Source organism: Rhincodon typus, chromosome 8, assembly GCF_021869965.1.
Source record: "Rhincodon typus isolate 14 chromosome 8, sRhiTyp1.1, whole genome shotgun sequence".
Lineage (NCBI taxonomy): Eukaryota > Metazoa > Chordata > Chondrichthyes > Orectolobiformes > Rhincodontidae > Rhincodon > Rhincodon typus.
In genome coordinates, this window is record NC_063339.1 from 64,178,819 (window position 1) to 64,246,338 (window position 67,520).

Genomic DNA, 67,520 nt, shown 5'->3' on the forward strand with positions numbered 1-67,520 from the left:
CTTGGGTCTAGGCCCGAAACGTCAGCCTCTCTGCTCCTATGATGCTGCTTGGCCTGCTGTGTTCATCCAGCCCTGCACCTTGTTGTCTCGGATTCTCCAGCATCTGCAGTTCCTACTATCACTGATTATTTACTCTGCCCATGACTTCCATCATGTCCATTTCTATCACTATCACAGAACAATAGCTCAAGAGATACGCATCCTCATCTCAATCTCGTGTTCAATTGGTTTGAAATTAAATATCTTGGCAATATTTGCCAACCCAATGGAAATTGAAAGATGGTACAATGTTTGACAGGCTAAAGGCTCATTTGGTGTTCCTGTCCTAGAACAATTAAATCCCAAACTTGTCTGAGTCTCTGTCAGTGCTACTCTGAACTTCCCACAAGACAGCCATGGAGAACAGTCTTGTTGTTCTTTTTCATTAAAAAGAGGCAAATGAGAAATGAGCAAAATTTGTCAAAAATTATGAAGTGTAAACAACAGATATCATTTGTATAATGTGTATAATAGAGAAAATTATTTCAAAGCATGGATTGACTAGTTGGGCCAAATTGTTTTGGCTGCATATTCTATTTAATCCTACATATGTACAGTACACTGTCTCTGGTGCCAAAATTAAAGAGGGAATTCTTAATATTACAAAAGAGGATTCTACACCATTGATTCACAGTAAGCAAGTGTTTAAACCTTGGGGCAAAAAAAGGCTCATAAGACTATGACAAATTTTCTTTGAAAGCAAGTTTATCAATTTCCTTACTTCTGTGATCTGGTTTCATTAGCAGGCACATTTTAACAGCTTGGCCAACTGGATTTCCTTTTTAAAAAATTAATGTTTTCACAAAAGATCAAGGAATCTTAAACTGGTCACATCCACCGTCACACAAGGCACAAAAGCAATTACTTTCAATGTAAAATGATCTCCAATTAATTCACCCTTTCATACATGTCAATAAATGATGATGCAGTTCCTTCTAAATTCTGTCTCAGAATGCAAATCCCCATGACATGATTTTGACAAGAATTTAATAGTCCAATGATTTCTTGTGATAGAATCCGTGAGGTAACATAAGAAAAAGTCCCTCACAATATCTGAATTGTTCAAAGTAAGCCATGAATCACTTCTCAACACTTCTGTGCTGCAAGGATCGGTGCTGGGTCCACCGTCATTCGTCACTTGTATAAACAATTTGGATGAAAATATAGGAGGGATGGTTAGTAAGTTTATGCACGACACCAAAATTGATGCTATAGTGGACAGTGAAGAAGGTCTTGATCAGGATCTTGATCAACTGAGCCAGTGGACCAGGAATGACAGATGGAGTTCAATTCAGATAAATGTGAGGTGCTTTGGTAAGACAAACAGGACAAGACTTACATAGTTAATGGTAAGGCCCTGGAGAGTGTTGTCAAACAGAGAGAGCAAGGGAAGCAGGTACATACTTTCTTGAAAGTGGCGTCACAGGCAGATAGGGTGATAAAGAAGGGGTTTGGCATGCATACTTTCATTAATCAGAGCATTAAGTACAAGATTTGGGACGTTACGTTACAGCTGTACAAGACATTGATAAGGTCACATTTGGAGTACTGCATACAGTTCTGGTCTCACTATTATAGAAAGGATATTACTAAACCGGAAAGAATGCAAAAAAGATTTGCAAGGATGTTACTGAGACTAGAAGGTTTGAGATACAAGATGAGGCTGGATTAGGCTGGGGTATCTTTTCCCTGATACACAAGAGCTTAAAAAGTGATCTTATAGAGATTTATAAAATCATTAAGAGCATAATAATGCTGCTAAAACCTCCTGCTGTATGCACATGACATGAATTGTGCTGCATCCATCAGAATAAAGTCAAATACAGGCATTCCATAGCCCTTCTGACCAAAGTCCACCATGTTGCATTGCATCAAGGACAATGCTAATTGTTATTTGTGTGTGGTGCGAATGCTGACTACTCACTTTAAAAGACCTGTCCCTTTTCTGCTTTCTTCCACACAGATTCATTAGAACTATGATCTGTGGATCCAGCCAAAGCAGGAGTTAACATTGCTGTGACCATGATGCAACAAAATCAGATAAATCAAGGAGGAACAAAAGCACCAGCAAACCCAGCACTAGCAGCAATTCCCAGTGCCTATGAATACCCTCCATATGAAGAAGTCGTAGCTGAGGATTCCCTCAGGAGGTAGGAAGGTTCACAAGACCGGGAGTCTACTGTTCTTGATGCCATTGCCTCCAGATGAGTGAGGTACCGTATCATTGCAAACTGAACATGTTGTAGAAACATAGAAAATAGAATGAGAAGTAGGCCCTTTGAGACCGCTCTGCTAATAGCTTAATAATGATTATAGCTAATCATTCAACTCAGTACCATGTTCCCAATTTCTCCCCATCCCTTTAGTCCTAAGAAGTATATCTAACTCCTTCTTGAAAATGTTCAAAGTTTTGGCCTCAACCACTTTCTGTAGCAGATAATTCCACAGATTCAATACTAACCAGGTGAAGAAAAATCTCCTCATCTCAGTTCTAAGTGTATCAGTAGATAGTGATCACTGGGAACATCTGCTTTGTGTTTAGTCCTGTCTATTCCTGTTAGAATTTTAATAGGCTTCTATGAGATGCCTCCTCATTCTTCTAAACTCTGGTGAATGCAGTCCTAACCAATCAGGTCTCTCTTCATACATCAGTACTGTTCTCCCTCCATAGGCAAAACATTCTTCCTAAGAAAACTGCTCACAATATTCCAGATGTGGTCTCAGTAAGGCCCTTGCTCCTGTACTCAAATACTCTCACTATGAAGGCCAATATGCCATTTGCTTTCTTCACTGCCTGCTGCACATGCACGCTTGCTTTCATCAACTGGTGTACAGAGACATCCAGATCTCATCGCACCTTCCCGTTTCCCAATCCATCGCCATTCAGATAATGATCCGTCTTCCTTTGCTCACTCCCAAAGTGGATAACCTACATTTGTTACCTCATACTCATCTGCCATGCAATTGCCCAATCATTCAACTTGTCCAAACAACATTGAAACATTTCCACATCCTCATAGCTCACCCTCCCATAGCTTTGTGTTGTCTGTAAACTTTATATTTACATAAATCATTGATGTATATTGTGAATAACTGAGATCCAACCACTGATCCCTGTGGTACCCCACTAGTCACTTGCTGCCATTTGGAAAAAGATGCATTTATTTCTCCTCTTTGTTTCCGGTCCGCCAACCAGTTCTCTATCCATGTCTGTACACTTCCCATAATCCATGCTTCAATTTTATAGCTAATCTCTTACGTGGGACTTTATTGAAAACCTCCTGAAAGTCCAAGTAAACCATTTACATTCCCCCTTATCAATTCTATTAATCACAATCCCACATGCTTTAATTTTATATGTTAATCTCTTATGCAGGACCTTATCAATTCTATTAGTTACATTCTCAAAGCATTCCGGTATATTTGTTAAGCATGATTTCTCTTACATAAATTAATGCTGGCTCTGTTTAATTCTGTCATTGTCTTCCAAGCGTTCTGCTATTAAATCTTTTATAATGTACTCCAGTATTTTCCCCATTACTAACGTCAGACTAACCAGTCTGTAATTCCCTGTTTTCTCTCTACCACCTTTTTTAAATAGAAGGGTTAAATTAGCTACTCTCCAATCTATAAGAACTGTTCCAGAGTTCACAGGGTCTTTGATCCACTGGTCTCCTATGCATTAAAACTTAATGTTCGTTGTTTCTACCATATAAATGCACCACTGTGGATACGTTTTGCTTTCAGCTAAAGGATTCCAGGTTCAAACTCTTGTCAGTGTTGAACTTTCAGCAAGGACATTTATGCAGATCCCACATTTGACCTCAATTACCATGGACAAAAAAGTGACATTTCTTGCTACCTGTCAACTTGTGAAACTTGCATAAAGGTGCTTGCATGCAGACAACTAATGAATATAAGAATGCATGCAGAGTTCACGTGGAAGAACAGCCCCCTTGATAAGAATTAAGAAGTCTTGCAGATCATAATCCATTATCTCCTAACATGAGTCAATTCTTTCAGAAAAGTAAAGAAAGATACTGGAGAAATCTGGCAATGGGATGCTACTCTCTTCAATGCCATGTATGTTATTCTTCTGAGTGGGACATCTCCACCTTTGTCCCTTTGCTAGGTGCTCTCATTAATGGTAAAACCTGATATCCTGTAACAGAATAGACTGTTAACTTTAATTTATTTTAAAAATCTACAGATTTACACCTACAGGGAGACAATTAATATATGTGTCACGGTAATGAAAGCAGATTAGTTTATTGGCAAGCAGAGCTAATCTTGAATACTCAAGCTGCAAACACAAGATGTTACAACTTTTTTACAGAGCATGATTTGGATTTTAGAGATAATTGCCAAATCAGAGAAAGATTACAGAGATGATATTTGACCTCAGAGATGGGAAATATCAGAGCAGATTTTCACAGAATCCCGACAGTGCAGAAAGAGGCTATGCAGCCCATTGAATCTTCACAGACCCAGACTCAGACCTTCACCCTACCCTGTAACCCTGCATTTACCATGCAATCCACCTAGCCTGCACATCCCTGAAATACAAACAATTTAGCATGGCCAATCCACATAACATGAGTATGTTTGGAGCACCCGGTTGAAACCAACGTGTACACGGGGAGAATGTGCAAACTCAATACATGTAGTCACCCAAAGTTGGAGTCGAACCTAGGTGCCTGGCATTATGAGGCAGCAGCGCTAACCACTGAGCCACTGTGCTGCCCATTTTCATTGCATCAGAGTTATATTCCAGCTTCTGGAGTCACCAGCAACATCAACTTGCTTTTGGTCTGCACATAGATTTATAGACACTTATAGCACACAAGGAAACCATTCAGTCCATTGTATCAATGTAGGTTAACAAAGGTTTGACTACTCTAATCCAATTTTCTACCTCTAAGCCCATAGTTCAGGAGGCTACGGTAACTCAAGTGAATATTGAATTACTTCTTAAATATACGAGAGTCTGACACAACCACTCACTTGGGCAGTGAGTGGAAAGGCTTCTTCTCAAAGTCCTCTTAGCCTTCCACATCTTACTTTAAATCTATACCTCCTGGTATTGACTACTCTACTATTGAAGAAAATGCTTTCCCATCCATTCCAGCTGTCCTGAAATTTCAACATCACACTTAAGGAACTCAATTTGGCCATTTTCATTCTGCATTCTGATGGAACTCAGTTACTTCATCTTTCATAAAATAGAATTAATTATATTTTCTGTGCTTCAGTATATAATTAAAACATACATACTATTTAGCCAATATGATTCATTATTTTGTTATTTCATGGGATGTGGGAATTGCTGGCAAAGTCAGTTTTTGTTGCCCATATGTAGTTGGCTTTGAGAACGTATTGGTGAGCTGCCTTCTTGACCAGCCACAGTGCAAGTGCTGTAGGTACACCCACAGCGCTGTTAGGAAAGGAGTTCCAAGATTTTCAGGTGAAGACAGTGATATCTGGAGTTTGGATTCGGGAGGAACTTGCAGATGGTGGCGTTTCTATGTATCTATTGCCCTTGTCAAGCTAGTTGCTAGAGGTTGCCGGTTTTGAAGATGGTAACTTGCTGTTTGTAACTTGCAGATGGTACACCACTGCCACTGTGAAGAGGGGAGAGAGTGAACGTTTCAGTGATGGATGAAGTATCAGTGAAGTAGGCTGCTTTGCAGAAATGAGACTGACTTTTCTTTCAGTTAACTGCTCCTGGCACAATTAGCTGGATGCAAGTGCTTCAAATGCGTCTTTCCTACATCCTCTGTGTTTAGAAATCAGACGGACTAGTGAGTTCTTGTTGTATCACTATTTTCTCAAAACAGAAGGGTAGAGAAGTAACTTTAAAATGATGGAATATTTCGATAAGGTAGAGACAGGAAATACTTCCATTTAGAATCAAACACTTTTATTGGACAAAAAAAGGCCCTTCAGCCTATCCTGTGCATCAAACACCTATCTAGTCAAATTTTGCAACACTTGGTCTACAGACTTTATGCAATGGTGCTTCAAATATTTATCCAAATACTTCTTAAATGTTGTGATAGCTCCCACCTCCACCACCCTCTCAGGCAGTAAATTCCAAAAGTCCACCACAATTTGGGTGAAAAAACCCCTCTCTAATTCCCTTCTAAACCACCTAAAGTTTAACCTTAATTCTGTGGTTACTGTCCCCTCTGCTGTGGGGAACTGTTTCTTCCTATCTACCTCTCTGTATGCCCCTCAAAATTTTATACACTTCAAGTCCTCCCTCAGCCTTTTTTGCTGTAAGGAAAATAACCCCACCCTATCTAATATCTCTTCATGGCTGAAAAACCCAACCCTGGGCAAATCTTGGTAAATTTTCTCAAGTGCAATCACATCCTTCCTACAGTGTCACAACCAAAACTGGTGTAACTGATGTTATAAATTTCCATCACAAGCTTCTGCTGTTGTATTCAATGCCTTGACTAGTAAAGGCAGGTATGCCAAATGCTTTCTTAACACTCGCAACAATCTTTAGCCAGAAGTGCCGAGTGGATGATCCATCTCAGCCTCCTCCAGTGTTCCCAAGCATTACAGATACCAGTCTTCAGCCAATTCGATTCACTCCGCGTGATACCAAGAATGGAAATGGAGCATGAGTTAGTCCGGTTGATCATACACTCCATGTAATTCTATGTAAAGACATACCAGCTCCAGCAAAAATTTCTCATATGTCAGAAAACAGACAAGAAATGCTGAAAAGCTAACCAGCTAACAAAAAAGAAGAATCCAGCAACTGATATTAATGGAGTGGATTAGCCCTTTAAATAGTGGTGCAGAAGACTCCTTCCTTCTATTGGCATCACAAGTTGTTGTTGGATGAGTTTACAAATAAGGTCTTGAGGTGTCCAATGTCAGAAAAGAATTCTGTAATAATGCACAAAACCTTATTTAAATACTTTAGTCATTATTTAACAAACTTCAGTTGTGTAACCATGAAGCAGCCTGATTTTATTTAGCATACAGTACATAAAGAGAGGCTGCATACCACCTGCCATATTGGATTCTTAAGCACCCATTGTCCATGATGGGATGGCCATTGTCTTTTAATGGATAGTGTTGAGGTACTGGTTTAAAACAAAAATTACTTATATTAAATGTTTCAATGTTATATTGTTTTGCATTGGAAATATTCACTATTGGTTGAAAATACATTAAAAAAAAACACAGGCACGTATCAGTAATTATAAACACACTTGGGAAATTTTATGAAATGAGAGATATTTTTGATTCCAATGAGTGTGATTTTCTTTCCATTTTAATGAAAGTGGAATGCAAAGCTTTCATTCAGCTGAATTTCCATTCAGTTCATTTTTATTTTTAATTGATCCCTAGAGATTCTATCATGCATACTGCTGAAATTGCTTAGATTTCTATCAGAAAACAAATATTTTCTGGATTGAGAGTATCTGATTAAAGAAATAAATTAAGGATATTTATCACCCAAGCAATCTCCATTAAACCTCAGGACTTCAAGATAGGATTGAAAATGATGGCCGAGTCAAGAGGAACAGCAAAAGTTAATGAAATGTTTTTGGGCTTGTCTTATACATTATGCATGTAATGGAGAGAGAGATCTGGCATAGTGCCAAGTAAAAATCTATTAATTATGGTAATAACATGGGAAAATAAAAACAAAATACCATGGATGTTGGATACATGAAATGAAAACCAAAAGTGCTCGAAACACTCATCAAGCGACTGACAATCGTTCCCCATCACTGTACTGAGGACTCCCCTTTTAGACTTCCAGACTTGGCCATTTAGCTACGTCACATGCAGAGTGTTTGCCGTGTAAGCTGCTGCCACAAGCTGTGTAACACTGAAGTAGCACAAAGCCATACACTAATATGTCCACTCGCTGATTGCTCAGAGCAAGTAAACATGACAAGTTGCCTGAATAAAAGCAAAATATTGCAGATGCTGAAAATGGAGAAAATGCGGGAGAAAGTCAGTCTGGCAGCATCTGTGGAAGAGTGACAGAGTCCAATATGACTCTTTGGAACCAAAGATATGTTGAAATGTGATGGATTTATACTGTTGAAAAAGGGGGAGGGCTAAGTGGAACAAAAGGGAAGGTCCAGATAAAGCAGGAAGATTGCTGAAATGGGCAAAATAAAACTAATTCCAGCAATGTCAAAGGTTGGAGTTTAAGACAGAACCCAGAGAAAATTAACCTCTTTAAATTTTGTCAATTTACATGTCTTGTGTTAATCCGATTAATAGGCAGCAGCACTAAGTACAAGAGTTTTGCTTACAATCTTAGAAGTGACAAGGTACAAATCAGGAGTGTGTTGGCATACTGCCCATTTGCTTGAGTGGGTGCAGCTCCAAAAACATTTAACTAGCTCACCGCTGAGTTGATTGAAGGGATGTATTTTGAGAATCTTGGATCATTTATGCAATATTTCATGTTGTTGAAATGATATTCATTGTAGTTTAGTGGTCTAGATTATTTTAAATGCTCAGTGGAATGGATAATGTAGAATCAAGCAGGTTTAAAGGATCAAATAACAGAAACACCAAATATATCGACATCAAACATGATTTTGTTTAGAAGAAAATTTCCCTCCTGCTGCGCACTGGGATAAGTCACACAGTATGTAATAACTTGAATGTTGACACAAAGTATGATAAAATACCTGGTTAGGAATAAAACTGAGACGTATAAAAAATCATTATCAGAATAACATATAGTGATGATGTCTGACCTTTATGTATACTATGAAGAAGCAAAACAATAGTTCATTGTTGGATGAGATAGAAAGATGGATTGGATTTGTTGGCATTTTGACAGATTTCCAGATGGAAATTCTGCAGAAACTTTATCCAAGATTAATAAGTGTTTGATGGAATCCATAACATAGTGATTGGACATATAGTACTGAACATTTGCCTCAGGAATGAGAACCAACAGATAAAACAGGACCTGAGGGGATGGAGGGTGCAAAAACAGTCACTCTTTGGAGTTTTGACCTTGGAGCCCCTTAATTCACATGGAAACAGGTTCCCTGTCCAATTACAGGTGACTGGCAGGCTCTCAAATCTGTAGTAAAAGGTAAGTGTCCAAGAAGGCACTTCAACAAGAAGCCACTTTGTAAAAACATAAAGTTACATAATACAGAAAACAAGCAGAAAACCAAGCTGATGGGGAGAACCCCTCAATGGGACAGCATTGGTTCTAACACCACCCAGGCTGGTAGGCAATGGAAAGTCCAGTGGGCTTCCTTAATCTCTGCTTAACAAGGTTCTTAGCAATACATTTATTGCTTGCCTGCCTCGTTGCAGTGGCAGAGTTACTGGACCACAAATCTGTATCAACCACAATGCTGGTTACAGGTTCAGAAAGCTGGTATGCCTGCTGGCCTGCTAATTACCTGTCTTTGTTCCTGTTGTCAAGGGGTCTTGATAATTTAGTCCAGTATGTAGAATACAACAGGTTTGACATACCAAATTGTCTTCCTTTAAAATAAAAATCCATGACATCTGCATTTGCAGAGAAATAAAAGAAAACTCGATATTTTGGTTCAGAGATAGTAGGAACTGCAGATGCTGGAGAATCTGAGATTTCTGAAGAAGGGTCTAGGCCTGAAATGTCAGCCTTCCTGCTCCTCTGATGCTGCTTGGCCTGCTGTGTTCATCCAGCTCTACACCTTGATATCTCGATATTTTGGTAAGTGCTTCAATGCAGATAAGCAGAATGAAAAAGATTAATCAGTATGAAACTGTATTTATACCAATGTTTAGTGATAAAAGTAAGCAAATGCTTCAAGTAATGTACCGCTGCCGCTACTGGCACATTTCACTTCGACAGATTTCTTTTCCAATTCCAAATAGTCTCTACTACTCAGGAAGGACTGTAAGGGGAGCATTTCTGGTGTTAAGATAAAGGTACAGGAAAACTGAGGATGCTAAAACATCTAAATCAGTACCAGTTTCCCATCAAGATGAATGAGGGCTTTATTTAAATTTTAATATTCTTTGAAATGAAACCAATTGTCCATTAAGCTAATGAATGGGCTGGAGAGCCAAGGGGCAGGTAACAACACTGACACCCAGGTTCCATTGAAGATTTTTTTAAAAATTAACAAGAGTGAATTTATTTTTACATGAAAAATAAATCATTAAACACATAGAATAAAATGCTTTAATCAGAATTGACTTCTTTGAAATTCAGCTAGACAGGTAAACAACCTGATCAGATATAGACAACATAAGTAAAAAATACGAAATAATCAAATGCAGCATAATCAAAATTAAAGTTCCTTCAGTACAAACTTCAACTGCTAGAATTTAAATGAAAACTTCATTTTTATTTAGCACAGCAACATATTCACTGTTCTTGAGAGTACTTTATTTACAAAATGCAAGTCTGCCATGTGTTCTTAAACATATGAAACGTGATATGTGCATCATCTGAGAGAAATTAACAAAGCATAAGTATCGCTTTCTCGAATTTATCCTAAATACAACTTTGCAGATATCTGATTGTTTGCAATTTCAGGTGGTGAAGGCCTTCACCTGTCTACACCAGCGTGACAATTTTTTAGACTGGTAAAAATAACATTTCAGAAAGTAGATCACTGATAATAAATGTTATCCCTAATACTGTGGCCTGGATTTTCATGGCATCGTAATGACACCACAGCCTCTTAAAAATGGCAGGCAAGACCCCATTCAGGGATTCCTGCCTCCATTTCTAGTGTTCCCAGTTTTTTATAAGGGTGCAGGCGTCTCCATTGTGAGGATAAATACCTCCTAGACACCACAATTTTCATAGAATCTTGACCAATTACTCCGTAACTTGTGGGAACCTTTTGAAAGGTAAGATCAAACATTCTTACCCATGCCCTCCATTTCAACCCAATGCCAATTCGTATCCATTACACCTCCATGCTAGGTCACGGCCCCCCATATCTATTCACCCAATAAATACTATGTAAAGAGACAATGTGACAATAACACATGTGGAACTGCTCGGAGTAAAAAAAAACATCAACAGAGCTTCAAAAAACCTGCTGTTCATTAAACAGTATAAAAATGTCAACCAGATATCAATGAGAGGTTTCAGGAATGTTACACCTCCTAATCTTGTGCAAATAAATATTGAGACGTTGACAAATGGGCGGCACAGTGGTTAGCACTGCTATCTCATACCACCAGGGACCTGGGCTTGATTTCACTCTCGGACTTTATGTGTAGAGTTTGCACTTTCTCCCCGTGTCTGCGTGGGTTTCCTCTGGGTGCTCCAGTTTCCTCCCACTGTCCAAAGATGTACAGGTTAGATGGACTGGCCATGCTAAGTCGCCCTAGAGTGTCCAGGGATGTGTGGATGAGCATGGTAAATGCAGGATTTTGGGAATAAGATGGTGGGATGTTCTTTGGAGATTTGGTGAAGACTCTATGAGGTGAATAGCCAAGGCAGATCAAATGAGACAGGAAATTTAGTGGTACAAGCTTGGTGAAAAACAAAAATCTTACCCTGCGTATCTATGCTGTTCAGCGGTCTCTCATGTGTGACACTGGGCCAGACATTTGAGCTGGTTGTGGGATGCAGACTGCAGTTGGGCAGGCATGGAGTTGAACGTCACTAGGCTATGTTCCAGTTCACCACACCATCCCAAATCCGAGCCATTTTCAAACTCAACTTACGGAAGGGAATGACTGATAGTTACAGGGCCATTTCTGGACTGTCTGGGAGCTTCATGGCAGGGTATTAGGGGCTGCAGCAATCATACATGGGGCATATCCCTTGTGCCAATCTCCCCTCCCCGACAGCTTGCTCCACGACCCAAAGCAGTTTCTGGATCATGACTGTGGTCAGTGGTCCTCCCATGGAAGGGCTATCCCTCCAGAATCAATCCACAGGACAATGAGCCCATCCCTGCCATCAATTGGTCAGATACTGGGTATATATGTCTGAAACAAACCATGTGGAATAAGGACCCAAAACCAGCACTGAAAATCCTGAACAATCCACTTTACAAGGTTGCCATAAAACAAACATCAAATAGAATCTTGTCCATCAATCTAATCTTTTCCAATTACAACTAAACACAATCAGCATATTCTCTAGCAATCAAAAAATCTCCAGTAAAATTCTGATTTACTAAGAAATAAAACTTCTTTAAAACATGCACAGATGTGAACGTGAACTGGAATTTAAACAGGAATCTTATCAGCCATGAATTTAAACTTGACAACTTGCTAGAATTTCTGTTAAAGAGTAATCAGACTCAAAACATTAACTCTGCTTTCTTCCCACAGATGCTGCCAGACTTGCTGAGTTTCTCGACCAATTTCTGTTTTTGTTTCAGATCTCCGGCACGCAACATTTCTTTTGTTTTATTGATACACAAAAGGTTGGATCCGAGCCCCAAGTTCCCTTCATTAATTCACGTCGTCCACTTAGTGCATTTGGAATTCTTCTTTCTTCGTGTCTTGTAATTTATTTCTGGTACTACATTGCCATTCCAGGAGTTGGCAGGTGGAGAAACTTTCCTGACAATTTACCTGAGACCAAAGGTTCCCAAATATAGCAAAGAGACTGGTACTGGAAGAAGTGAAAATGCTGACAATTTGCATTTATAGAAGCACCATTAATAGAAACAAGAAAGACCCCATTTCCCCACCTCCAAAGTGATAGTGACAATCAACCAATTTCTTGGAAGGGCTCCATTTTGAAACAAAACTTTTGTCTCCTATAAACTTACATTAATATTTGCCTCGGCTTCAGGTACTTAAAACTGCTTTTTTGGAAATACTGATCTTTGAATTGCTTGTCACTTGCTACATATTAAGTAAGAACCAAAAAAGCACATTGCAACAGCATAAACAGAAAATCAACCCGTTTTAAACAGATCTACATTTTTAAAACAGAAATAAACATAATTTCACTTAAGCACACAATATTAAATAAATGAAACATAAGTGGGATGTTCTTGCTATGAATGCAAATATTTAAATCTAATCTGTTTTACTTAATTGTCATGTAAGGAATATTTGAACAGTAACCTTCAACAAAGAGAGTGGCATTGCATTAAAGTTAACAAAAATTTCTTGTGAGACAGTCTATTGCCAATCAATTTAAAATTGTGCTTTGGCACTTACCCGAATGTTTCACCTTTCCCTTACACAAGTCCAATGACGTTCCACTTCTAGGGAGGTCTGGGAAATTCTCCAGAGGAGCTGAATTTTTACAATAAAAACAAGGTATATGCTTTAAAATGTGTGAAGTGTACTTATTTAAATGTACGTTTATACAAATAGGTATGTCATCAAAGGAAATGATGCAATATTATGCCCACAAATCTAAAATCAAACTATACAATGGTTCTAACGTAAAACAATATTCATTGATTCATCTTGGAAGTGTGACTTGCAAAGATATAATATCAGGACAATAATTTCTTTTAATACCACATCCATGACGTTTATGGCAAAGACATGGAGCTATACGTGGCTGTAACTGTAATGTGAATTGTAAATACACAGAAGGTAACAAACAAACACATTCATGCTGCTAAACTGGCTAAAATTTCTGCCAGTCAACGTTTCAGGCCAATAAAAAAGGATAAAAATATTTTTACATTATAAACAATTAACTTAACAACTTGAAATGTAGAGCACAAACATTTGTTTCACATTATTTTATAGCAAAAATACTGAACGACATAACATTATGACAATGACATTGTGGAAATTTTTATACCAAATATGCAATACACTAACTAGACTGATGAAAAACTTGTGTTTTTCCATAAAATATAACACTGTAATACTAATAGTATTGAAAAATAATTGAAATAATTCAGCCGCTCAATATAGTTCAATCTGCATCTTTCTTTTGGTTACAATAAGAGGTCACATACCAGACAGACACAGTACTTTACAGAACAATTTATAGTCAAGTTGGTCTGTCAGAAATGGTGCCTCAAAATAGAAAGGTGATGGCTTTGCAGTGCATCAACAAAACTATAATTTTAGGATAAAGAAAACTGGCAGGAACTTGAAGAAAATACATTTGCATCGCTGTGTGGACAGTGCAGGGGAATGATACTGACCAGCTCAGATTGCTCTGTAGACAGCAAACATGGTCTCCTTAGGATGAATGAACTTTTCTGTGCTTTTACTATCACCCTATGACTGGGTACAGTACTGTGTTGATTATGGTACTGGACTAGTACTCTAGAGCTTGGAGTAATAATACAGCTAGTGTGGGTTCAAATATCAGCCTGGTAATTTGAAAGTTTAAGTTCAGTTTCAAATAAAGCTAGAAATAAAAGAGTGGCATTAGTAAAAGTGACCCTGAAGTTGCTGGATTGTCACAAAAATCGTAATAGGTTCAGTAATGTCTTTCAGGAAGGAAACGTTGCATTCTAGTCAAACCTATGAGTGACTCCAGTCCCATACCAGTGCCATTGACTCTGAACTGTTGCCTAGTGTGATCCAGCGAGTCACTCGGTTGCAGCAATCCACTTAAGAGGAATGGTCACCACCATCTATGCAGGGCAATGGGAAATGGGTGATAAATGCTCTTGATACCCACATTCAGGAAATGAAATTTAAAAACTGCTGTAAAGCATTGAATGGTAAGAGAGTCGCAAATGCTGCCCTCACATGAACAAATGGGGTCTCTGTATCATTATGGGTGTGTCAGTGATGATGATATGATGACGGTTAGCAGGAAAAGGATAGGAAAAACCATCAAATAAGATGCGTGTGCAAATTACCCAGAATTCAAAAAGTTGCTGTTTCCCCACATTGTCACAATAAATGAGACTAAACATCAGTTTAAAAAAAGTTTAAGCAATCCTCTATAAATTGTGTAAGAAAATAAACATTTTTCAAACACTTGGTAGTTTATTCACTTTTGAAGTGTAACAGTTTAAACTAAAATACCATCCACTCATTCTTTCATATTAAAATATGAAACATGTGCACAATTTTGAAGGTATGGTGAAGAGGATTCTTCAGCTGAAACAGAACAAAAACCTTAGAGGCAAATCCTTCTAATAAGAATGCTCAGGAATGTTGTTTTCTATCGAAAGAAGTATCTGCTATGAACCTTGTCCTTTCTTTACATATGATTACTTTGTCAGACAATACAGTACAATGGCACTCTGTGCTGTGGTGTTCCAGGGCACTGTGTTTCCAGAACACCAGCTAGATTCATTCATAAGACTAAGTGTCCACTTTCGGAAAGATGCTGACTTTATTATTTCGACTTATTTTCCATTCTGTTCTGAACTTTGGTTGCTTTTCAGTTGTTTGGATCAGTTCCTCCGGTGTGTTGCCCAAGGGAGGCAGCAATCTTTTCTTGCTGTTCCGTGTCTCAGAAAGCCACTGTGGGGGCAGTTCGAATGGGCCAAAGCCAAACTGCAATGCATACTTGTCAGAGATTGCATCTGACTCTGGAGGTGGTGCAGCCACCGCTCCAGCTGTTGTAGGGGAATCATTGGTAGTAGTGTGTGCAGTAAACTTTTCCACGAGGGTCTGTTCAACTTCCAAACCGGAGGTGGCTATTATATCTTTCTGCCGGCACTCTGTCGACCCAAGTGACTTAATCTCGTTTTCATCATCCTCTTCAGAGGGTTTGAAGATCTGCTGCTGCCCAATGTGGAACATTTCCAGCAGCTGACTACCTGAACGGACACCAGGTTCAAGAGTGGCATCCATCAGGCCACCAGAGCTGACAATGTTGCGTCTACTGTACCTGCGATGGAGCTGAACCACAGTGCCCACCAAACATTTCCGAACACACTTGTTCACAGTCAGAAAGAGTAACGGGTTAGTCAGTAGGGACACCTTCGGCAACCAGACCGCGGTAAGCATCAAAAAGACAGAGATGTCAGCAATGTTGAGAATGGTTCTATAAATCACAAAAACCACATAAGGAACACTGCAAACAATGAAGATCAGCACCATTGAGAGAAGCATGGCATGCAGTTCAGCTTCCCGCTGGGAAACATATGGTATGGAAATTGTGTTTTGCGGAGTTCGTAATGCAGCAATGATTACTTTCTTCTTCTGGCTGGCACTGAGAGCTCTCCGGATCAGAATCATAAACAAGAACACCACGGCTATGGGCAGGATCACTGTGGTGATGTTATACACGATTACATAAGCCAAGTGTCCAAAGGAATAGCTCCATGAACTACTGCATGTAGACATGGCGTAGATATCTGAGACATTGGTCACTGCAAAAACTGGAACACTTGCCAAAACTGCATGAATCCAAATGTAGATCACCAAATCCCGGGACTTTGTCTCTGAAATCTTCCTTTCTAAAGGATACAAGACAGAGTAATACCTGTAATTGAAACAAAAGACAATGAATGAATGCATAAATCTCTCCATCGCTTTCACTCTCTTTATATCATGTGCAGTAAAAGTCTTCCTACATTTCAAACCCTTTTAGCATCACTTGTAATTATAAAATTTAGAGATCTGACATCATCATTTTCCACTGCACTACTGACTATCTTGATAATTTATTGGCTGTTACAGTGAGCTGCCAACTTTACAACAATTCCTCTGAGCTCACTAATGCTACACTATTTGTTATAATTACTTCTAGTTAGCTGATTCATGACATGAAATTCACTCTCTAGCTGGTCCTCTGAATCACACCTGCCAGATTTATTTTTGGCAGCATCAAAACCCTTACCTTCTAATGAATGAATTAGCAAGTCAAAGAAGTCCCAGTAAGCATTCCCCAATACAATTTGGCTTCTGCTCGAGATTTTTTTTTTCTGATCAAATTGATTACTTTCAAAAATTTTTAAAAATCCAAACAATGTCCTGTGTGAAAATACATAGTTTTACTTTGAGTCTCTTGGTGGAAAGTTGAATTGTTATCTATGCACAGGAGCACAGTGACAAGAAATGGATCAATTAACTCCTCAACCCAGTCAGAGAGTCATACAGTCATAGAGCTGTACAGCATGGAAACAGACCATTCGGTCCAACTTGTCCATGCCAAACAGATATCCTAAATTAATCTAGTCCCAATTGCCAGCATTTGCCCATATCCCTCTAAACCCTTCCTATTCATATACCTATCCCAATGCCTTTTGAATGTTGTAATTGTACCAGCCTCTGCGACTTCCTCTGGCGTCTCATTCCAAACACATAGCACCTTCTGCATGAAAAAGTTACCCGTTAGATCCTTATTAAGTCTTTCCCCTCTCACTTTAAACCTATGCCCTCTGGGTTTGGACTCCCCCATCCTGGGGAAAAGACCTTGGCTAATTCTCCCTGTATTCCATGTGATCTAACCAGGTTAACCAGTCTATCATGTGGAACCTTGTTGAATGCCTTGCTGAAGTCCACAAAGATCATATCCACTGCTCTGCCTTCATCAATTATCTTCGTTACTTCTTCAAAAAACTCAATCAAGTTAGTGAGACATGATTTCTCATGCACAAAATCATATTGACTATCCCTAATCACTCCTCGTCTTTCCAATACATGTAAATCCTATCCCTCCATGCAGTGAGATTATAGTTGTTCACTGCTCTCATAGCTAACCAGCTGCTTTGGATCCATATCCTATTATGCCATTGTTTGGCAAAAAATCATCAATCACAGATTTGAAATTATCAGTTGACAGTGTAATTACTAATTCTTGTAAAGAATTCCACACTTTTCACACACTCTATATGAAGAAGTGGATCTTTGATTCGAAAGGCTGCCCAATGCTACTTAACCTGCAAAGAATAAAGTTTCCATCAATCTCAAAACTTCCTTTCAAAATCTCCCTAAAAAAAACCTCAATTTATTCACTGCAAGCTGTGACGCAAGTATTTTATATTCATTCATGGAAATTGAGCATCAATGGCAAGGCCAGCGTTCATTGCTCATCCCTAAAGATCCTTGAGATGAAATGCTTACTTATGTCTCCTCTTAATCGAATCATTGACGGTCTGATAACCGTCTTGTGACCCTGAGCAGCGCTCTTACCTCGGTCAATATAGAATCGTACAGCAAAATTGTTTAGTGACCTGAGCTATGGTGAGAATTCACACAAGAAGTTCAGCAAGGCTTGTCTCAATTTTGGGAACAACTCACTGCAACTTTCAACTAGCTTCGGCATCAAGCCGAGATTCTAGTTAAGCAGCAGCAAGATGGCTATTACAGGCAATTATTGTTTGTTAACAGCCTTATTAACTGCACGTAAAAGCAAAATACTGTGGATGCTGGAAATCTCAAATAAGAACAGAGAGGAACTCAGAAGGTCTGGCAATATCTATAAAGAGAAAAACAGAGTTAATGTTTCAAGTCTGATATGATTCTTGTTCATAAGCCCAGCATTCTGTGTTTTTATTTATTGCACACCTTGCCTCATTAATACGCTGCTTCCTATCTTAGCAACTGCCGCGAGCAAACAAGATGCCAAGAATTCTGAACATGAAAATCAGAGCAGATACCTGCTGACTTCAGCTGACTGCTGGCTGTAAAGAGTTTCTGTGTTGGTCACCACTCAACGGCTTCTCAGGGCACCCTCCATGACCACAGGCCACAGACATCAGAATCTGACAATGTGCCAACCTCTAAGAACTCCATGGCACATCGCTGACCCATTTACAGGACTCTTCTGCACTTCAATCCTGAACCTCGGGCTGCACTGGCAACTATGATTGTAATGATGCAGCGAAGACTGGTCCATGCCGCATTTGTGGGCGCCTCTCTCGCTCTCTCAGCACTCACTCACTTTGAATCTACTTGAATGTTCTCAGCATTCCTGCTCTTCTTTATCTTTTTGAGCCTTGCTCCTCAGTCAGATACCAGACTCACAGTAAAAATACACTGTCTTGACATTTAGCACAGACACAAAGCTAGGAAGCTTGTCATGGCTGTCAGCAGTCCACAGTTAAATTAAGACAAATAGCCTTGCTTCCTGGGGTCCAGGTGGTAGTAAGTCAAGGGCAGCCTCTGATATCAGTCCAGGGCTTGGACTCAATCAATCAGCTGCTTGGGGCAGTCAGAGTTAGGGCCAAGGAAACCAATGTCAGACAGCCCACCACCCGACTCGATTCTATCTGCTCTATTAGAAGCTGCTTTCCTCCTGAAATGAAAAAGAGACAGACTTATATTAAGGGAGATGGAAGTGGGCGGCATAGCTGTTATGTCTGGTGCATGTGGACAGTAGGCAGTGTGGAGGGCATGCAGGGTTAGTGGTGCCAGGGGTTGGGGTGGGTGAAAGGGATTGGGGAAACGGTGCAGGCAATAGTGAGAGTGGCTGAGCATGAGGTGGATATGGTAACAGAGATAGAGTGAGTGCACGTGAGATATCACAGAGAAGATGGTGGCACTCACACTGGCAGAGTGGGGAAGGTCATTGACCTTCTTTCTACATTGCTGTGCATCCCTTCAGACAGCTGAGTCTGCACTGACCAAGGTGGGAACATCAGACCAACCAGGCTGGCGCAGTCCTGTGTTGTAGCCTCCCCTGCTGGTCCTGAGGGAAAAGCGAGTCCCATCTCTGTCCATTCAGCAAGAAGTCCACATCCTTGCCTGCAAAGCAAGGTGCCAATTTCTCCTTCTCTGCCATATCTGTAGCCAACGTCTGCAACTGTTCAGAGTAGCTTCCAACTGACAGTGCTTATCTGGGTGCACAGTGGTGTTTTAAAGATAATGCTGGCAGCAGGGATGCAAATCCATTCCAGGGTAAGCTAGTAATGACAAGCTGTACCAGGTGATAGAATTGGGTGAGTCTCAGACAACAGGGATGCCATAGAGATGGAGTGGGTAGCTAATGAGGTAAGGTTGGTAAGATGCAGCAAGTAAACTCACTAGGCCTCACAGCGAGGACCTGTCCATGAAAAGAAAGCAAGACTCTAGGAAGCTCAGAAGAATCTTGGCATGTTTGACCACAAATCCCTGAAGGCAACAGGGCTGGTTAATAGGGTACTTCAGAAGGGTTATCAGACACTTGTCTTTAACATTGATTATAAGCGCAGGGAGGTTATGTTGGAGCTTTGGTACAGCTGGAGTACTGTGTGCGGCCCTGGTCACCACAGTATAGGAAGGATGTGAATCCACGAGGAAGAGAAGAGGAGATTCATCAGATGTTGCCTAGGATTGAGAACCTTAGCTATGAAAATAGGCTGGTTGTTTTCTTTGGAGCAGAGAAAGCTGACAGGGAACCAGATAGATGTCTACAAGGTTATGAGGGGCATGGACAGGGTGGATAGCAAGTAGTTGTTCCGCTTTGTTGAAGGATCAATAATGTTGAGGGGTAGGGGGCACAGTTTAAGGTGAAGGGCAGGAGAGTTACAGGGGATTTGAGGAAAAGGTCTTGCAGCCAAAGAGAATCTGAAATGCAGTGCCTGGGAGGATAGTTGAGGCAGGAAACCTCACAACCTTCAAAAAGTACTCGGATGAGCACTTGAAGGCTGTAGGCCTAGCACTGGAAAGTGGCACGAGTGTAGATTTAGAGTTTTTTTTATTGGTGCAAACTCAATGGGTTGAAGAGCACCTTCTGCACTGTATGATTCTATCAAACTCAACAACTTAGCAAAACAAAATGTAAGATTCATCCCAGGAAATGGTTACAGGACAGAAAGAAATTATTTGGTCCATCAAGCCACTATCATCTCTCTGCAAGTGTTATTTTTCTGCTCACATTCAAAGGAATTAGTCTCCAAGTAAGCTCAGGATGCTCTTTTTATTCACTTGTGGGATGTGGGTGTCGCTGGCCATCACTAGGTGCCTTTAAAAAGGTGGTGGTAAGCTCCCTTCTTGAACTGCTTCACAGAATCCCTGCCGTGCAGAAGCAGGCCATTCTGTCCATCAAGTTCACACCAACTTTCTGAAGATATCCCACCCAGACCCACCCCCTACATTATCCCTGTAACCCTGCATTTCCCATGGTTAACACACCTAACCTGCACATCCCTGGACACTATGGGCAACGTAGCATGGCTAATCCACCTAACTTGCACATCTCTGGAGCACCCAGACAAAACCCACGTGTACATTGAACCACATGCCCTTGGAAAGGGAAATCCATGACATTGTCCCTCTAGTTTCGCTGGGTCAATGAAAAACTGGTGATATATTTTCAAGTCAGGACAGTGTGCAAGTTGATGTTGCACAGAGCCAGTACAGTCATGATGGTTTAAATAGCATTCTTCTGTGCTGCAACCATTCTATGCTTAGCCACAAAATAATCTGAACTGTCATTATAGATTTACTTGAGAGGACAAACATGGAACAAACAATTTGATGATAATTAGCCTGTGCGATTTAAAAGATCGTACCTGTCATTTTTATTTCTTCAGATGAACTATTATGCCACAGATATTTCCACAAATATCACGGTATAAGAATTACGTCTGCATCCATCTTAGCTGCTGTGGAAAGAAACGGAGCTAGGTTTGGCGTCTAGTGTCATCACTGATGGGAGAACTACATTGCTGTGGCTGCATTATTAAGATTGCTTCACCTTCTGGCAAGGGGCATTGATGTGATTACTCATGTTGTGGCCATGGACCAACGCATCTTTGAAACAAACAACTGCAGCCACAGCATTTTCCAGCTACCTCTCAACATAAATTGCTGGTTATTTTGTCCTGTGTTTCCCACCACTGTTCTAAGATTGTCCCTGTTCAGAAGCAAAGGAAACTCAAGCAAAGTATTTTCTTAAGTCAAACAGAATGCTTTTAATCAACCTTTTATTTAACTCCTCTGGGACTGGTGGGATTTGAACCCTAGTTTAGGGATAGCAACACTACCACGGTACTGGAAGGGTACTAGCCAGAATCTACAGACCAATCATTTAAAAACAGACATCTTACACTCGTGTCTTTGTTCAGATGATTAAAAACAAGCATGTTGCATCCTATCATGGTGTACAGTCCTGTAATGGTCATCTTACTCATTTGCAGAAGGATAGATTGATAATCCCCTCTTTCTCAAGAACTTATTCATAAACTGGGAGAAGGAAAAAAACCAGACAGAAAGATAACACACCTCCAGCCCTCATTTTGTGTGAATTCCCTCAGCTCACAGTGCGTGCACCAGCAGAGGCCACAGATCAATATTAAACTCCTTAGCACAGCATAGGTTCCCTACCCCTTCTCTGGTGATCAGGACTTGGGGCCTCGCTCTCTAGTTCTGCTTCTTAAAGGATATGGGAAAAAAGGTATTTAATTAGTTAGATCTGCTGCATGACACTTTTTTTAAATGGCCATTTTTATTAATTACTCACTAACATAAATTATCAGTTCGTTGCTTTGGAATTCCTTTACTTTTAGAATTCATGCTTACTGTCATGTTATTATTCTGAAATTTGATCATTAATTGTCGAAGAAGCAGAAAAATTGAAATGTACCCATGCAAAAAGTCTGGATAAACCTGGTTTAAATGTGTTTTCTTCAAAACTTTGAGATTATCAGGCTGAAGCAATTCCCAAAGTAGTTTATACGTGGCGACACAATGTTAGAAAGAAATGGTTTCAAACATCCGCGGGGGTAGGAGAGTGATTTTCTAGAGTATTAGTTTCCTTAATTCCTTAACATGTCCTTTTATCTGTGATTTTGACTACCCCAGCACAGTTAAAGGAGGGGGAATGTTGTCAATCATGACCATCTAATTAGTATGTTGTGTGACAGGCTCAATGGTCCTGTTGTCTTTGACTACCCATCAGTTTTCTTATGTAAGCTCCAGTGGAAATAGTCTTAGCCCATGAGGAGCGATAGGCATCTCTGCATCAAACAAGACGGTCCAGTAGTTACTCACAATCTCACAGTCTGTCGTGGACACACTGGAAGGATTGGCAAATTGGTTCCCAACCGGCTTGATTGCATCATGAGGCCAACAGGTCCTGAAGAAGAGATTGAACCTAGAGTTTCTGGCTCACAGCCAGGGGAGTTACCTACTGAACCACCAGACATTGGCCCCACAGTAAGATACAAAACTCAAATTTAAGTAAACTGTAAAGTTATTTTTTCTTTTGAATATGTAACTCATGCTGCGAAAGCTGAGTGATGCTAAGGAGTCTACCAATCCCCAAAGTTATTAGCAGGAAGTAAAAAAACCATCATCCAGTGGCTGGTATTCAATGCAGAAAGATGCTTTAATTATTTCACCAGGATGTCAGATATCAGAACTTATTTCCACTCCATTAATTCAGCACAACTATCTTCCCTTGCACTATCCTGAATTACATTGAATGCTTGCTATGAATGCCTATTAAGCATATGGTACAATTAGCTCCCTAAAAGCTCTTGTGGCACAGAGGTAGCCTGAGCCAGGAGACCTGGGTTCAAGTCCCACCTACTCCAGAGGTGTGTAATATCATCCCTGAACAGATTGATTATAAGATATCTGCACTTAGCACCCACCCTTTTCCTACTTAAGTCCCTTCACACAATCTTTGCAGAGATTCAGGCTGAAACAACAGTCCCTTTTAATGCAGGTAGACGTCATCACATCCATCGCGAGCTGTATGTCAATACTTGGTTATCAGTGTCATTGAGAAAATTGCGGCCTGTCATTTCTGCTCTGTTCTCAGCAGACAGCTTATAAACAACAAAGAAAGGATACATTCAGAAAGTGGGCACCCAGTAATCAACTGCTAAGAAGAGAAAACCCAGAAAATGCTGAAAATAGAGAGCTATGAAGGGAGGGGAGTAGCCCAAGATCAGGGTTCATGACAAATCCTCTCTATTACCCTCTTTGTTAATTTTAAATCCATCATTCATTCATCAGAAACAAACAATAAATGGGAGCATTTCATCATGGAATCTTAGAATAGTTACAATACAGGAGGCAAGCCTGCTTTGATATGCTAGCTTTCTGCAAGAGAAAAGTTGTTCCCCAGTCCTATCCCATAGTATGCCATTTTCTCTCTTCAGATGTTAGCACAGTTCCATTTTGAAAGCCAAGACGGCATTTACAAAGAAGGGTCTAGGCCCGAAACGTCGGAAGAAGGGTCTAGGCCTGAAACGTCAGCGTTCCTGCTCCTCTGATGCTGCTTGGCCTGCTGTGTTCATCCAGCTCTACACCTTGTTATCACGGCATTTACCTTTGTCTCTCTCCCGCTCTCTCTCTCACAGATCTTAACCACACAAGCAAGGTTCTTCTTCATGCTTACTTATTTTGGCAATCACCTTATAAATCGATATCCTCCAATTTTAGACCCTCCAACAATGGAAACAATTCCTCTCTATAAACTCTGTCTAGACTTTTCTTCCTTGTAAAAATAGTGCCAGCTTCTCCAATCTATCCATGTAGCTGAAGTCTCTCATTACTGGAATTATTCTTGTCGATCTTTTCTTCATCCTCTCTAAAATCTCTACATTCTTCCTAAAGTGTAGTAACCAGAATCAGGCATTATATTTCACTTGAAGCCCAACCAACCTTTTACACTGGTTCATTACAGACTCCTTGCTATTGCATTTTATTAATAAAACCAAGAATCCCATGTACCTTTCAATCATTATCTCGACATGCCCAGCCATCTTCAATTATGTGTGCACAGCTCTCTCTGGTCCTGCACCTTCTTAGATTTGTATGTTTTACTTTCTACTGGGTCACCTCATTATTCCTGCAAAAGCTTTATAATTTCACACACCTATGCACTGAATTTCATCTGCCAATCACTGCATTGACACCACTGGACATCTCTGTAGGAGCTCTTCAGGTTAGTGTCCTTGACCTAATCATCTTCAGCTACTCCATGAATGATCTTCCCTCCAATATAAGATGAAAAGTGATGATGTTCATTAATAAATTGTGTTCAATGTCATTTAAAACTCCATGAATCAGACTGCCCGTACACAGCAACATCTGGACAGCATTCATGCCACATTCATGCCTGGCATTAACCATCACCAACAGGAAAGAATCTAATTAAATCTGCTTGACACTCAACAGCATCACTATTGCTAAATCTCCCATCACCACCATCTTGGGAGGTCACTATTGATCAGAAACTCAACTGCGGCAACTTGTAAAGATCAAGGTTTTGAATTCTGCAGTGAGTTACTCATCCCATAGCTCCGCAAAGCCTCTCCTTTATCTACAGGGCACAAGTCAGGTACATGAACACAAAGAAGGAGTTTTAAACTTGAGGCACTGTCAACCAGGAGGTAATGTCTTTCAGCACGCGCAGGGAGGATGAGTGAACAGATGCAAGTTAGGATAAGGACAGCAGAGGTTTGGATAAGCTGAAGTCAATGGAGGGTGCACGATGGAAGATCAGCCAAGGAAGTGTTGATGTATCCACTCTAGAGATATTGAGGGTAGTTCTGTCTCAATATTACAAGAAGCCATCAGAGGCACAAAGGAGGAGCAGAACATATTTATTTATAATGGTGATTTCATAATGGGGAGGTCATAACTATCAGGAGAGACTAAATAATCTGGGTTTTGTTTTCTTTCGGAAAGAGAACACTCAGAGGTCAACTGATAGAACCCTTTAAAAATTTTAAAAAGACAAAATAGAGCGGATTTAGAAAAGATGTTTCTGCTTATAAGTTAGCCATCATGTAGTCACTTCTAATTCCAAGAATGAATTGCAGAGAAACTCCTGTGACCAGAGAGATATGAGAATGTGGAGTTAACCACTACATAAACAAAGATAAAGACTAGGCCACTCAGCCCTTCAATGCTCCCTCATTCAATAGGTTTGTGGCTGATCTGATTTTAACCCCAACTCTACATTCTTACAAACCACTGATAATCTTTCATCCCTTAGGTAATTAAGAATCTATCTTCCTAAGCCTTACAACTATTTAATGATTCTCTATCCACTGTCTTTTGCAACCACTCACCATTTTAATAATTTTTTAAAAATTCTTTCTGCCAGAAAGGACAATTTCACATTTTCCCATGTTATACTCCATTTAGCAGATCCACACAGGGTCTTGGAATACATGAATGCAGCGTAGCATATGGCCCTTCAACTTGCCTCCCTTGGGCAGACAGATTTGTTCACTCAGCCTTGTTCACTCAGCCAGACTCCTGATCCCATGCCTGTCACTCTCTCGCCTCCCTCCTTCCGTCATCCTTCATGCCCCTGTTCAATGTAAGCCGACCAACACCCATTCTCAATCAGGACGTGATAAAGACAAATGCTCCCAAAGGGAACCAAACAGTGACTACTCACTTCAAAGTCTAGCCAGTACAGTACCTCACGTTCTGCACACTCCATACAGATAACTCAATTGGGAATTAATTCCAGTGAGCTGGTCATTTAATGAACATGCATAACATGCGTAAGGACTTTCTCAAACTCAGTTGTCATGAAGCTTGACCCGCCTTTAAAGTTCCCAGAGATTAATTGTAAATTTTCATCCTGCTTTGGGAACAGAGTTTTTTGCCTCTTGTACAATCCCACCCACCTTGCTTCCCACTCAAAGGAGCAACACAACACTCTGCCTAATTGCATCTTATTCGCTCTTATATGCAAAGCTGGGGATTAGTTATTTTAATCATATGCAACATTTTTAAAGATAAAGTACACAGGACCACATTACAATTGGCACGAGAGCTGTATTATTTAGAATTGATAACATGGACGATGTTGTAATCTTGTGCCAATCATAAAAGATAACATCAGTAAATTTGTCCCATCACAAGGGATAAGTGAATGCCACTGTAGTTACGCTGTTCCAAACAGAGGCTTGGCACTCCAGCACAGCACGGTGAGCTTTCCTCTTGTGTGAGAATCTAGAACTAGGGGACATGGATTGAACATAAGTAGCTTCCCACTTAAGATATGGAGAAGGATGCATTTATTCTCTTGGAGGCTATTTATTGTTTGGAATTCTCTCCCACGGACACAAATGGAAGATGGGTCATCAAAATTATACAAGGCTGAGTTAGACAGACTTTTAATTGACAAGGCAGTCAAGGATAATGGGTGCAGAGAAGAAAGTGCGGCCGAGGCTGCAATCAGATCAGCCATGATATTATTGAATAGGGAGCAGGCACAATAGGCTGAATGTCCTTCTGCTCCTATTTCCTAAGATCCTCCCGTCTTGTTTTCATTTATCAATGCATTTTTTTTTTGAGTTGTCACTTCTACAATCTGATCAGCAGAAAAACCCTCAAAATTACAAAATAAAAGGCAATATGAAATGATTTTGGTCACAGTAACATATTCTAATCCCAATCAAATCTAATTCCAACACCACCCACGGCTCTTAAATGTGAAACGCAAAACTCCACAGATGCTGGAGGGCTGAAGTAAAAACAGAAAAAACAAGTAAAACTCAGCAGTTCTGGCAGAATTTATGGAGCGAGAGTGAGAGAGAGAAAAATAGATTTAACGTTCCAAGTCCAATATGACTCCCAGCACCTATGATTGGCTCAGTTTCAACAGCCACTTATTTTCTTACATTCCTGGTTCTCGTAACCTTTTGCATAAAGTTTTCTTTTCACCTTCCCCTTTGTATTTCATGTGTTAATCCTAAATATTTACCTCCCTACTAACAGTTCAACAGTGGAAAACATTTTCTGCCTTTTAATAATTGTGAACACTTCAATTAGATTCCACCTTTAACCTTCTTAGCTCTAATGAGTACATTCTTAGATTTTCAAGTATCATCCTCACATCCTAGTATCATCAGAGAACCGTCAAGTCTGTTCCATGGCTGCGATACTTAAATCTTGAGCATGGCTGAGATTTTCCAATTTGAATGATGGCGAGTGTCATATCCACCGATGTCCAGGCAAAGTTCTCTCATGCAGTCACGCCCTTCTCCATTCATTCTCAAGGTGAGAAAAATGTGAGAGTATTTCGGTGTATCACATGGACGTGCGAGCCAGAGGTTCTCACTATGGGAAGGACATTCTGGCATTTGCCCTTCACTTGTGAGGTATTTTATTATTGTTGTTTTCATCTTGTTCCATTGCCCATGTTATCAACATTGAATAATGCCAACTGGACACTGGCTGCGAGACAGAAATTTTCCAAGGACCTATTGTGGTTGCCCCCCCGCCAACCCCAGAAGCCCAGAATATTACTTTTGTTAAAATTCATTCACAGGATGAGGGCGTTGCTGGCTAGGCCAGCATTTACCACCCATCCCTCGTTGCCCAGAGGGCAGTTAAGAGTCAACCACATTGCTGTGAGCCAAGTGTGGAAGGGTTACCCTTGTCGCCTGGCAATCATCATTGTGTGGGCAAAGGGCCTTTGAAAGAGGCAGAGCTATTGTGAATGGCCCAGGATGTAAGGGTCAGGGTGGCCTACCGGAAATCAAGTGTCAACCTGACTGTTTTCAGTCTGCTGTGGTCACGAATGATTTGAACATTAAGGGAACGGAATCTTTTTAACGTTGACAATGAATGCTGATTTATGAGAGGGTGCTCTAGATTACTATGTGGGCACTACTGATGAACCTGTGAGAAAGCAGTAGTGCCTGAGAATCCTTGCTGCCTGACTCCCTGTGTTAGTGGTGCCACGGTGATGAATTGGCGGGCTCTTCCAAAGAGATTGTCAGTGACATGACAAGTGCAGTTAGGATTTGACACCCATTAAGTGCCACAGGGGTCCCTGCTAGCTCCCTGAAATAATCCACTCACAAAGCAGTCACCTTTAGGGCTGCAAGGATGGGATTGCCACCCAGTGATAGACTGCAGGTCCCCATCCAGCAAAGGTGAAAAATGATGGTTCAGGGCATTCAAGGTCATCTTCTCGACTGGTTCTTACTCATTTCCAGACAGAGGCTCCTAAGCCTGTAGATCCTGTTTCACATGAGAGCTCTCCTTTAAGATGATGCTCTGTCGCTGCCCCGTCCACAGGAGAAGCAGCGTGGTGGACAGGGCTGTTGCTGAAGCTGCAAATGTCCCCGATGTCTTCTGTGTCAGTCCCTGTGCAGTCATATCACTCCATGGAGACCTGCTGGGTTAACCTCTACTGGGCTTCTTTGCTTTCAGCAGATCAGAGTGAGAAGGAAATGAAAGCACACACTCTTAACAAAGGGCCATTTTAGCCCTGACACAAAGCTGCAGATTATGTCCTCAGCGAGGTTAGTCTCGGTCCTGGACAAGGCCTCAACCAAGCGGCAAGTGTTCCCTGTCATTCTGTTTTGAGGTCAGCTCCTTGCCACCAGCACCACCAAAGTTTGGAAGCAAATATGACTGTTGGATTGGCCCATAGCCTGACAATAACCATCCCACACTTATTAGCCATTCCTGGCCTCATGTAAGGTGGTCCAACAAAAGTGCCAATATGACATGGTATGAAGCAAATACCAGGAGGCCACCACCACAAACACACAGGAGTCCTTTCTTGTGTGTGAGACTTCGACAGATACAATGTGAACTCTTGTAGTCACTCACACTGTGACTTGACCAATGAGGAACATGGGACTTTTATTGAATGTGCCTTACCCTACTGACTCCTCTTGACCTGAGAGATAAGCAGTTACCAATCGAACCACATGTACCCTGACTTAGTACTTCAGGAAATGAGATATGATGATGGAATGAGGCTACATCCTGAGGTGGGACTTTGAACCTGGATTCTGTGGGTCAGAGCTGGGGACACTACCACAGTACCACAAGAATTCAGTATTCCTGTTTCCCTGATGACCCTTCACCGTCACCTTATCTGTGAGCCCCTTCATGTGACCATTCATGTCCTCTTCAACATCCCAAAGCCCGTGACTATTGAGATTACCATGTTTTTGTGGACTGTTTATCTTCCCCATGATGAGCCAAAGTGAACTTGACTTATCTTGACTGACCCCCATCAAGACCAAGGCAGTGTATTTTCCAGCTTGGGGCTGCCTATATGGAACCCAATTTGCCAGTAGTTTTTCTTAACAAAGATTATAGTAGGTGACACTGAAAGCATTTTTCCAGTTACTACAAACTCAAAAGCACACAAAGAAAATATGTGGTACAATATTTTTGTTAATTATACCTTAGAATAAATAACTGCAGACTATGGCATAGTGGTAAGTTCTCAGCTGCACAAAGATACAGGATATATTCACCATTGACATTTTCTTCAATCACCAGCAGATGATAATTAGAGTTCATCAAAGGACTCCTGTGCTGATTATGTAATTGTGTGGGCCAAAAACGCTGCTCTTCAAGTGATGTTGAATCACTTTGATTATAGTTTATAAATAGAATGATGCTGCCTAATTTAACTGTAGGAGCGTCCTGGTTTGAGTTGCTTTGTTTGCAGCTTTCAAAGAAAACGCGGAACCTGAAATTAGCCTTTTGATAAGGAGGAGCAACTGTGGGAATAAAAAGCTGCAATTGTTTCTGATCAAACATCTGAGGCATGAAAACAAAGAGATAAATCTTCGTTGCCAAAGAACAAATCTTGCTTGCAGTGAGATATCTTGTCCCTGAATTAATAACATAGTTGTTCTAACCCCAGTTCAGTTAAGATACATTTATTTCCAGGGCATCAATCTGACACTGTTTTCTTGACTTCATGCCTAGGGACTGTGATGCTCATTACAAGAATGTTTTGTTTATGTCCACTATTGTCGTAACATTTCTTTTGTTACAACAGGATTTTCAACTAACTTGAAGTGTATAATTTAGGCTGATACTTCAATGTGATCATACAGAATATCTGTGGTCCATAAACTGGCATATCCCTAGTGTTGTCTGGTTTCTCCTTAAACAAGTTACAGACCAGAAATTTATGAATGAATATGCCCAGGTGTCCCACAATGCTGAAGCAGTTAAACAAATATGAACACTGTAGGTGGCAAGGTGGCTCAGTGGTCAGCACTGCTGCCTCACAGCACCAGGGATCCGGGTTCAATTCCATCTTTGGGTGACTGTGTAGAGTTTGCACGTTCTCCCTGTGTCTGCATGGGCTTCCTCTGGGTGCTCCGGTTTCCTCCCACAGTCCAAAGATATGCAGGCTAGGTGGACTGGCCATGGGAAATTGTCCATAGTGTTCAGGGATGTGTAGATTAGGTGTGTTATAGGGGGATGGGTCTGGGTGGGATGCTGTGAGGGTCAGTGTGGACTTGTTGGGCCGAAGGGCCTGTTTGCACACTGTAAGGATTCTATGATCTATCTAAAGCTGGTACCAATACAAAACAGTCCCAACTTTACTAGGAACAAAGTTACAGTAAATTTTAATACTAAACTAATCTTTAATACTACTTGGCCTCTTCAGGTTACAATACTTCCTGAGTCTCCTGTAGATTTACATAGTCACTCCCTCTGTGGCTCTGTCTTTGTGGCTGGAAAGTTGCTTTCTTCCTCTCTCTTCTGGATGGCCAGCTGGCCTCTGCTTCTATTAGTCTCCTCGGAAGGCCTCAGACAATTCCACAGATTCCAAAAGCGGTTCCAAGAGCCAGGTCTGCAGGAAAACTCTGTTTTTGTACCATTCAGATGGTTTTCTGGAATTTTGTATAGTTCTGACCAATCAAGGAGATACTCTACTGCTACTGTTAAGTTTCTTTCTGTAATAGGACCCAGTGGCTTTCTGTCTGGGCCCTCTTTTGTTTAGTGGATAAATTGTAGGGGGTGTTTGTCCAGAATAACTAAATTAGAACCTGGCTGCCATGTTTGCAGTGTGCCTGGTGTGTGGATTTTGTGATTTTAGAGTTTATTTGGCCAATGTACCCAGCATCCTTTGCTGTTTGGCCAATTTAGCAAACTATCTGTGTTTTAGCAGCCAGGAGGCTGCTACATTAGCTAGATCTAGCTTGCAGTTGGTAAAGGTCCCACCAGGTAATTTGGAGAAGACTGGGAGTTCTGCACGTGTCCTACTTAAAGGTTGGCCCTCATTTTTAAAGGTTGGCCCTCATTTCCCACCCCTTGCTCTGCACAGAACAAAGACAATCTGACAGAATTGTTTTGAATATGAACCACTTTGGAATCTCCTAAATTATGTTAATGAAACACTTCAAAATTGCACGTTTGCTTATTCTTTCTGGGTGAAAACAAACACACTATTTGCAGGGTCGTAGGTTCAAGTACCACTCCACATATTTCAGGATATAAGTTTATGCTGACATTCCAGCACAGTACCAAGGTACAGCTGTACTGATCGGATGAGATGATAAACATTACATGCCCTGTCAGGTGGATGTAAATAACTTTATGGCTCCATCATGAAGAGGAGCAAGGATTTTACCCAGGCTGATATTTATTCCATCAATCAACACCACAAAAACATATTATCTACTTGTTATCAGATTGCTGTATGTGGGAGCTTACCATGTGAGCACTGACTGCTGCATTTCCTACAGTACAACAGTGATTACACATCAAAATTACATGACTGGCTTGAAAAATCTCTGAGATGTCTGGTGGCCATGAAAGGTGCTGTATAAATGGAAGCCTTTATTCGCTTTCGAACAAGAAAGGAGCAAAGCAGTTATTGTGGAAACGCCAGAATTAATTCTGTACGCTTATATAACAACGTGGTCAAAAGGGTTTATTTTTATTGAGAAGCCTGGGGACCGTTGCTGTTATTGCTTCCTAAGAGCACACAACCTCTTCAAATGGAAGAAGGCGTAAGGGACTCCTCAGGAACTGCTACTTATCCTGTTTTCTAATAGCTCACAGTTGTGTAGGCTTTTCAAATTTTGTCTTCTGTTCAAAAAATCCATACCTGTTGACATGCATTCTTCTTAGCGCGACTCTATCAATCAGAGCTGTGGCTGGTATTTGAATGACAGACATTTGCGCCATGAAAATTAGGAACAGGTTGACTCCCTCAAAAGGACGCAGGATTCTTATTGAGATAAGGAGCATCAACAATACTGCACGATAATACCATGCTCAGGATGGCCAATCTGTCTGGGCCCTGTTGAAAAGCAAAAAATGTGATGGTTGCACAGGTAACCTTCAGTCTCCTTTGTGGAAAATATCTCTGCAGTACTTCAGAATGGCAAATAAACTGCCAAGAAGCAGCCTTAACTATTATTTAGCTGAAAAATAAAATGAAGAACTATTTTATAATTTTGTTTCCGATAAGCACCAAATTGAGATATCAAGTAAAGAATAATAAAAGTCAAGCAAGGTTTACAAGGCAATATTGTGACTGAGGATGGTCAGGCAATTCTGTAATTTTGCCTCATTTCCAATGTAATGGTCGGAGTATTGTATTCAGTTCTGCTGATTATGCTACAGAAGGAGAAAATTCAAAATTCTAATGAGCACTTGCAATCACTACTAATCAACTTTTGATTAATAATTATTTCCACCCAAAGCATTAATGTAATTCGTTCATGATTTAATTCTTTACAACACATTTGACGGTGTCTTGGGGCACAATGTGGAGAGTTTCAGCCTCTGAGGTAGAAGCTGCTGATTTGAGTCATACCCCAGGGCTTTGCAGCCAGACAAGGCGTATTCACAATCCAACCAAACAAGTTCAAATCATTTTAACATATGCAAAGGACAGGCATAACTGCAGGAAAGTTTCTGGGTCAGCCATATGATGAAATGAACACTGGAGTCTCTAACATCATAGTTAATAACACATGGCTACAATGTGCAAGCTAAAATCATATGTTGCCACTGCAATTTTGACTCCCTGAATGGACAGGAAGATATCTACACCACCAAGTTAGCTTACCAGGCTATTTTCCTGTATATTGATGTTTAACACAGACCACAGCTGCCCATTATATACCCATTGTTTTAGCTGATTATCACAACAATAATGCATCATAGAATATCACATCTATTTTAACAGCAACCAGAAACCACAATTAATGAGACATCACATTTATTAAGAAACAGAATGAAGAACATAACATCAGGAAAGCCAGTTTGTAACTATAGAAGAATTTCTTTAAAATATAATGTCTTAGGGATACCCCATAACATGTCTGGATCATTATCAGAAAAGATCTGCCCATACATATTGATTTGATCTAGGATATAATATTTTGCTCATTCAGCCAAAATGTACATCTGAGAATTGCTCAGAGTGTATGTTATAGCAGTCTAGTCATAAGATGTGACCTACCTGTCCAGTGCAATGACAGTAAAGCTGAGAACAGTGACAGAACAGAAGACTTTGTGCAAGAATTTGATAATTTTACAGAAGAGCAGGGTATAGATCCACCAGCAGCAGTGTGGACTGGCACTCAGGATGATATCGAAAGGCACACAAAAGACACTTGCACAGATTCCAGCACAGGCCAGGTTTTTGATGAAACGGTTTGTGACAGACTTGAATACTGATGCGCGGCATGTGGACCATAATACCATCAGATTTCCTGCATCAAATAAAATGGCAAACTGGTGAGAGACATGCTGGAATAAAATGCAGTAAAGGCCAAATTAAGAGACAACAAGGTGCAGGGCTGGATGAACACAGCAGGTCAAGCAGCATCATAGGAGCAGATGATGCTGCTTGACCTGCTGTGTTCATCCAACCCTGCACCTTGTTGTCTCGGACTCACCAGCATCTGCAGTTCCTACTATCTCCAAGGCCAAATTAAGTTTTGTTTTACTAGTCATAGTGTCTTTTTCACATAACCAATGTCCTTTAAAGACATGGCGTACAAAAAGAAATCACTATTTATTTTTTGGAAGTGATAACAAATTTGAATAGATAATACATAGGGAAAAATTGCCTTGAACTTATTTGCTTTCTGTATCCCATTATTCTCCCTAGCTCTCCTGGAAATACTAAGTCATGCATTATTTCAAAGACGTCAGTAGCCCTTTGCTACATCCTTTGTAGCTATTCCTTCACTGTCAATGCACATTATTGGGCTATTTGGCCATTTGCAAAGTTACAAGCATGTAACTGCATGTCTAGTTGGCTGAAAAAGTCAGCACTGGCTAACTCAATTTTTCTTTTGCATCTGAAACATTTTGTTGCATTTCTAGTCTAACTACAACCTCAGTTGAGATCAGATCTCTCAAGGTTAAAATCAATTTAAAACCGTAAGTCATGGTTTTGTATGATTCAGTTACACAACAGATGGTGTTTTAGATTGAATTATAAGGGTTGTCTGACATCTATTTGCAAAACAAATTAACATGTTGACTTTTCTGGCTATTAAAAGGCTGGTTATTATTTCTTTTGTCAGAAGCCTCAGTAGCTATTTCTTTGTTCCCATGATGAGTGCACTTTCAGATTACCCTAAGCATTTCTAATCTGCCTATAATAAAGGAATAAGGCTGAAAGGGTAGAATAACAAGATTTGAAAAATATTGAATGTAAAAGATGATTTTGTCAAAACAGACTTTAAACCTCATGAGGAATGGTACAGGATTTCAAAGAGGCTGTAGCAACTCAGCAATTCCAACCAGATTCTAGTTCCTTGAGATTCACTTCCATGTAGATTGTTGGGAACTGTTGAGCTTTTTAGATATTGATTATCTCTAATGGTGTGCCTCAATTCTAGTTGCTTGTTTTTAGAACGTTAAGTCACTCACTTAAAACCCTCAATCCCACAATCTCTGGAGGACTGGAATGAAAGTGTATACGTGTTGATGGAGCAGGAATGCTGTTGGAGTCCAGCAATGTAGATTATTCTCATCTCTGCTACAAATTGATATTTAGGTTGGAACAAGTTGTACTCAGGAAGACATTTAACCATATCTCAAACTCATTCAACTACTATCAAACCATTGCAACAATAGTACTGGGAATACAAGCAACAGGTTACTACAAACATTTTGAAGTTCTGAACCAATATTTTTACCAAACTAATTGCTTCTTTTTTATGTTGTATGATGTCAAATAATGTCTCAATAATCTACTGTATGGTAAGGAGCATAAGAGATTATTTTTTAACATGATGTAAAACATTGCCTTAAGGGGTTAACAGATCTTGGACTAATTGTCAATCACTGCTCACATGGAGCTGGAACCTGAGGGAGAAAGGTTCTTATGAAGTCTTGCAAATTCCTGCCTTGCAAGTTGTGCAAATCCTCTACAGATGTTTATTACATTATGTAAGTATGTTTTCCAGCTCTTCTGGCAAAGACCTGTGGACCCCAATTAATGGTATTAATGCAAACATGGCACCCATTGGGAATTGATTTAAAAGTATTCCTAGAGGGATTTTCATCTTGCTAAGGTTTATGAACCAGCTCCAAAGATGTTTAAAATCAAAATGCTTTGTTGGATGAGACAGAACTAAAGAACAACGTAAAAAGAATAACAAGTCCCTGGCAGCTACCAATAGCATTAATCTCATTACGACAAGTACATCACCTTAGAAATTTATATCCGCTATCTGAACCTCAGAGCAAAAATTACAGCTTTGAAATTGCCTAGCTTTGCTGACTTTTTTATGTAATTGATATGCTGCAGAGTTCAGGGATTGGTTTTATTCAGGTACTTGTTTGTAAGCTTTTTTGCTGCCTGTCACTAGCAGATGCTGATGGGTAACACATTCTGAAGAATTGATTTATGAAAATTATTCACTTTGCTGGGTTAATGATTGTGTCTGTGTTGCTGCAGGTTTATCCAGTAATAATGCATCACTGATTGCTAAAAAAATAACTTGGTCTATAGTTATACCTTAATATTTCTAATGTCAGAAGTACATCTGAATTTTTCTAGGCAACACAACTTAGCACAGGCATTAGAATTATTGGTAATACAGCCAAAAAGAAACTTGTACAAACTAAAGTGTCAAAACGCCAGCAAGAGATCATTTAGATACTGCTGTGTTTTAAAGCATTTAAAATTCTGCACATTTTTCCAAGATTGATATAAAAGAGCTCTACCGAGATGCACAGCCATTTGCAAAACTGTGTTTATCAATCCTTAAAGAAAAGTCACAATTTAATTTCAAATCAGATACAGAAAGAAATTTTCATGCTCCACAGTTGAAATGGGATTTTTTTAAACTTGTCAAAAGATCATTGAGCACAGTAACGCTGCAATAAATCTGGTTACAATTGAACCTAGTATGGAACAATGAATTATATCTCTTTCTGTTACCTGTTCCTTTACTCAGATGAAACTGATTAGGAAGTTTTTCAGTTGTGCAAGGTACACTTCACTGTCTAAGCTTTAATTGCTATCATTTGACTGATGAATTCTCAGCTAAATCTTTTTCAAAATGCACCACATACTATCAAACCTGATTTAATTTGTTCTGTGCCACCAAATCTTTTTTTCCCTCCATTGATGGGATTAGGGTGTCACTGGCTAGGCCAGCACTTATTGCCCATCAATGCCCAGAGGGCAGTTAAAAGTCAATGACACTGCTGTGGGTCTGGAGTCACATATAGGTCAGACCAAATAAGGATGGTAATTTCCCTTCCCTGAAGGACATTAGTGAATGAGATGGGTTTTTCCAACAATTGACAATGTATTCATAGTCATCCTTAGCCTCTTAATTCCAAACTTTTTTTATTGAATTTAAATTCCACCCTCTGCCATGGTGGGATTTGAACCTGGAGTCCCAGAACATCACCTGGGGTTCTGGTTTAACAGTCCAGCGATAATACCACTAAGCCATCATCTCTCCCAATCTACAAGTGGGATTGAAATATCTGCAAGTTGGTATACTTTCTCAATCAATAAATCACGGCATCAAGCAAAACTGGAGTCAATGGGAGTCAGGGGAAATTCTCTGCTGCTTAGAGTCATACCCAGCACAAACGAAGTTGTCAGACATCAGTCATCACAGTTCCAGGATATCCCTGCAGCAGTTTGAAAATTTTAAAACACTTGATCTTGAATTTTGCAGTATTTGCAATGCAATTCAACTTGTTCCTATACAGCATATTCCACTCAATACACAGGGAACTGTCTCTTTTTCTTAACATTTACAAAATGCATTCCACATCAGATGTACAACCAAGAGCAAAAACATTTCAAATTGGAAATTACAGAAAATGCAACAAACATAAAACACTATGCACAACATTGTAATGTGAAACAAAAACAGCAAGTCTAGCAGCTGGTGAAACTCAGCAAGTCTAGCAGCTTCTGTGGAGAGAAAGCAGAGTTAACCCTTCTTCACAGGACCTTTCTCTCCACAGATGCTGGCAGACCTCCTGAATTTCTCCAGCAATTTCTCGTTTGTTTCTGATTTCCAGCATCTGCCGTTCCTTGTTTTTTCTTATATGTGTTTCATTCCAAGGTGCCTTAATACACTTTAAATTCTCTTGTGTCACCATATACATTGTTTGCAAGGCACAGAGCTCAAGGGGTTCTACAGTTTGTAATACACCAACATATTGTGGCAACGCTTTGCTCTTTGCTCATCTGCCCCAACCTTCAGTGTGTCCCTCAACTAACAGTTCTGGACCTTGGAATGTGCCAGCATACAACTCTTTGCACTAGAAGGCCAGCAAGTTTTGGACAGGCCAAAGAATGTTTTTTTTTCCATTGAGTTGTGGTCCTCCAGTTTGTCTTAGTGTGCATCTCCGGAAACACAGAGTCCTGTATCACGGAGCTGCTCCTGGTGAACACCAACAAGTTCCATTACATCTCTCTCTCTCTCTAGGTGTTCTTTGCAAAGGCATTTTCCACAAGTCCCTTACGTACTCATGGAGAGACATAATCAATGTGGCATATTACTGAGGACAGTCCCTTCTACAGAATAAGTGGCAGACTAATCACCATAAATTCAGTGAATGAGGAAGCTATCACTGCTTTATGGTTTTGAATTTGCTCAATAGAAAGTAATAGTTCTTACAATATTACAGCTTCTCACCTGAGATTAAAATGCATCGAAACTTTGGAGCAGGGATTACAATCTGAACTCTAACCTAGAAACAAGAGTGTGAGTACTGAGCCAATGTTTTATCAGTCAAAACACCAACCACAACAATGTCAATAAATAACATTTAAGAAAGTAAAAACTTCATCCATCCTGTAGATTTTGAGTTGGCTTACCCAGATGAATTTAAACTCACATGAATTAATCATACTACACTAGAGATAATTACATGAGCTGCTAAACCGAAGTGAGATGGTTCAGGGTTGGAATAGTTGTTGACTTCATCTTGTGAAATATGTTATCAGTTATTTATATCATAACCTCATGTCTGTCAGAACGATCGTACACTATCATTCTGAATCTTTACGAAATAATGAGAAAATCTGTATCATAACCACAATGAGCTTATTCATAAAATCAGCTGTAATTATGGCAGAATACTCATGATTAATTAAGCTCTTTTTTCAATCTGTTGGATAATTTATCAATGCACAGTAAATTGATGCTGAAAGGCATTCAGTAAGATGCTGTACAATCCTGAGCGGTGTAGTGAGTCAGAACCCTGCAGTTTCAGTTTGAATCCATTCCAGCTACACGAGATGACATCGCTAATATGTTAAAGAGGCTCTTGTTGGCTTGATGACACATCATTGAAATGTTAACTTTGTACCTATTCCTCTCTCTTTTTCTCTCTACAGATGCTCCACCTACTGAGTGCTTTCACTGTTTTATGTTTTTATTTCAGCAGCTGTGACATTTTGCTTTTATCTCATTGACTCGAATTGTGGCAGCCACAAAATGGACAATGCAATTCAGAATTTGGAACCATTAGGAGCGATAGAAGTATGAAAGGCAGAAACATAATTCTGAAACAGTGGTTGACTTGCATTCAATAATATTGCTGGAATCCACTGTAAGAGGAGCTGATCTGTACATCCCACAGGCCCCAGTGTTAATGTAACCAAGACAATGGTTCCATTTTGCTAATTCTTCACCTTGATAAGATCAAAGTTTTGTTTGGAGATGATAAACGTTGTGTTCACTTTTTCAATTTGCAATCATTTCCCACTGAAAACCAATAGACTCAAAGGCTAAGAAATGTATACAATATTTTGGCATTAATGGACTAGGATGCTTGCTGAGGGCAGGTATCCCACAATGCAGTGTATACTTTGGGTGCCAAGACTAGTTCCATTTGGCTACTTCATCCTACTTTCACTTATTAAGAGATGCCCCTTTAATGCTGTCAACGGCCCTAATTTATGGCCTCCCTGCCTGTGTTTCAGCCTTATCACATTAACTTAAAGTAAAAAAGACTGAAGGTATATTAAAATAAATAGAAAATTCATTCATGCAGACCTGCATGTTTTATTCAACGTCTTTCTGTTGATACAGTTCTTGCCAGTGATAATGATTAAATTTAGAAGTCATGATGCAGTTTAAAGCCAGGTTAGTCTTTAAATATTTCCAGATTTGACCCTTAGTTTGAGTCCAGTGTTTCTGGTCCAGTTTCAATGTTGCCACATCTGATACCTGAGCTGGTCAATCACGAACACAATAGTAAAACACTGCAGATGATGGAAATCTGGAATAAAGTACTGGAGACTCAACAAGTCAGGCAGCATCTGTGGAGGCAGAAATGGGGTGAATGTTTCAGGCCATCATTGAGAAGACCCTGTTTTACAAGCTGCAATTGGAGCACACTGCAGCTTCTTGTTCAGTTCTCAGTCCTTGGCATTTATTCAATTATTGACTTAACCATAGCAAAGTGTCGTACTTTTCTGAGGTGAAGGCAAGGTGTGCCACAAGTCTTTCTCAGCTGCAATAGATATTGATCCCTGTGCTGTCGGCTCACTATTCTGATCTGCACAATAGCCATCTTAAGCTCACCAGTGACCTCATATTAATGCAGCATCACATTAAAGGCACCTTATTTCCATGTAATGTGCTGGAATATGGGCAGATCCAAACTTAGTCAGCTGCTGACACGTTTTACAGGCAGCACACATACTACTTATTAATTATTTAAAACAAATGGGAAAACGTCACTTTCAAGGAGCTCCTTTCATTACTGACAAAATGTCGAAGTGAAACTGTTTGCTGAGAGGCTTTGGAACTCTCTTCCTGAAAAGGTGGTGGAAGCAGACTCCTTGAATATTGTTAAGGCACAGGTAGGTAGGTTTTTGTCAGTAAGTAAAAGTAAAGTCATCGTATTCTTAGCAGACCATAGGGCTGCTCTCTCATTAGAGAGAGACGACTGGTAATTGTTTAATCTAAGGCTCACCATGCCGCAAGCAAGGGGAGAAATTGAGAAGGTAGGACCTTAATCCTAAACTCAGTCAATGCTGAGCAAAGGTGTGAAAGGTTATCAGAGGAAACAGGAACATGGATCTGAGATTACAATCAGATCAGCCATGATCATATTGAAAAGCAGATTAGGTCTCAGAGGCTAAGTGGCCTTCTCCTGCTCTTAATTAATATGCTCATTTGTTAGTCCAGTATAACCTGTACACAAAACAGCAGGATAAATCAACCTGGCCAATTACTGCCCTATCTGTCTACTCTCGATCATCAGTAAAGTGATGGAAGGTGTCATAAACAGTGCTATCAAGCAGCACCTGCTCAGCAATAACCTGCTCAGTGACGCCCAGTTTGGGTTCCGCCAGGGCCACTCAGCTCCTGACGTCATTACAGCCTTAGCTCAAACATGGCTGAACAGCTGAATTCCAGGAGCGTGATAGAATACCCTCCCACTCGCCTGATGACTGCATTCCTGAACAACACTCAAGAAGTTGGATTCCATCCAGGACAAAGTAGGCCACTCAATTGGCATCACATCCACAAACATTCACTGAATCTACCACCGAGCTCCATATCAGCAGTGTACAATGTTCCCTCTAAGCTGCAGCCGCTTCAACGTTCTGTGTACACCAACTGGTGTTCGTACCCCCATTGCAGCATTGACTTCCGATTCGGAAGTCACTGCCTCGCACGGGGCCTTGGGAGGTCCATGCAGCTGACAAGAAAATGAGGGGGAATGCTGACAGTGTGTGCCATCTCCAAGATTCACGGCAGAAATTCACCAAGACTCCTCAGACAGCAACTTCCAAACCCACGACCACTACCATCTAGAAGGACAAGAACTGCAAATACTTGGGAACACCACCACTTACAAGTCACTCACCATCCTGACTTGGAAATATATCACCAATCATTCAGCGTCACTCGATCAAACTTATGGAACTCCCTCCCTAATAGCATTACCACCTACAGTACATGGATGGCAGCAGTTCAAGAAGGCAGCTCACCACTACCTTCCCCAAGTATCTGCAGTCTTGCCCTTCTAGATGGTAGTGGTTGTGCATTTGGAAGGTGCTGTCTGAGGCGCCTTGGTGAATTTCTGCCGTGAATCTTGTAGATGGCACACACTGCCAGCATTCCCTCTCATTTTCTTGTCGGCTTCACGAGCCTCCAAGGCCCACGCAACTAGGGACAGGCTATAAATGCTGATCCAGCCAGCAATGCTCACGTCCCATGAGTGAATAAAAAAAAGTATTGACCGTATAAATTGTCCAGCTTGGACTAAATTTTAATCTTACTGTCAGTCCTTTAGTCTTAAAGGACTTCAAGGGTGTTTAATTTTTCCAATTCTTCTGTGTTTTTTTTATATGTAATTACTAGCTTGGACTGGATAACAGTAAGAGGGAGTGACATTAACATTCACTGTAGCAACAATCCACTGAAGCACTTTAAGTTAATTGCTGTTTCACTTCTGATGCTAACACATCTCCTTCACACTCTATGTTAAACAGGAGAATAAATTGCCAGCAAAAGAGACAATACAAAAATAGCACAAGATTACTGCTTTCCAGCTTTGCAAACCAAACTAAATTAAATGCAACGTCTAAATTTAGCATTTGAGTCAATACCCATGTATGATTATGACGCTCATTCTATACAAACAAGAAGCCACAAGGAAAGCTACCACTAGCCGTGACCAACACAATGTAGGAATCTAAAGCCTTCATAAAAAAGACAGCATAAAATAAGAGGTTTAAAATAAAACTGAGATGGAATATTGCAGGAGGAATAAGAATTATCCAAGTCAAAAATCCAAATCTTTCCAATAGCTGCAATCAAGGGCAGGTACTTATCTATGTCAGAATGCATGAGGGACAACAACAGCCCAAGGTTAGCATCAGTACAGAATCTTAGCCCCATGAAACAGCATCAGAGAAGCTTCTTTAACTGTGCCATCTGTTCATTACAGTCCATTAAAGGCAGAAAAGGGACAGGTTATGCAGATTCATTTAAAAGGTACCATTCCTCACACAAATCAGCATTTTTCATTGTTAGAATTGTCCAATTAGGTGACTGTAGGTAACAGGCGTAACTTTAAAAGGAGTGAACAGATGGAGCTGCAACCAGCACTACAACAGATGAAAGTGTCACACATTGACGTCAATTCCTAGTCACCATTTCCCAATTAATTCTGCTTTTCCCTGTGGGCAATGACTCTACGCAGTATCTATGAGTATCAGCATCCCTGCGCGATCTTTGATTCCAACAACAATGTGCACTTATATAGCACTTTTTACACAGAAAATATCCCAAGATCCTTTATTTTATGAAGAGAATATGATGGTCATTGTTGAAAAGTTAGAAGGAGAGTAAAAATCCAGTCAAAGAGGTTTTTAAAGATGAAGAAGATATAAAGAGACAGAAAGGCTTCGGGAAGAGGTTCTAGGGAGTATCTCAGGCGGACAAAGAGTGTGAAGCTGCTGAGTTGGCTGAACTTATGACAGGATCTACAGCAAAATGGTCTAATTTATAGCAAAGTCTATTTAAAAAGAGTCTCCTTAAATGAGACAGAACTCATGACCAAAACTGCAGAAACTAATCCTGATATAAGCCAAGTAATTTCTCCAGCAAAATGCATGAAGCAGAGGACAGTAACATAGTACATATTGAGTGTGTAAAATTAATCCCAACCATTTGCAGTCATGTGGTCTCACAGCATGATTGATGGGGGCAACATCCACTCATGGATGATCATTTGCCCAGGACTGGTAGCGTCACTAGAGGAGGCAGCAGCATCATGGTAATGTTACTGAGTGAGTAATTCACAAGTGCAATCTACTCAAGCCAGACAGATGGTGAAATCTGAATTCAATAAAAATCTGGAGTAAAAACCTAGCCTAATGCTGACTATACAACTGCTGTTGATTATTGTAAAAATCTATCTAGTTCACTAGTGCCCTTTAGGAAAGGAAATTTGCCACCCTTATCTAGTCTGACCTACATATGACTCCAGATCCACAGCAACATAGATGACTCTTGAACTGCCCTCTGGGTAATTACATTTAGGCAATAAACATTGGCCTAATAAGTGACACCCCCATCTCCTGAACAATTAAATATGGTCTCTTCTGAACTGGCATTGGGAAATGATCATGAAAGCAATTGAAATGTTCAAAAGATGTAACTCATTCACTCATCATAGAGCCAAGCACACAAACAGGAAGATACTGGGTCTATTATATCTGTGCATGAGCTACCAATTACTCCTATGCTTTCACTCTAGACTCAAAGATCTTTCTATTCCAATATATGCCAACTTCTCCTTTGATAGTTACCAGTAAATCGGCTTCCACCATCCCTTCAGGCTGTTCATTCCAGATTATAACTGCTCATTACATGTAAATAATTATCATTTTGCTCCTGCTTCTTACATAATTCATCTTATGTCTACATTGGTGTTACCAGCCCTTTTGCCAATGGAAGAAAATTCTCCTCATTCACTCTATTAAAAAAAAATTGAACACAGAGATGGCAAATTGTTAGCTCTACCAAACTTGGCCTATCTGTCACTCCAGTCCCACTGCAGGATGAATTGACATTGACAGTGTTACCCAATCTCGAACACATTTTAAAACCATCAAGAAAACTGACCTACTGGTCCTATGAAGCTTAACCAAAGAAGGGCTCACACTTTTCGGAAGAGTGTTTTAAATGCCAGGGGTATCTAACAGACATCTTACAAAGAGTTAGAATTGATTGGAAGTAAATTATATTTATGTGGAATCTTTACTGGGAAAACGCACAGCAATCAGAGTTGGCGATGACTGACAAAACGGCTAATGGTCAGATGAGGAACTAGATCAACGTGTATTACGCTATCCAATTTTTCCAACGGATCTTGTATTCATTCAGGGACAGAGTCTGGGTGGCTTCAGAGTTGGGTTAAAATCAATGGAAGGTTGATCAACAATTTATAAGGTGTCTCCTTAATTCTGGTGCAAGATCAGAGTCAACTCATATATATATATGGATTCTCTCAATCTTCCGCCGATTACAGCACATGTTCAGGAAATCCTCAGAATAAATTAGAGGGGTTAATTTTCCTTCTACCCTGATCATACGTAATGTGGTTACCAGATGCCTCCCACTATCCTGTAAACTTGGTCCATTTTGAGGAGTGGACTATGGTAGGAGATGGATGGCAGCTCCAGCAGTTTTAATGCTGTAACATTGGCAAGACAAACCATTCTCTTGGCTCAACAAAGTTACGTTATGAAAGAAAGGTCCTAACCTCTGAGGGCTGGAAGGCGGTGGGTGGCAGGTAGAAAGCAGTCAGCACAGTAGTCGTCAAGACTGAATTTGTGGCTCACTCCTGTTCCCCCTCCTAGCCATACAGAAGGAAACAGGAGTTTACATTTGGAATAATTTCAACTGGAAAACCCGGTCAGTCCAAACATGGCGAATACTGAATGGTTATTGGGAAAAAAATTAATTCTATGAACATCAAAGGGCCATGATTTGCTTCTGAAATTTGATGACAGCCTGGCTCAGAGGACATTCTACCTGCTCAGTAATACCTGGAGAAGACTGCCATAGGGACAACTGTAGCATGTATCATTATCCATCATTTTCAATGCCCTACTGTCCCATTTCTAAGTGAGCTTTCAGCCAACATCTTTTAATAGCTTCACCTTATTTTTATAATGTAAACTCTCAAACAAAAGCTTTGCATGAAAGAGAAATTTATTTATTAAATCAGTACCTGTATGGGTTTGAAGTACTTGATGACAAAATAGTTGCTGCTTTATTAATGAGTTACATCCAGGTTCAATGTTAGCCTCTTATAATAATAAATGTCATCACTTATTTCAGAAAACAAAGAAAGGCTTTATTAAGAATGTTCAAATGTGTCATTTGGAACCAAAGTGAAATTATGCACTGCACAGGTTTAAATTAAAGTTATATAAATGTAAATAAGTGGACAAGAGTCAGCTACAGATCCCTAATTAATAAAGCTTTACATTGCTATTATAATGTTAGTACATTGTGAGATCACATGGCCAATACTTAATTTTAAGATCCTCTTAGAGACAGATAACTTCTTTAAAAAAAATTGATTCACAGCTGGAAGAATGGCAAGTAAAAATTTGAGGTTTTAAGGTGTTTACTGCAAGAGGTTACCAAAATCACTGTTAGGCATTCCCTACTTTAAACTACAGAAGTGGGGGCACATACAATCTTTTAAAACTTACAATTGTAAAGTTAAGACTGGCCGTGCCTCTTATCCTTCCATCCACCCAACTGATAGATCCAGTATTATTTATTCTTTTTGAAGCTTTTGTCCCCTGCCTATGGGTAATAAACCCATCTACTAAAAACTGTTTCCCCCATATGCATATTTAGGTGTCTGACTATTAAATATTTCCCAATCATATTAGGAAACTTACAGTGGAAAAGATCATTGCTGTAGTATCATGGACCAACTTTCTGTTGTACTTATTTTCCGAAGCATTTTTCTCAAGTATTAGCTGAAGCTCCTTTGCAAATCAGAAAATGTAAAATTTTCCATGAACCAGTACCATCTTTCATTTTTTTAGAATAATACTTTTACATTTAAAAAGTATTCTTTGATATATTTGAGAGTGTTAGCTTGATGCAGCTCTTTTCATTGAACCAGAATGGGTTTTTCACAGCAATTAAATATTATACGCTAGTATCTAATCCAGCATTTGAGAGAAACCTAATTTTAAATACTCAAAAATGTTCAAACATTATACAGAACCATTTATTACAGAATTATAGAATCATTACAGTACCGAAAGTGGCCATTTAGCCTGTCATGGCTGCGCTGGCTCTCCAAAGGAAAAACACACCTCATGCCAATCCCTGTCTTTGACCTATAGCCCCGCACATTCAGTATTTTCAGATAATAATCCAATTCCCACCTGAATGCCTTAATAGAACCTACCTCCACCAGCCTCTCAGGCAGTGAATTCCAGATCTTAACCACTAGTTGCCTGAATAAATTTCTCCTTATGTCTCAATAGCTTCCTTGGCCAATTGCCCTAAAGCTGTGCCCTCCAATTTTCCATCCTTCCATCCAGTGGGAACAGTTTATCTCATTCCCTCTGCCCTGTCCTCTCATCATGATTTTGAATGCCTCGATCAAATCTGGTCTCAAACCTCTTTTCGCCAAGGAAGCTGGCTCAATTTCTCCAATCTATCTATGTCACGGAATCTCCACATCCTGGAACAATTCGCATGAATCTTTTCTGCACCCTCTCAATTGTCTTTAAACTTTTTCTAAAGTGTGGCACCAAGAACTAGACAAAGTGTTCCTGTTGAGACCAGGCCAGTGTTTTATATAAGTTTAACATAGATTCCTTACCTTTACACTCAGTGCCATAAGTCACATTCATTACATTAGTGTCTGAGTAAATTAATTAAAAGTATTCTGAAGAAGGGTCCTGACCCGAAACGTCAACTTTCCTACTCCTCTGATGCTGCCTGGCCTGCTACATTCCTCCAGCTCCATACTGCTTTATCTCTGACTCCAGCATCGGCAGTTCTTACTATCTTCAAAAGTGTATATTTTGTCTATATGTGTCCATTAGTGTATGTAGACCCTAAAGGAGCTTGATTGTCAGACCCTACTTGATGTTCCACAAACGTGTTCTGGGAACAGAATCTTATCATGGTGACTAATTAGATTTGAGGTATGGTCAGTTCTGTGGTGGTACCAGCTCCAAGTGCAATGTAAGATAGCACTAAAGATAGAAATTCATTTTGCAGTGATCAAACTTGCTGTAAAATATACATGGTTCACAAATATATTCTGAGATGTCTGGATGAGTAAATGGATGTTATTACAATGACTACACTTCAAAAAAAAAATGAAGAGCTTTGGGATGTCTTGAAAGACACTTTATAAATGCAAATCTTTCTTCAACAGTGGAAAACACCAACAGAAATTATGTTTTAAATGGCTTAGTTCAGAGAAGGCTGGTTATATCAAGAGATTTAACTGTAGATCAGTGGGCTTTGTAGCATTTCTAGGAGATTCCTATCAGCAAAAACATCGGTCTTGTCAAAATGTTAAATTCATCATCAAGCAGCAGGACATTAGGCTGCCTTTTCTGTTGATTTAACCAATTTCAGGTGAAAAGTGCTCTGAAACAAAAACAATTCAATCAAAAGAGAAACTCCAGATCGTGGAATTATTTAATTCCCTCCTTTATCTAAAATTTGAGGATCTTTGCTAATGGTTTCCGATCAATCAAGATTTTTCAAAGTAATTTTCCACCGCACAATGCCGAACTGCATTTATAAGTAGACAGTCAACCCTGGGTAACAGATTTGCAGGAGAGTTATCCCTGATGGCGTGCAAGACATCTATCTATCCTACAATCAGCACCATTAGAATTAGAATTAGAATTGGATTTATTGTCACATATACTCAAGTATAGGAATACAGGAGTACCGTGAAAAGGGTACAAAATCACGATTCACCGGTGCCACCAGAACCATAATTAAATAAAACAACAAACCACAACAATTTTAAAAAAACAGCAGAAATGAAAGAAAAAGAGCCAAAAAGAAAGAAGAAAACATGATCAAATCATACAGCTTATCTGGCCATTAGCTCATTGCTGCTCCATTGAGCTTGCTGTATACAAATTGGTTGCTGTATTTTCAACATCATAATTCAAATCATATTTCATTGGCTGTCAAATCTTTAGGATGTTCTGATTTCATAAACTGAAGCTTTAAAATGAAAACTCTTCTTTCTACATAGAATACTCCTGTTTTGTTACTATTCTGGTCTAATCTACTCTACACACTTGAACGGAGCAATTATGATTAGGGTTAATTTTGAAATATCACACACTGCATGGTTAATCAAGGAACGAAGAAAAATGTAACATCCACATATAAAAGAATAATAAAAACTGAAAGAACTGCAGATGCTTTAATCAGGAACAGAAACAGAAATTGCTGGAAAAGCTCAGCAGGTCTGGCAGCATCTGTGGAGAGAAATCAGAGTTAACGTTTCATGCCGAGTGACCCTTCCTCAGAATCGGTAATCTTCCTCACTAAGACTGGGCAATTCAGATTCCATAATGAACCCTGGCATGAAATGCTTTATTTTTGCAGTTTGGTTAACGAGAAATTTATTTCCTGAACATATTCACAAAATATAAACAAAGCCATGCCTTTGAAAGTTTTGGAAGACCTTATCATAATCAGTGAAAATAATGATTCAACTCTCTCTTTCCAGCAATATCTTTCTCTCCACAGATGCTGCCAGATCTGCTGAGCTTTTCCAGCAATTTCTGTTTTCGTACAAAAGAATAATGTTTGTTTTTTTCAAGCGTCCACACTGTAAACGAATCTACTTCATTTAATGTAAGATGCTTTGAAAGACGCTATATAAATGCAAGTTTTAACTAACATTAAAACGGGCGGGGAGTGAGGAAATGAATTGAACAGGGCAACAGCGAATGCGGGAGCAATAAATCAGCCTTGATCTTATTGAATGGCACAGCAGGTTCCAGGGGCCGAGTGGCCTAATCTTGCTCCTAATTCATAAGTAACTTGCATTTTCTAGCAGTAACTGCGCCTTTCTACGTGAGAAGACTGCTGACTGTAAATGGGGAGGTGTGATGGAGGTGGGAAGGAGGGAGGGTTAAACCCAGCAGTCCTGTGGGCAGGAGATTGTCCTGCGCCGTTTGCTGCTGAAATCAAACACCTTGACAAGAGGTTAGTTTGAAGGGTGGGGTGGGGTTGATCTTCTGGATTGACTGTAGTACCTGCCGCCGACCTACAGCCGACAATTTCTGTGCAACTGAACAGTCTGTGCAACCATCCGAAAGCGCGCAGACACGAGGGAGCAGCAACATCTACACGTATCACAAGCGGTCAGTTTTTCAAGGAGGGAGATACAGGCGTACACTGGCAACTCCCAGAGATTCAACATCTTTAATTAACGCGTGCATTTCTCCGTAAGGTCCACCCTTCACCATCTACCAAACCCATGCATTGCACGTTTAATTGTGGGGGGGGGGGGTACTGGAGAAAAAAAGCAAACAAAATGCCATTCAACGTGTAATTTACAGCAGTAAACGCATGGAGTGGAGCCGCCGCTGTGTCACTTTGCTGGCTAACACCATGTGTAGCTGGGTGCTGTGTCAGCAGATGTGCAAGGCAGAGGCCACTTACCCAGGACGGAGCCGATGAAGATGAGGATTTGCACCCAGGTTGTGAAGTCTCGGTAGCTCTGTTCCTCGCTTTCCTGCTGCAAGCTGGCAGAGGACTCGCTCCCTGCCACGGTGCTGCCGAAACTGAGGTTGCTGAGCTCGGCTACCCTGGTGTCTGAGCTCCAGCTCACAGGGGAGCTCCCGTTCTGCTCCATGGTCCTTGTGTGATATGCTCCACTTCACCCCCACCCAAACATCTTGCAAAGGGGGCGGGGGCACCAAAACAAAGTGACTTCTCTCTCTCCCCCCCCCCCCCCCCCCACAGCGCCACCAAAAAAAATCTAATATCCCTCCCTCTTTTATTAGAGAGATGAACAGATTCTAAAGCAGTGTCTAATAGTTCCCAATTTTCAGCTCCAGTCTTTGTAGATCCCGCCCCCCTCCCAAACTGGTTACTGTACTATCCACAAGATCACTGCACAGGCTGGAATTAAATTCGTCAGAAATCAGTTGCCTGGTGACGACAGTGTAAAGAGAGAGAGAGAAAAAAAGAAGCTGCCTTCATTTCACCCACTCCATCCCGCTCCTTTCCCTCCTGCTGCACCTTTCCCTCTGTAGGTTAGCCCACCTCCAGCCTTTTTTCCATGGATTCTCCCTTCGCCCACGGTGAAGATCTCCTCCCAATGATCTCCCCATGCTGTTCCTACAGGGGTTCCCCTGCTCGCCAGATCAGCACGGATTTATTTGACTGCATTAATGGATTACGTCGACAGCAAAGAAAAACAGCTTCTCGTCTCCAGTGACTCTCTGTTCAAAAGCACGGTTTTTTTTTCAAAGCAAAATGTGGACAATTTTAAGAAAACCTAGCAGCAAAAAATTTCTGAAGAAGGGTCTCGACCCGAAACGTCAGCTTTCCTGCTCCTCTGATGCTGCTTGGCCTGCTGTATTCATCCAGCTCTACACCGTGTTATAGCAAAAAAATTGGCTTCTTTTATGAAAGAGGCGTTGTCTCCGTCTAATTTTATTCACAAAACACCAGCCCAAATAACACCATCACAATTCATCATCAGATCAAAAAGGGACGCTGTTCAGACTCCAAACCCCAGGGGCACTATTTTATCCAAGAAAGGAAGTATTCGAACATTCACCTAGATTTATTGGGTTTTTATTACAGAATCTGTTCAGTCTTGGAGAGACATTCTCATCATTACCTGCAATATCTTATACATGCAGTTACGGACATTACATCAATGGATTCTCCTTGAAGAAATATCTAGAGAAAAATAAAGTCTAATCGTTAAACAGATATGTGTGCAAATTTAACATTTCTGTTAGTTTCTGTAGAATATATTTATACTGTTTGCATAGATTCAGTCCTCGTGAAATCAAGAATCAGCAATATTTATGGGTCTGTGCTATATTCTAGCTGAAAGCTGTAGATCTAGGTTTCAAAATTAGCCACTCCTCCAGCTAAACTATTGAAGTATAACACTGGCACCTACCCACTGATGCAGGAGAAACCCAATCCGGTCAATCACTGTCTTATGAGTCTACTCTTGGTTATCAGCAAAGTGATTAAAGGAATCATGGAAAGTGCATTGGTGGCAGTAGCCAATGCTCACTTTGGGTTCCGTCAGATCCATTAGACTTCAGACCTCATTGCAATCTTGATCCAAACGTGGACACAAGGTGAATGCCTAATGTGAAGCCAAGGCACCCTAATAAAACAAGTCAACAGCCATAAGGTGGAAACTTCACACAGTGCTTGGGAGTCATACCTAGCACAATGGAAGAAGTTTGTATCTGAGGTCAAACACCTCAGCTCCTTGACATCTCTTGACTCAGGGCAGTGTCCTGGGCCTAATCGTCTTCAGCTACTTCACCAGTGACTTTTCCTCTGAGATAGGGTCAGAATGGAGATGTTTACTGATGATTTCAGTGTTCAGTTCCCATTCACAACTTCTAAATATCAAAGCTGCTCATGCCTGCATGAATCAAGGCTTGGCATACATCCAACCTTTGATTGGTAAGTGACAAGTAAAATGCATGCAAGTAGAATAATTGCCAGACAGTAGTGCCAATGAGAGATTCAAACCTCCCCCCTCCCGCTTATAATTCAGTGGCATCATTATCATCAAGCCCAAATATCCTCAGGAAGCCATTAATGAGATGTGTGACTTCACCAGTCACATTACTAGCATGGCTACTAGAGCTGCTCAAACGCTAGGTAAGAGGCAGCGATGGCCTATCTTCTGACATGTTTCCACCAACTATAGGTCACAAGTCAGCAGTTTGATGAAATAATAGCTACTTGCCTGAATGTGTACAGCTTCAACAAGATTGCAAAAGCTCAACACCATCTGGGAAAAAGTCAAAGGTAGGAACACATTTCCAAGTTCCTTTTCCACAGGCTCATAGAGTTGGGAGGTTTTACCAAAGCATAAACCTTAAAGAGATTTCATTGAACATGTTGCAGGAACAGGACTTGTAGATATAGAATTAGCTTGATTTTACAGTGCGGAAACAAACCATTCAGCCAATTCAGTCTATGGCAGTATTTTTGCTCCAAGCAAACCTCCTCTCACCCTTTTTCATTAAAACCTATCAATATATCATTCCGGTCTTTAATCTTCATGTGTTTATCTTGCTTCCCTTTAAAATCATCTAGGCTATTCACCTCAATGACAATGTGTGGTACTAGGTTTCACATTATCACCATGGGACAGAGTTGATGTGGCTCTTACTATTCAGTTTGTCTTCTCTGTGTGTTTACAAACTAACTTTGCAGGTTGTTTGCATTTTTATGCTACAAACAAATACTTCAAATGATCCAATCTGTTAATCAACACCACATTTAGCTCCTTAATGAGTATGATACAGACAGATTGTGAACATTTTGCCAGAAAAATGAATACTTTGCCAAATAACCGTCTCTGTGCTTTTTGCATAAACTTATGGCCTAGCTTGTATCTCTGTAATAAAAAACTTCCAATTATTTAGAGCTCAACAACATCCCTAAAATAGAAGAGTTGTCATTTTCATCATTGTTTTATTAAGGAAAATATATACCTTAAAATGCAACTTATATTTTCTATTTTGTATTTTGTATTCTAAGAAGGGAAAAACATAATTTGTCATTTTTGGAGTTGTTCATGTGGGCTTGGTGCCCAGGAATTTGTAAATCTGTATATTTACATGCATTTTAATCATGTTTTACACCCTTGAAGTGAAGAGTAGGAGATTAATATTCCAGTGCATAAAAGAATTTGAGAAAAAAATTGTGATGTGTCCAAGACACAAGAATGACAAAATAATCCAGAAAGACAGTCAAACGCTGCATAGATGTGCGTGGGGAGTGAAGGCTGAAGTATTAAACTCTCCAATAAGAAATACAGCAAAAAAGTGCTAGAAACTGAGTTTAGGCAATTGTGTGTTTGATCTAAAATTAAAGCACTAGTGAGTTTTGTGTGCCATTTATGTTATGTGTCTTAAGGAGAGGTATCAGTTGAAGAAAACTTAAAGGCAAAGTCACCATAATCTTATCAGACTACAGGCTGTTCTCTTATTAGAGCTGGTTATGGTTGGGATGCTCTCCAGAGGGTCAGTGAGGGTTAAATGGCTTCTTTCTTCTATACTGTAGAGATTCTATGATTCTGTGAGAGACAAATGGTGGTGCTTTAACCTGACGGTCATCATGCCTCAGGCAAGGGGAGAGGTTGAGAAGGAGAGTCCTTCACGGTAACCTCAGCTGGTATGGAAATTGAACCCACACTGTTGGTGTCACTGTTACAAACCAGCCCTCCAGCCAACTGAGCTAACTGACCCCCAAAGAAGAACAACATCATATATTGAATGTGCAGAATTTCACCAAAAAAGAAACCAGTTACAGCCAAGAAAGAAGTCTTAGTGTTGGAGATAGTGTGGCTCTTTGCGGAGATTTAGATTTTTTAAGGATATTGCAGAAATAAATGGAATAAAATGAATTCAGTCTTTTACTGGTATTTGTAATTAAGCTTTTTCCAACGTTTTTGTTTGGGTAAACACAGTTCATTGTATTTTTTCTTGTTTAATAAGTGTTTTATTCTTTGTGTTATAGTATATTAACAGCCTCTTGTAAGTGTGCTCAGTAAATCATTGTTAGGTTTCCTATCTTCCAATCAGGGTGTTGTCAGGTAACCTTTATTGCAGCTTTATCTTCAGTACAGCTTCATTTCTCCAGAGCAATAAGGCACACAAAAAATTTCAGAATGTCTTAACTTCTACACTTCAGAGCCTACACACACCCCTACCTCCCGGCCACCCCACACCCCCACACCACCACCACCACCCCACTTTTGTTTACTATTGGTCAGTAGCACAGAGTTATCCCTTTGTAATTGGATCTCTGGTACAGCATCTTATACAGTTCAGGCTTGCCTCAGCAATTTATTTGCCATCATGTGCACAGTTCAACTGTTGATAGTCCTTAACCCAAAGGAAGTACTGCCACACTCAGCAATTTCCATGTATTTCCAATTAAGCTAATCATATCACTGAATGACAAAGAGATGGTCAGGTTTGTGGTCCACCCCTGGTCCTACATGGTTTTATGATGTTACCAGACTCTCTTATCTCCCTGTAATGATATGGGGGCTGCTTTTACTATCTGAGACTGGTTTAAATCTTTTCCTCTAATGCTTTCAGTGGTTTTTTTTGTATATAGGTGGATCTATAACTACTTTGGAATCTATATCTATGATTATCTGAAGAACCTTAACTAAACCTGCTATTAGTATTCTAACAGCTTGATTAAATAACTCAAGAGAGATTTTCTAATTAAATGTCTTATCTATGTCCTATCTGTTAACAACTGCAGCTGCACATTCTATCTCAGTCCCGAAACCTTGAATATACAGTTATTATTGTTCTACTTGTGAAGAGTACAATAAGCAAATATTTTCTCAAGGTCTCTAACTACTGTCAGCCATGTTCCGCTGCATTAGCCATAGACACCATCGGCCATTTGGTGCTGTTCAGTCATGGGGAGCACTAACAACGACATTCACATAAAATAAACTAGAATCCAATAAGCCAGGTTTCACTTTGAAATCTAACATATCTAGTGTTAACATCAGCTGGGACCATAACACCTGTTTGTACAGCCTTACAGAGTATGTTTTTTTTTTCCCTGTTATGTTTCCTACATTACAACAGTGATTGCACTTCAAAGCCATTTGATTGCTTGTGCATCAGCACAAGCTGATGGTATGAGATGCTATATAAATGAAATTCATTTTTCCTAGCATAGGATTCACAATCAAAACTCTCTGAACTAGTGTTCACACAGAATTAATTACTCTTGAAGTGCAGTGAATTCAATTATGGAGGTATAACAACATTTCTTCAGCCGATTGAGTGGCTGTTTATTCAATATTTTTAGTAAAGGTTGTTGAATTTTGATTTCCCTCTGTTACATGTTGAAGGTATTATAATTCCTTATAATTATAATAATTCCTTATACTGTAAGCATCATGTACTTTAGCTGCAACAATGCAGGAAGCTCAGAATGATCTCTTGGGAGAAACTTCAATATGTGGCTTTTGGTCTGCTGATAAAATAATTAATATCCAGCAGTCTATTTAATATATGAGCTTTGGAAATGTCGCCTCCAGCTCAATAAATCTATTTATTATGCTAACAGATGGCAAGATTTTAAAAAATGTGCTGGTGAAACAGGAGAGATAAAAATAGAACTTCAGAACCATACAGAATATATTATTAATTATTTTAAAAGATGTAATTACAAAATATTTTCTACCTCTAAATGCCAAAAGCACTTTACAATCAATTAAGTACATTTGAAGTGTAGTCACCTTTGTAATGTTGGAAACATGGCAAAAGATTTGTGTTCAGTGAACTTCATAAATAGCATTCCAATAACTGGCTGAGTGATCAGTTTTAGGCACTGACTAAATAGTTCACTTGAATGATCTGGCAATTGAGGAAACAATTAAACAAATGCTTTGGATATACATAAAACATAATTTTCACTGCTGCAGGTGGGTCTGTTCATTCATTCGTGAAATTTTGGCATCACTGGCTGTGCCAATATTTATTGCCCTTCCCTAGCTGCCTTTGAAAAGATGGCAATGAGCTCCCTTCTTGAGCTTCTATGGTCCACTTGGTGTAGATAGAACCACACCCAGTGAGACTAAAGGAACATCAATATATTTCTAAATCAGGACTCTGAGCAACTTGGAGGGGAATCTGAAAATGTACCTGGTGCCCTTGTCCTTCTAGGTAGCAGTGGTCAAAGGTTTGGAAGGTGACACAGTGTGGAGCTGGAGGAGCACAGCAGGCCAGGCAGCATCAGAGGAACAGGAAAGTTAACGTTTCAGGTCAGGACTTTTCTTCAAATCCTTTTCCTGAAGAAGGGACCCGATCCGAAACGTCAACTTTCCTGCTCCTCTGACGCTGCCTGGCCTGCTGTAGTCCTCCAGCTCCACACTGTGTTACTTCTGTCTCCAGCATCAACAGTTCTTACTATCTCCAAAAGTTTGGAAGGTGTTGTCTACTGAATATTGGTGGATTTCTGTAATGCATCTGGTTAATGGTTCACCAAATCTCTGTGAAAAAAATACTTTTCTTTTTTAATATTACTTGTGTTTGTAACATAATTCATTGTTACAGAGAGGTGGTTAAACTGTCTCACATGGTGACAGCCAGTGTTTGAATTGCATTGCAGAAATGAAACTTGCACCTCATCAGCTCAACCCTTGATGTTGTCCAGGTCTTGCTGCATGAAGGCATGAAATATTTTAGGAGAATTCTACTTTCTACCTCCCTTCTTCGTATAAGAAAATAATTACGATGCTCTATAACTCAATTTAAATGGTGTTGTCAATATTTGTGATGCCATGATCAAATAGTAGGCAGCATCTAGAGTAGATAATAGCTCGAGGATCTGAAATCAACTGCATTGTTGTCAATATTTCAAGAAAAAAATCCTCCTGGGTAAGAATGATATAAAGTCTGGTCTGTGCATATGATGACAAAAACTTTATGGCACTAATGGATGTAATTGTTACATTATATCAATCAGTTAACCTTAGAATGCATGCATTTGAGTCCAAATACTCCAAATCTATCTTTCTTTCTATTGCATTACAACTTAACACATAACTCAGTGGGATATTTGTGTATCCATAGTAACACGTGTAGTCTAAATCTGCTGAATTTTCTGAAGAATGACGATCTGCATCTTTTCACAGTTGTACACATGGCAGGAATATTAAACGTCATCAATTCACAGCTTCAAGATTAAATCCACCCATTGTTGAACACGTGTCAAAAGACAGAATTTACTACACGCTACCATAAAGAACAAATGTCTTCACAAAACATACTCTTTCAGTAAGTGACTCAAAGCAAATTATCTCTTTTAAAATGCAGCTGTGCTTTTCATTGCCGTTACTACGCACAGTATCTGAGAAGAAAAGAAGTTACAAGCTGATGACTGACTCTAGAGACTGTATACAACATGTTGACTCAGCATGGTGGAACAACCTAAAGGTCATCTAACACCACTCTTTTAGATTTGACATTATCCTGAGAGAATCATTGCTTACCCACTGTTCCCGTTCTGTTACTACAACAAGAAAATCCATACTTCAAGGAAAAATATTATTTCCTATTCACAAATAAATGTGAAACTCAATTCAAGTTCTCCTCATAAAAGAAGCAGTTGTCATGTTGGAAAAGGAATAAATATTTGTTCAAAGAATAGGGGTGCTTTCTAAGATTTGATGGATTATGCAGCTTCGTGTTTTTGAATTTTTCAGGCTATTGGCAAAATAATTTCTTATTTTGTTAGAAGTCAATATTAGACTTGTCCAAAATATTCAACACATTTGTGGCTAGTTATAAACAGAGACATACTTCTGTCCAAAATTTAACCACTGACAAAATATGAGAATTGTTATCAAGCACGTGTTAGCAGTCATTAGAGGTAAAGATTGTAGAACAAGTCATCCTAAGCAAAAATAAAAATCAGGAGAGCAAAGAAGGACCACAGAGTTATATTATCGAGGAACATTAAATGAAAGAGAAAAACATTAGGCCAAATCTTACCAAAAAGCATCTGCGTGTCAATTTTGTTGAGTTTCAGGGAGGGTTTCTTTCTTTGAACCCAGGAGAGTTTTCATGTGCTATCTTCCCAAGCCCACCTCATTATCTATGTACCATGTCCCATGGTGCCTCGCTAGTCACACTCACCACAGGTGGAGATACTGGCCACTACTGGAACCTACCAGGATTCCTGGCACTGGCACCATCTTTAAAATCCTCCATGTACCTGCTCAAGCACTGCCAGCCTGTAGATGCCCTGAATAGTTCCTTTTATTGCTCTGGAAATGTTAGACAGGGAGCAGTTGGCATCCTGCATCTCTGCTGTGTACATACAGGCGCTGCCTGTGAGAGTGTACCCCTAGATATTTGTGACTGAAGGAGGCCTAGATGTGCAAATAGTGAGCTGGAGTCACCAGGTTACCACTTGACTTTCATATTGGGAATTGTCAGCATCCGGTTTCTATCCAGCAGAGGAGAGATGGGAGGCTACAAATCAGTGAGGCAAGTTGATGTGATAATAAGGATGTTAGTAGGCCTCGTGCAGCTCACAAGCCACTCAGCATTTGGTTACAAATTGGGACATTTTGCCATCGGCAGCGGGAAGCACCTCACTAACAATCTCACAAAATTCTCCCAACTTTCTCACAAATGCCCATGTAACTCAGGGGATGGGAAGATTCTGTTCATTTTCATGTTGTGTGTTCTGAGCCCAAAGGCAGGTCCTCTGGCAGGTTCATTGTCTTCAGTTGCTTTATCCTGGGTTATCTTTTGACAATATCTTAAGTAGTGGTGGTTTGTCACTGTCTTAAACTCCCAGTCACTGTCTACCTCAGCCAGAACAAGAGTCAAATCCACGCTGTTAGCACGACACTGAAGCACACACTAATCACCAGCCAACTGAACAAACTGACCCCAAAAATAGTCCACAGGTACATAGATAAAAAGAAAAGGCAGGATAGAAACAGAGTGAATAGAGTTAAGTCATAAAGCAATGATAGAAAAATGACAAAAATATAATTTATTTTTCTTTCATGGGATGTAGGCATTGCTGCTAGACAGGCAAGTATTGGCTATCCGTAATTACCCTTAACAAGAGGGTGTTGAGCTACTTTCTTCAACCACTGCAATTCTTGACATGTAGGTACAAATACAGAAATGTCGACTGGGAGTTCAGGATTTTGACCCAACAACAGTGAAGGAATGGTGATATAATCCCAAGTCAAGATAGTGTGCGGTTTGGAACGGAACCTGCAGGTGGTGGTGTTCCCATGCATCTACTGCCCCTGTGCTGGCGTTAGGCTGATTTTGGTTCTGTCAAAGGAACCTTGATGAGTTGCTGCAATGATTGTTGTAAAGGGCAGATACAACAACACCGTACTCCAGTTGTGTAGGGAGTGAGTATTTAAGGTGGTGAATGAGGGATTCAAACTAACGAGCTGCTTAGTCCATGATGGTGTCAAGCTTCTTGAGTGTTGTTGGAGCTGCACTCATCCAAGCAAGTGGGAAGTATTCCATCACACTCCTGACTTGTGCCTTGTAGATGGTAGATAGGTTTTGGGGAGACTGGAGCTGAGTTACTTGTTGCAAAATTCATAGCTTCTGATCTCCATAGTGTCTATATACTAGGTACTTGTATTCAGGCGGTAATACAGTTTTGATGCATTTAGCAAAAGCCATTTAAAGAAAGATGCGCTGTTTGTTAGTCTGGTTAGAGATCATAACCTAGGCCAGTGAAACTAATCTGAAGGATATGAAGAGCTACGATCTCATTTATGAGAATCATCTCCAATAGAACTAAGAAAGTATCCAGGATAAAAAGGACAAAATAGACTAAAAACCAAAAAAATGCATCCCAATTGTTTGAATGATAATAGATTCAAATCACATCATCTGAATATTTGATTTTCTCTTTTGTTACTGCTACAGTCATATGAACGTATGAATTAGGAGTGTAATGGCTGTAATGAGGTCAGCCATGTGGACCTCATAGAATATGAGTTCCCTGATTGGGGCTATTAATCCGGTCCAATCATGGAGCCCTAGCTGTCAGATATAAACAGGATTGTCAGAGGTTCTGTTCACTCTGAGAGCTCCTTCTGATGAAGCTGGACCAGTTTCAAGTACTGTGCACGTGTAAATAAAGAGTGACTTGGTGACAGGATACCGGCCTCCATAGAGGTATTTCAGTGGCAGCAAGAGAAAGAAGTAAGCTTCTGAAGAAACCCGCTCGCAACAGTCATTTTCCAGCTGAAGTAAGCATTTCTGGCATCATGCCATTATTTAGGAAGCTTGATCCATTCCATTTTGCCGTCAAATATTGGGCCCAGTATGTGGAAATAATGTGTCATTTTCTCAGGCAAATGATATTGGAATAGATTAAATGCAATGAGTAATTCTCCTGACAGCTCGTGGACCTGCAGCTTTTTCAGTTATTAGGAGCCTATAATTTCCCGAGGCGCCAGATAGTTAAATCTTTCAAGAGCTGATGGATTTAGTTAAGGAATATTATGATCCCAAGCTGTCTTTAAATCTGAGATGCTATGGATTTTACTCAGCAGTTCAAAACCTAGGGGAATCCATGTCAAGATTTTTGACAAGGTTAAGACAACTGGCAGAGGCATGTGACTTTAGTTGAAACCATGATAAGATGCTGAGAAACCGTTTGGTATGTGGAATTAATGATGTAGCCATGCAAAAGCGCCTACTAGCTGAAGTACAACTGGACTTCAAACAGATACTACAACTAGCTTTGTCATTAGAAAATGCAGCAAGTGCCATGTGGATTACAGGGAATATAGATGGAAGTGGACACCCTCGCCAGTCCGACTGAGCTTGCAGAACACCACCTGAGTGAAGGCAATTGCATAGCCTCCCTCCTGAACAGAGAGACTCTAGATCAGTGCACAGCAACACCCCAAAACAGAACCAAGCCTCGATGAAATGGTGACTATTTTCTTCAGGATCCAGGCTGGCAAGCCATTGTACTTGCTGCTGGTATGCCGACTCGAGACAGCAAAAAAAATTCCCCACTGGACCTGATTGAGTAAGAGAACTTATAGGGTAGTATCCAGGAAAGTGCACACCCTGGAAATCCCATCTACATCTGGCTTGGAACAGTTAAAATTACTTACAACATCCAAACCAGAACCAATCAAAGTAAATGTCTTACACTGCAATTACTGTTAGGGGGCCTGCAGACTACTCTCACTACTGAATTCTTTCTTCTTCAATTCTCATCTCCACCCAAATCAATTCTACATCCTAATATCCAGAATTAAGGTCATCTCAAACTAATGCACAAATACCATCCCCAGCTAACAGTGGTAACCTTCCACTTTTACCAAGCTTCTATTCTTCTTGAATGTCATACGTCCCTCAATATTATGGACCTTGTCATCCTGAAACCATGTCTCAATGAAATCATATTTATCTACTTCAATGCAAACTATCATTTATGAAGCATTTATTTTTGTCCTTCTGGTCTTTGTAACATTCAGTCTTGATTATTTATGTATACCTAGTTTTGTTTATCTGCCCATTCCTGGCATTTTCTGACCCTTTTTCCACTTATTTCTTATACCTCTCTTACCTTATCTCTACTCTTTGATACACTACATATTTCCATACGTAATTTGTTGTCCCCACTACGTAGTTTAAAAGACTATCTAATTCCCTAGTTAAGCAGTTCATAAGAACACTGGACACAACACAGTTCAGTCCCAATGGTACAGACCCTACTTTCTCCAGAACTAGTGAAAGTGGTCACCCCCACCAGTCTTTGAGCTACATATATATCTACATTATTACACTATAATATTTGACATCTGCTTTTCAATTTAGTGCTTAGCTCCTCATATTCTCTATGCAGAACTTCTTTCCAAGTTTTACCTAAGTCAATTTACTTATCAAGTTTGCATTTGAATTTTATTCATGCAGTCATTTTCAGTATAATATTATGACTAATTTCCTAAGACCATAAAATGTAGGAGCAGAAATCAGTCATTGACCAATTGAGTCTGCTCCAAGTCAAGGAGTTTGTGGCTGATCAGATAATCCTTTACTTTCTGACTATATCTCATAACCCTTGATTCCCTTACTGAATAAAAATGTCTCTATCTTGGCGTTGAATATACTTAACAACCCAAACATGACAGCCCTCTGCAGTAAAGAAATACATAGATTCAGCATCCTGTAAGAGAAGAAATTCCTTCTCATCTGTCTTAAATGTGTGACTATTTATTCTGAGATTGTGCTTTCTGGTCAGATTTTCTCACAGGGAAAACAATCTTTCTGCATCTACCTGTCATGTCACCTGAGAATATTGTATGTTTCAATAAGGTTGCCTCTCATTCTTCTAAATTCCAATCAATACAGGTCCAACTTGCTCAACATCTCTTCATAAGAGTCCTTCCATACCTGGTATCACCTTAGTGAACCTTCTCTGGGCTTCCACCAATGTCAGTATATCTTTCCTTAGATAAAGGGCCCAAAACTGTTCACAGCATTCCAGCTGTGGTCCGACTAGTCCCTTGTATAGTTATAGCTCTACTTTTATGCTCCATTCCTTTTGAAATAAAGGACAAAATTCCATTTGCCTGCCCTAATACCTGCTGAATTGGATGCTACCCTTTCGTGATTTAAAGGCAAGGACTCCCAAATTCCTCTGTTCTATAACTGCCTGCAGTCTTTCTCTATTTAAACAATATTGAGCTCCTCTATTCTTCCTGCCAAAGTATGTAACTTTATGTGTTATATTCCATCTGTCAAGTTTTTTCCGGCTCGCTTAACCTGTTCCTTCCTCTCCGCAGACTCCTTGTGTCACCCTCACCACTTGCCTTCATACCTATTTTTGTGCCATCTGCAAACTTGGCTATAGTACATTCACTTTCCAAATCATTAAAATCTATTGTAAATAATTATGACCTCAGCACTGTTCGTTGTGGCACACTACTAGTTACAGGCTGCTCCTGAAAAAAAAAAATCCCTTATCCTTAATCTCTCTTATATTATGTTAGCCAATCTTCCATTCAGGCTAATATACTTCCTACAACACCATGAGCTCTTGCATTATTAAATGGCCTAATGTGTGGTACTTTATCAAACACCTTCCGAAAATCCAAATGCGTTACACCCACAGCTTCCCATTTATCTATCTTGTTTGTTACCTCCTCAAAGAATTCTCATAAACTTGTCAGGCATGATTTATCCTTCATGAAGCCATGCTGACTCTGTTTGATCATATTATGCATTTCTAAATGTTCTGCTACAACATCCTTTATAATAGACTCTAATATTTTCCATTAATTTCTGCTCTATGTTTCCTGTCTGCCGATCAGTTCACGATCCAAGTCAGTACACTACCCCCAATCCCAAGTGCTTTAATTTTATATGCTAAACTCTTGTGTGTGACCTTATCGAAAAACTTCTGAAAGTTCAAGTCATTAATGTTTCTTTTTAAAAATGATGATGAACAGAATTCAAATCTTAATGCAATTTGAACTTATGGACATTTGCATCACAACTGTGTTGTTTGCTACTAGAAAGCTGATAAATGTTTTCTTTCTTTACAAATATGATGCACTAGCCAATCACATCACAACATATTATCCATTTTTTAAAACAAAATCTCGCAGGAAAGAAGTTACCAAAGTTAAATGGAACCCACATGGGCCCAAGCTATGCCTGCCTCTTTGTAGGATACATGGAACAGTCCCTCTTCCGCTGTTACACTGGCACTATACCCCACCTCTTCCTCCACTACATCGATGACTGTATCAGCGCTGCCTCGTGCTCCCACGAGGAACTTGAACAGTTCATCAACTTTACTAACACCTTTCACCCCAACCTCAAATTCACCTGGACCCTCTCTGACACCTCTCTCTCCTTCCTGGACCTGTCTGTCTCCATTTCTAGTGACCACCTCGAAATTGATGTCTATTTCAAGACAACCGACTCCCACAGCTACCTAGATTATACCTCCTCTCACCCACCTTCCCGCAAAAAAGCCATCCCCTATTCCCAATTCCTTCGCCTCAGCCGCATCTGCTCCCAAGATGAGGCATTCCTCTCCCGAACATCCCATATGTCCTCGTATTTCCAGGACCGCAACTTCCCCTCCGCAGTGGTCAGAAACGCTCTCGACTGCATCTCTTGCATTTCCCGCACCTCAGCCCTCACACCTCCTCCCCACAACATAAACAAAGACAGAATCCCCCTTGTCCTCAAGTATCACTCCACTAACCTCTGGATTCAACGCATCATTCTCCGCCACTTCCGCCACCTGCAATCTGACCCCACAACCAAGGATGTATTTCCCTCCCCACCCCTATCTGCCTTCCGGAGGGACTGCTCTCTCCGCGACTCCCTCGTCCACTCCCCACTACCCCCACCACCCTCAGGCACCTTTCCCAGCAACCACAGGAAGTGCTACACCTGCCCCCATATCTCCCCCCTCATCCCCATCCCAGGCCCCAAAAAGAATTCCACATCAGACAGATGTCCACCTGCACATCTGCTAATACGGTCTATTGTATCCGCTGCTCCCAATGTGGCCTCCTCTCCATCGGTAAGACCAAGCTGAGGTTTGGAGACCGCTTTGTAGAGCACCTACGCTCGGTTCGCGACAAACAATACCTTCCAGTCGCGAACCACTTCAACTCCCCCTCCCACTCCCTGGACGACATGTCCATCCTGGGTCTCCTCCAGTGTCACAATGACACCACCCGGAAACTGGAGGAGCAGCACCTCATATTCCGCCTTGGGAGCCTACAGCCCAATGGTCTCAATGTGGACTTTACTAGCTTCAAAATCTCCTCATCCCCAACCTCATCCCATGACCAACCCTCCCTCTCATCCCCGCCTCCTTGACCTGTCTGTCTTCTCTCCCACCTATCCACTCCTCCCACCTCACTGACCAACCCCCACCATGCCTACCTGCACTTACCCATCACCATCCCACCTACCTTCGCCAGCCCCACCCCTTCTCTATTTATTTCAGAGCTCTCTTCCCCCTCTCCCATTTCTGAAGAAGGGTGCTGACCCGAAACGTCAGCTTTACTGCTCCTCTGATGCTGCCTGGCCTACTGTGTTCCTACAGCTCCACACCTTGTTATCTCAGACTCCAGCATTGGCAGTTCTTATTATCTCTGTTATCAAAGTTAAATGGAATATATTTTAATACAAAGAGCCTGAGGAATAAAATAGATGAGCTGAGGGCACAGATTAGCACGTGGGAGTATGATAATATAGCTATGACCAAGACTTGACTGATAGATGGGCAGTTATCAGCTTAACATTCCTGTTTATGGGGTATTCAGACAGGATAGAGAGGGAGAATAGAAGCGCAGGAGAAGGTCACAGTATTGATCAAGGAATCAATTACATCAATGAAGAAAGACAAAATCTTGGAAGGATCATGAAATGGGATTACTTGATTGTAAGTGAAAAAAAACATAAAAGGGTAAACACGCTGTTGCAAGTGCACTGTGAGCCCCCAAACTAACAGTCAGAGAGAGATAGAGGATCAAATGTGTAGGATCAAATAAGGCAATAGAAGTAGATTTTAATAACCCAAAAAATAATTAGGATGGTTTTAGTGTTCAAGCTAGGGATTTTTAAATTGATTCCAGGAGAGCTTTTATGCCAGTAGTAAGCCCAACAAGAACAGGGCAGGTCTGAACTCAATATTTGGAAATGAGCCTGAGCAGTTGGAAGGCCTAACAGCAGGTGAGCATTTTGGGTAGGGACCATAACCCAGTTAACTTTTGGATAGTTACAGAAAAGGATAAGGGTGGCCTGGGAATAAAAGTTCTAAACTGGGGAAAGGCTAATTTTGCTAAGAAATAATATGATTTGTGGTCTGGGAGCAGCTACTTTCACATAAAACAATTGGGGAGGCATTCAAATACAGGACAAATATATTCCCACGAAGATAAAGGCTGGGACCGGGACCCAAAAACCTGTATGTCAAGGGGCATAATGGTTAGGATTAAGGAAAGATGACAAACCCACAGCAGATACCAAGGCTTCAGTACAGCACAGTCCTTAGAGGAGCACAAGAAGTGCATGGGGGATTTTAAAGAGGAAATTCGGAAAGCTGAGAGAGTGCATGACAAAGCACTAGCTGGTAGAATAAAGGAAAACCCCTTAGGATGGAGGACTGTGAAATATTAGAGAGGAAATTAACATAGATAGAGAGGAGGTAATGGGGGATTTAGCATCCGACATAGTGGATAAATCTGAGGCCCGGGGTGAGATGTGAAATGTTGAAGGGGTCAAGGGAGAAAATATCAGGGGCCATAGCAGTAATTTTCAAATCCTCCCTGGCCACAGATGAGGTGCCAGAGGACTGGAAAACTGCTAATATTGTAGCATTCTTAAAATAAGGAGGAAACAATAGACCACAAAATTACAGACCAGTCAGTCTAATCTTGGCAGTTGGGAAGTTATTAGAAAGAATTCTGAAGAACAGAATATATCTGCACTTGGGGCAATGTAGATTATTCAATGATAGACAGGATGAATTTGCTAAGGGAAGGTTGTGTTTGGCAAGTTTGATTGTATTTTTTGAGGAGATAACTAGGAGTGTTAATGAGGGTAATACATTTGATGTGCTCTACATGGAAGTTAGCAAGGCTTTTCCTCAGATCCCACATGACAGACTGGTGAAGAAAGCAAGAATCCACGGTATCCAAAGCAAAGTGGCACATTGGATACAAAATTGGCTGAGAGGCGGGAGCAGAGAGTGATAGTAGAGGGATGCTTCTGTGATTAGAGGCATTTGCATCTCATTATTAGCTAATCTTGCCTCACATATTCAGTGTGCGATTCTCTCAGCTATTACCTGGCAGTTGCAGTTCACCAGTCTCTTCTCAGGGTCTCCATGTTGGAAATCATTCCCAACATCTCACAGCGCCCTTCATGGACAGTGACTGCCTTCACTCTCCATCCAAGGAAATTGGCATCATCAAAACACCAGCATTACCAGATCACCATGGCCAATCTTGCACTACCTGAAAAGACTCTCCAGCACATCACTTCGGAGCTTACTCACAGCTTACAGTGTAAAGATCCTACCAGGTCACAATATGTTCAGGAACAGATGCACATTTCATGCATATGTATGGATGAACCTTAAGCTCCTGCTTTCTTAATGCTAACTCATTTTGTGCTTAATAAAAACCAAAAGAACTGCAGATGCTGTAAATCAGGAACAAAAACAAAGTTGCTGGAAAAGCTCAGCAGG

The 67,520-nt window shown here is 40.2% G+C and overlaps 1 protein-coding gene across 1 annotated transcript; it reads right to left on the reverse strand.

Moving 5' to 3' along the window:
- Nucleotides 1-14,984: 14,984 nt before the first annotated feature.
- On the reverse strand, nucleotides 14,985-50,385 carry gpr176 (G protein-coupled receptor 176). The gene is made up of 3 exons (XM_020534872.2): nucleotides 50,193-50,385; nucleotides 33,998-34,250; nucleotides 14,985-16,387 (listed from the first exon to the last, which is right to left on the reverse strand). The coding sequence occupies exons 1-3, from the start codon at nucleotides 50,383-50,385 to the stop codon at nucleotides 15,259-15,261; spliced, it is 1,575 nt and encodes a 524-aa protein (XP_020390461.1). The 3' UTR covers nucleotides 14,985-15,258.
- Nucleotides 50,386-67,520: the final 17,135 nt, after the last annotated feature.

Bases quoted from the DNA above. Each gene is read 5' to 3' on its own strand.
- gpr176 (XM_020534872.2), bottom strand. From the start codon at position 50,385: ATGGAGCAGAACGGGAGCTCCCCTGTGAGCTGGAGCTCAGACACCAGG. The intron at 34,251-50,192 runs GTAAGTGGCCTC...TATTTGATGCAG, and splicing joins CTTCATCGGCTCCGTCCTGG to GAAATCTGATGGTATTATGG. The intron at 16,388-33,997 runs GTAGGTCACATC...TTTCAATTACAG, and splicing joins ACTGTCATTGCACTGGACAG to GTATTACTCTGTCTTGTATC.